This window comes from Nesoenas mayeri (assembly GCF_963082525.1).
Source record: "Nesoenas mayeri genome assembly, chromosome: 29".
Taxonomy (NCBI): Eukaryota; Metazoa; Chordata; class Aves; order Columbiformes; family Columbidae; genus Nesoenas; species Nesoenas mayeri.
In genome coordinates, this window is record NC_137561.1 from 1,770,261 (window position 1) to 1,841,049 (window position 70,789).

The window sequence follows — 70,789 nt, forward strand, 5'->3', positions numbered from 1 at the left end:
CCAACTCTTTCTAGTCTGTAAGTGTGAAGTCCCACAGGGCACCTCACCCACTGACTCCTCAGTCACCCGTGTTAGGAAGATGTTGTCAATGTGCTCCAAACCTCCTGGATGGCTGGTATCTTGCAGATATTGGGATATATCAGGACACGGCCCTGGAAACATGAGGCTTCTTTCATTTGTCTGAAGGAGGCCTCATCTCATTCCTCTTCCTAACCAGTGAGTCTGTAGCTGATCTCCAGTCACCACAACATTGCCCATGTTGTTCTGCCCTCTCATGCTGACTCCTCAACGTTCAGCTGACATTGTCTGTCCCCAGGCAAAGCTCCACACATTCCTGCTGCTCTCCCACATGAAGGGAAGCTATCCCTTTGACTCCAGACCTCTGACATTATGAGTATCAGACACCCAAGACCCCACTGTTTCCCCAGGAGATGATATTTATAGTGTCCTGTAACGCCTCATGCTCTTATGTTGGGAGAGACACCCTCATCAGGATAAGCCATCTGCATGCAAAATTTAATAGCTGAGCAAAAGAAACTTCAGTCCAGGGAGAGTCTAGACCTTGTGAATATCTGGTTTTCGCCCATCAGAAATGTCTGAATTGTGACAAGATGAAATGAGGAGTTTTCAGTGACCCTGAGGAGAAGGGCCTGGGCACTACAAGGTCCCCACAGCAGCCCGTGGTGCACGCTCACCATGAACAAGGCAGCTGCACACGGGGCTGCATGAGGAGGAGCGTGGGGACCCAGACACCTGCAGTTCTCATCCCATTCGGTTCAGCACTGGTGTGACCCACACACACGGGTGTGTGCCAGTGTGCGGCTTCCCAGTTTGGAGCAGCAGGGAGGAACTGGAGAGTGCAGGGCTGTGCCAAGGCAGGTTCAGCACCTTGTGCACATGGCGTGGGGTGCTGAGGGACCTGGGCAGCTTTGGCCCAGCAGCGCTGGGGAGGCTGCAGCAGTGCAGGAGTAGCCTGAGAGTGCTTGAAGGGCGGTTTCAGAGGTGGTGGAGGTTTCTGCATAGTGGGAAAGAGCTTGAGAAAGAAATAATGGCCCAAAGTGCAGCTGGGGAGGTCCGGGCTGGACATGAGCGGAAAGGAATGTGATGGAAGGGCAGTGCTGTGGTGGAGCAGGTCAGCAGAGGGAGTCTGCATCAGCCCAAGGCTTTGTGCTTCAAGGAGCAGCTGGGGAGGATGGGGAGATCTCAGCAAAGGAAGGAAGATGCTCAGACAAGAGCAAGGTGGGGCAGCAGGGGGGATGTCTGCAGCCTGCAGGGACAGAGGTGCAGGGGATGCCACAGCACAGGACAGGCTGTCGTGGAGATGATCACGGGATGGAAAGAGGCTGAAAGCCCCACCAGACATGAGCTCCTTCTCCCCTTGGCTGTGGCTGTTGTCTGCACCTCTGATGCCTGTAAGGAGACACCTTGTCCTTGCAGCACAGGGGCCTCACGGCCTCCTTGTCCCCAGCCAGGAACCTGGGAGGGCTGGGAACATAGTCCTGCCCTTGGCCTTGCACAGCCCCACATCACACTGTCCCAGGAAGGGCCCTGGGCAACGTGGGAGGGACAGGATCTGACTTCCCATGCTACGAGGTCAAGGCTTTGCTTCTGGTTAAAGAAACACATCCAGGTTTCCTCAGCATCAGAGACATCTTTACTTTGCTTTTCCTGACCTCCAGTTTTCTTCTCTAACCAAACCTGGATATTGTTTCTCAGTAGGTTCCCTCAGTGGGGCGCATTAACAGTACAAGAAACTTTGGAGTTTGAATCTAACTTTGACTTCTTGAGAAGTTTCTTCAGCTCCCCTCAGGGTCTGAGGTCCATGGACTCAGCACCAAACCCACCAGAGGGGTCATTAAAGCGCCCTGGGCTGCTCCTGTGCTGCTGAGCTGGGCTGGGCTCCTGGGACACAGGGAGCTCATGGCAGCGGCAGCACTGCAGAGAGACAGCTCTGCCCAGGAGCAGCTCCTCTGCACACGCAGCAGGGCTGAGGGCTCTGCCTGGGGATCTCAGCAGACGAGCAAGGCAGAGAGAGATTAAAGGTGGTCAGGACTGGAGGATGACTGAGAGCTCACTGGAGCAGAAATCTTTGCAGCCCTTGCCATGGTAAGTCTCTGGTGCAGGGCAGTGCAGCTGCAGCTCCTGGAGGCATCTCCTGAAACTGGCACAGGCACAGCTTGTGGGATCTGTAAGGACGGGGCTCTTGTCAGGCCATGTTGAACAGCTGTGAAGCCGGGGGAGCACGCAGGGGTGCCCAGGGCTGTCCTGCAGAGCAGGGTCCCTGCACCCCAGGGCTGTGCCGGGCAGGGACTCTGCCGCCTGCCAGGGTCAGCGCTCAGCCTGCCCGGGAGATCCCATGGCAGCAGCTGTGGGGGGAAGGAGCGACCCCCGGCAGGGCAGGCAGGGAGCTTGTGGGGTTGAAGGGGGCTGTGTGGGTCAGGGCTGCTCAGAGCTCCAGATCCCCCCACAGACATGGCACAGGGTCCTTCTGAACAACAGCATTGATACAGCAACAGCCACAAGGGAAGGAGTGTGTGCTTTCAGTTTTCCACTCTTGCTCGTCTGGGTGTGCAGTGGGAGATGGGGATTTATTTCTCTCTTTGGAGAAGACACTGAGATCCCAGTTCTCGTTAGGACGTGTCTGAGCTGCTCCTGAGCCCCTGCACACACAGAGCTGCCCCTGGGCAGTGCCAGGAGGTGTGAGCAGGACAGAGCTGAGCACACAGCGGGTGGGACGGGGTCTGTGACACTGACAGGGAGCAGACCCAGGGACAGACACACAGCTGCAGGCAGCACTGACATGGGCAGGGAGAGGGAGGTGGACCAGAAATGCTGGGGAGGGGATTCAGGACTCCCTTCCATCACCTGCAGTGCAGACACATTTCCCAGTGCAACCCCTGGTCTCCTCTCCTCCCCAGCAGACCCTCTGCCCCAAAGCCATGGGGTCCAGGTCACGAGTCTCCATCTCAGCAGCTGGACCTCCAGGTGAAGGGTTCCTGAAACAAGCTACACAAATAAGGTGCTAAAAGTACTTGCTCCACAATATCATTATGTGAGTGGCAGCAGCACAGTCAGGTCAGGAGAAGGTTCCACACCATGCCCGTCTGCCTTTCTGTACTTGGTTTATTTCTCAGGAACACTGCAGTGTTCTTTTCTGTTTCTCCACCTGTCCCTGGTGCTCTTGCCCTCTGGGTTTGGGGTGGTAGTCTGGGTCAGTTTTTGTTCTGACACCAATTTAGGGGGTTTTCACCCAGAGGTGTGTTCATAGAAATTAGATGCCCAAGCTGCATTTTAAAGTGTGATGACCTGTTTTTCTCACTTGATAGAAATAAAGAATGAGCTGAAACCTCCATCCATCGGTGAAGGGGTATTCCATGAGAAACAGCCTGTTTATTCTCCTCTAACTTGTCACTGTCCTTTCCTCCTTGCACAGGTCCTCATGCCCACAGGCAGCCAATGTCCAACAGCAGCTCCATCACCCAGTTCCTCCTCCTGCCATTCACAGACACACGGGAGCTGCAGCTCTTACACTTCTGGCTCTTCCTGGGCATTTACCTGGCTGCCCTCCTGGACAACGGCCTCATCATCACCACCATAGCCTGGGACCAGCACCTCCACACCCCCATGTACTTCTTCCTGCTCAACCTCGCCCTCCTTGACCTGGGCTCCATCTCAACCGCTGTCCCCAAATCCATGGCCAACTCCCTCTGGCAGACCAGGGCCATCTCCTCTGCAGGATGTGCTGCACAGCTCTTTCTCTTTGTCTTTTGCCTTTCAGCAGAGTTTTTTCTCCTCACAGTCATGTCTTACGACCGCTACGTTGCCATCTGCAAACCCCTGCACTATGGGACCCTCCTGGGCAGCAGAGCTTGTGTCCACATGGCAGCAGCTGCCTGGGCCACTGGGTTTCTCAATGCTCTGCTGCACACGGCCAATACATTTTCACTGCCACTCTGCCAAGGTAATACCGTTGAACAGTTCTTCTGTGAACTTCCCCAGATCCTTAAGCTCTCCTGCTCAGATGCCTATCTCAGGGAATTTAAACTTCTTGTTTTCAGTACTTTTGTCATTTTGGGATGTTTCATTTTCATTGTGGTGTCCTATGTGCAGATCTTTAGGGCTGTGCTGAGGATCCCCTCTGAGCAGGGACGGCACAAAGCCTTTTCCACCTGCCTCCCTCACCTGGCCGTGGTCTCCCTGTTTGTCAGCACTGGCATGTTTGCCTACCTGAAGCCCCCCTCCATCTCTTTGCCATCCCTGAATCTAGTGGTGTCTGTTCTGTACTCATTGGTGCCTCCAACATTGAACCCCCTCATCTACAGCATGAGAAACCAGGAGCTCCAGAATGCAGTGTGGAAACTGATGCCTCGATGACTTCCAGAACCTCTAGACTGTCCGTCTGTTTCAACATATGACTCATAATGTAACTCATTACAGGTCCATCCTTTCTCATTAGTTTGTTGCTGTTGTCGTCATTTTTATGTTTGTGTTGTCTTTTGTTCTGTCTTTTTTTTTTTTTTAACTTTAGTAATTTTATCTACAAAGGAATGTGGACAGCCCATTTCAACTTCATTATCTACTTTACTAGTGTGACCCTGTAACTATGTGAACATGGAGCTCTACTCTATTTTTAGTTAAAAAAAAAAAAATAAATGTACCTGCAATGACTTGTTTTTCTGACTGATACCCAAGTATCTACAAAAGAACCAAAACTCCTTCTTTGCAAGTTTCCTACCAAGTGCAAGGGGAAAAGAGGGACCTAAAACCTTCCATGGCAAAAATGCAATGGGGCAGTCGTGGAGGTGCCCTCCTACTAGGAATGGGGAATGTTCCCATCCCTTAGGAAATCCTTCTCTCCCTCATGACCTGCATGGTTTTTTCGTTTGGGAACACCCTCATTATTGTGCAGGTGATGGCAAAACAGCATTTTCACATCCCCATGGACTTCTTCTTGGGACATTTGTTCTCCCTGGAGACTTTCTGCATATCCACTCCCCTATCCCAGCTGATGGGCAGCGTTGTGGCTGGGGACAGCACCATCCCTGCTCATCACTGCGTTAGTGCTGTTTCCTGCACCTTGTCCTTGTACAGAGCGCTCACTACTGGTGACCACATCCTGTGATCAGTACTGGGCTGTGTGTCATCCCCTGCCCTGTACAAGACTCATGACCTGGGACGTCTGTCTCCCATGGGCAGACACACTAGGGGCTCCTCCGTCATCTACAGGAATCGTTTCAGTTGTGTCCTGGGTACAGTTCTGTGGTCCCAGCAGAGTTGACCACTTCTGTGATTTACCACATTGCTAGAGCTCTCACGCAGTGACACGGTGACACTCAGGCTCTCTCTTTTCCTGACCTGCTTTTTAGATCACGTTCTCCTCTTCCTGTTCACAAGGTTATACTCTGTGTGTATCAGATCTCCGTGGGTAGGCAGAAGACCTTTACCACCTGTTCCTCTCTCCTCACCAGGGCTGCTGTTTTCTACAACACCCTAATTCTTGTCTCTGTGATACCCACAACAGCCCTCTTTAATAGTTTAACAAACCCCATCCTCATGCTCCTTTTCAATCCCCCCATCTACAGCCTGAGGACCAGAAAGTTTGCAGAGAGGGAGACACTTAAAAAATGCTCAGGAAAGCTGTGAGTGGCACAGAGGCCCCATTGGAGTCATGGGCACAGAGGAAGAATTCACTTCTGATTCTCTTCCAAACAGCGCCTGATGGGCTAGACAGGTGTTCACTGTGCCCCTGCCACTCCCCTGGAACTGTGAGATATGGAGAAAGCTTTTGGTGTATGAAGGGCCAGAGAGGTGCCATTAGAGCTGGCTGCAGTCACTGTGAGATCTCTCTCAAACATCTTGGAAAATCCAGAGAGATCAGGGAGACTGCAAGATCCCCAGAAAAGGCAAATAACAAACCCAGCTTCCAGAAGGACAAGAAAGAAGACTGGGACTATTACCTGTAGATCAGCTTCACCTCAATCACTGGGGAGGTGATGAGGCAAATGCTCTTGCAACCATCTCCAGGCCATTGAAGGACAAGAAAGGAATGGCTGAAACTGCATGAGATGAGAAAGAAGGGTATGTTGTGTACCTGGACTTTTGCCAGTCCTTGAATGTGGTATCCCGAAGTCTTAGCAGGTTTCTGATGTCTGAATGGAAGATCTGGATGATGCGGTGGATGGGAAGTTGGCTGGCTGATCAGGAACAAATGCCATCAGCGGTACTGATGGAGCCAGATACTATCAGCATCCCTCAGTGACCACAACAATTTCGCAGAAATGGCTTAAGAGCCTAGCATTCTGGAAATTAAGACATTTTCAGCTATTACTTAGAGATGTTTGTTTGTTTGTTTGTTTGCTTGTTTCTTTGTTTCTTTGTTTGTTTCTTAGTTTGTTTCTTCTGCATAGGTTTGTATAAAATTTACATTTTAGGCTTGATTCGGTTGTCCTCACAGAGGTCTCCACTGCCTCCAAGATACTCTGGGGTAACTGAGGCACCCAGGAGGGAAAGATAAGCCAGGATCTCTTCTGGTTCATGCGCTGGTTTGCAGGCACAGTACCTCTGGGGTGGTGCGGGGCTTGACCTTCCTCCAGGGCTGCTGGGTGGGCTGTGAAGAGGCCTCTCCAGCACAGAACTACAACGAGTCCCTTTGGGTGCTGGCTGAGAGGTCACTTCTGACTGGTCAGCACAGGGGACAGCGACACTCTGAGGTCATGAAGGTCATCAGAAAGCTTCCTCCAACAAGATGACACATGTAGAGAGGTCAGGGGGAACCTGTGCAAGAGAGATGTGAGATGTGGGGGAAGGGAGAGAGACTTTGCCAAAAAAGATGAAAGGAAAGGTAAAATGGGTTTTGGTGATGTTCTTGTGAAAACATTTCTGTTTAGTCCCGTGTCGTGGTTTAGCCCGAGCTGGCAGTCACAACCACGATAGCTGCTCACTCACTCCCACCCCCCACCCCAAAATTGGGAGAGAGAATCGAAAGAGAAGGGAGAAACTCCTGGATTGAGATAAACACAGTTTAATAAAATAGCAAAATAATACTAATATACCACCATGGCTAATAACACATATAAAATGGAAAATGGAATATAAAATAAGATACTCAATGCAATTCCTCACCAAGCAGCCGGTCCAAGAAAGAGAGAGAGCAGCCTGGTTCTGAACACCTGATCCCCGGAGAAGAGGGAAAAGTGCAGAAAGGCCCAGAGGTCATTGCAAAATGGTAAAATGGCAAAAGGTCAAAGCAAAACAAACTCTCAAATGGAACTCCACCGAAACACAGTAGAACTGAAACAGGGCTCAATCTCTGCATCCAGAAAACCCTGCCCTCCTTCAGCATGAAGCCTGATGCTGATGTCATGGAATATTCTCATTGGTCAGTCTGGCTGTCAGTCAAGCTCTGTCCCATCCATGCCTTCCTTCCCAGCTGCTTCGCACCTGTGGGCACGGAGCTCAGAAAGACCTTGGCTCCCAGACAGCAACTAAGATAATAGGCTCTTGTATTCTCTTTGTTCCACTTAAAACCACTGGAAAGTTACTTGGAGAAAAACATTCTCTGTCCCGGAGTGTTATCTGATTTTTCCCAAACTAAATCCAAACAATGACCATGTAGCTGCAAAAAAGTTTCTAACTGCATGAAGAAAATTAATTCAGTTTCAGTCAAATCAACGCAATGAGATTTGAGCAAACTTTTCTAGAGGAAAATGTGGGTCGGGGGGCTGGAACTAGATGATCTTTAAGGTCTCTTCCAACTCAAACCATTCTGTGATTCTAAGGGAAGAGGGAGATGTGTTTCCTTATCCTCTCCACAAGATAGAATACCTACCCGAACACAGTAAAGACATCAATACCAGAGCAAAGACCGTAGACTTTGTTTGTATTAACATGTTCCCAAACTCAGCAAAATCAGGAGATAAGTGGCACAGACAGAAAACTCAGTGACCTGCGCAGACATTCTCCACCAAATAGCTACTATAACTGTAGCACCGTTAATACAAAACTGCCATGTCTCATGCCCCACGTTGGGCACAAAAAGGAACGTAGTGGGTTAACCTGGCTGCCACATTTTAGTTTCCACCAAACCACACAATCACTCCCCTACTCGAGAGGACACGGGGAAGAAAAACTCATGGTTTGAGATAAAGGCAGTTTAATAAAGAAAAGCACAGATTGCCTGTGGAAGCAAAAGGATTTATTCTCTTTGCCATCAGCAGGTGATGTCCAACCCTTTCCTGGGAAACTGGGCATCAGTTCATGTAGCAGTTACCCCTGCACACCTCAGCCCTTCTCATGGCTTTTATTGCTGAGCATCACAAGAGGACAAGCAAGCTCCAGCTGGTCTGACTGTACTGACTGACTTCCTTGGTCATGGGGAACCTGAGGACATTCCCTGCTGTCATCAGGGGAAGACTCAGAGGGGAAGACAACACAACACCATTCGGGTTTCCACTCTCCTGAATGGGAGTTCAGGAGGTCTCAGGTCTGACCTCCTCCTCACAGCACGTTCAGCTGTGGAGTGAGACCACGTTGCTCAAGGCTCCCATGTGGGAGCTGGAAAACATCCAAGGACAGAGACAGCACAACAAAGCTGGGGAAGCTGCTCCAATGCTTTGATGCCTTCACTGAGAAGGATATTTTCCTTATCTGCATCCTGAACCTTCCTCATTTCAACATCTGATTGTTGTCTGTTATCCTCCTGCCGAGCATGGCCATGACAAGACTGACTCCACCTTCTGGAAAAACCTCCCCGCACGGACAGAGAGGCTGTTACAAGGTGCCCAAAGCCTTCTCTTCTCCAGGCTGAACAAAGGCCCTTTGCCTCAGTTTCTCCTCCCAGCAAGTGTCCCAGTCCCTGAGCATCTTAGCAGCCCTCCACTGACCTCTCTCCCAGTTATCAACACCTTCAGGGGTTAGTCTATGCCAAGTGCAGGACCTGCCGTTTGCCCTTCCCTGTCGTGATGTTCCTGACAGGACAGCCCTCTTGCCTATGAGGTTTCCCAATTTAGCATCATCAACAAATGTGGTGAGAGTTGTCTCCTCAAGGTCACAGATTATCAAAGTATTAAACTGCCCAGGTCTCAGCAGAGTCCCCTGTGCTGCCCCACAAGCCCCCAGCAAGTCCCAGTGGTCTCGAGGTTGGGCATGAGACCCCTTCACCACTGCTCTGTCAGCCTCATATCCAATTGGTGTTCACCCATCTGTTTGTCAACCCATCCGACTGTAATGGCCTACCTCGGGTACAAGAACAGTGAGGGACAGCATGCCAAGAGCCTTGCTGAAGCTGAGGTGAATGACATCCACTGTTCTCCCCTCACACAGAAATGCAGTTACTTCATCATGAAGGCAATCAAGTTTGTGAGACATTAATTACCCTTGCTAAGTCCATGCTGATGGCTCTCGGACACATTTTTCTCTAGTAGGTGCCCAGAAATGTCACCCAAGAGGACTCATTGGACAGGTCACTCCTCACCAAAGTGTTCTTGTGCAGCTTGTGGTTCCCTGGCTGGCACTTTTGGCTGCAACATTGGGTTTTTCTCACTCACAAGAGACCTCTACCAATCCTGTGACCTTTCAAAAGGGATGTTCCAAAGATGTGTTGATCTCCTGCAACATCCTTGTCACTGTTCTGCCTGTTATATGGTGTATTTAATTTCTGTGATCTTTCACCTATTTTCACCTGTCCTGATATAATGACTGTTTCTAAAGTCCCATTTTCAGTTGCAGACTCTCTACACAAAGGCCCTTTTCATTATTCTCCAGTTTTCTTTTTCTCTTATTCTTTATTCGTTCAGATTGCTCTCAACTTGCCAGCTGCTGTTTTGAACTTCAGGTAGTTAAATGTTTGCCTGTTTTGCAGTAGTCTAATTGTCTTCTTAGTCAACTCTTTAATTATGTTTGTATCTTTATTCTTTTATCTGCTTACCTAAAACATTTCTCCTAAGATTATCCCTTGTTGAAAGACAACCTCATTAGAGGCAGCTTGTACTTAACTTATGGTGGAGGAGTGTGTTTTATTATTTTTGAAGCTTAATTGTGCTTCACTTTTCTTTGTTTGTAATTAGGAAAAATGATTTGGTGCCTCTGTGCAGCCAGCTTTCTAGGAAGAGCATTTGGGAGATGGTACAAAGGAGCTGTAACATCCAGCTGCAGAGAAATGTGGACAAATCTGATGTAATGAAAAGTGAGAACAAGTCCCAGGGGGCAATGAGAGAAAGGGTAAGGTTGGGCAGGTGAGGAGGAGCGTTGTCCATACCATGTTGGACCTCAGGGGACAGCTTTTCCTACCTGTCCAGACCTACTGAGGAGACATTCTGGATCATTATCAACCAGAGAATGCTACTATCACCTCTTCACTGAACTGAAAAGGAACATAATATGTCCTTCAAAATACAGAATAATTTCTGCTAGGTGCATTTTGAAATCTTCCTTCTTTGCTACATTATGAAACAGCTCAAATTAGTCTTGAAGACTTGAAGAAAATTGCAGGAAGGGAAACAGTTCATTAATACTTTCTGTATTTTAATGAGCCTCATGGTGTATTTGGCCCTTAGTCCATGAACTACAGAAACTGAGAGGAGACTGAACAAATTGCTCAGGAGGTGGAAGTCAGAAGCGCAACTGAAAGTACCTTGAAACACTGATTGACCCCACTGAGGGTCATTATTGACAAAGCCTCTCCATGGACTCGTTAGAGAAGATAATTGAAGGTTGTGATTGCAGGTAGGAAAAGGCACTGTACAGGTCGTTCTGCTATGGAGAAAATCCTTGGTTTGTTTTACCAGCCAAAGGCCAAACCCTGACCCCAGGCCCTGGGAAGGCAGATCCCTCATGCGTGTCTCAGGCTCTTCCTGGAGCAGTGGGGTGTGAGTTTGAGCAAGGCCAAGTGTAGGAAACTGTACAACCCCTCCCGGCTTCCCCAAAAAGGGGCAACGAGAATCAAAGTCCAGACAGAGTCTCAAAACAGAGTTTATCCTGGTAGGTGTCAGAGACAGATACAACTGCCATAGCCAGGGGGACACAGACCTTGGTCCTGTGTGGCCTTTCAGCCTCACCAGAGCCCTTGGCCATGTCTACTTCATGTTTGCTGATACTGTCCCCTTCAGGCACCTTTGTCCATTCAGGCAGTTGACATCCATCTTGCTTTCCTACCTCGCTCTCATCCCACCATTTCCTACTTTCACTGATGTCTCTCCACCCTCTCTGCTCTTTCCTTGTAGCACAAAGCCATGGGCTGATCCAGACTCCCTCTGCATGACCACTTGCACCACAGCACTGCCCTTGGATGGAGATGTCTTTTTCTGAACATCCAGCCTTCCAAGTTGCACTTTGTGGAGGTTTCCTTCTCTTCCTACTACCAAGCAAAGCTCCATTATCTCTGAAACCACCCTTCAAGCAGTTGCAGACTACTGCTACAGTGCCCTGAGCTTCCACTTCACCAGACTCAAGAAGCCCAGGTTTCTCAGCCTCTCTCAAAGGCCCCAAACCCTATCCTGGCAGATCTCTGGAGCTTCTCTGGTTCCTCTCCATTCCTCCAGAACAGGGAGTCCCACACCCAGACACAGTAGCCCAGATGTGGCCACCACAGCACTGATTCAAGGGGCTGAGGTATTGAGGGGTTGAGGAGGTCATCCTTCTTCTCTACTCAGCGCTGCTACAATTTGTCTCGCTCGCTTCCCTCAGGGTTTTCTATGCCCCACCACACCCACACTTCAGACACAGCTGTCCTCCACATCTTCCAGCAGTCCTGCTTTGTCTTCTTGAGAAAAAACATATCCAAGAGACCATTCCCACTATGTTGGATCAAGGAATACCTTCTACTTTCCCTTAAACCAAAGACTTCCAGGGGCTAAACTTGTGATGCTTTCTCCAGCTGTCTAAGGGACAACTCATCCTCTCCCTAACCTTCATCAGGAGGTTCAGTGATCTTGATGACCATTGTACATGGAGAGTTAGAGCTCCACATAACAGTAAACTAGAGTAGACCCAGGGCTGTGCCCATGTCCAGCTTGGTCTTCAGTCTGTATTGTGCTGAGCACACAGTTGCAGGATAGATTGGGTTGCAACAGAGAAGTCTGCAGGAAGCTCCCACCTGCTGCCAGTGATGAGGCCAACTGCATGTCCTTATCTTTATGTAAAACTGCAGCAACAAATTCACATGTGAGGAGCCTCTTTTAGGGCCAGTAGAAATTTTTCCTTGTAAGAAAACACTGAATATGATCAGTGGAGCGAAATGGGATAACCCTTCTAGAGATGAGTTCTGCAAGACGAGCTGCACCAGCTGTCCAGGCAAAAGTAACCTCACCAGGATCTTCCAAGCCACATGCCGTTCAACTCCAGAGGCAGAACTGACCTCACAGCCACCTTCACAGTCCCATGCTGCTGGAGTAGGAGTTTCTAAGGCACAGCTGAGCTCAGCACAGCATTCTCACCTGTCTCCTCCTTTTGGTTTACAAGCTGATCAGATACAGGTCACCCCACATTCCTTTTCCCACACCCTGAGACTGCTCTGGGACCTCATGTCCTGCCCCCAAGGTGCCAAGCAGCCTAAGTCCAGGTTAGGAAAGGGACTGAAGGTGAGGGATTGAGAGCATGGAAAGGAGGGCTTTGGGTGTTAGGCTTTCAGGTTAGGGATTAGAGCTCACCTTCCAGGGTTCAGGATTAGACAAAGGTTTGCAGGAGGGTTTGGAGCTCTGCTAAGAGCGTCCAGTTAGTGTTTAGGGTATAGGCAGGCTTTGAGTGTTAGGGTTTTGTCAGGGCTGGGGTCAGGGCTAGGCTGAAGGCCAGCGTTTTCATGTGAGGGGTAAGGAAGGACAAAGGTAGAGCAAGTGTGAGAGGTTAGGGGTTTGGGCTTTGGTTTAGAGGTAAGGTTTGAGGTTAAGGGTTAGAGTAGTGGATTCATTTCAAGGTGAGGGGGAGCATTTAGGGGTAGGAAAAAGCTGAAACCTTTGCAGAAAAGAACTCAAGGCAATCACTGAAAAAGTCTTCAGTTCCAGCATGCTTAGTTTTTATGAATTTTCAGATTTTTATTATTATTGTTTTTTATTAACAACACTAAGGCCATGTACTAGCAAGTTGATCACATTCTCTTGATTTATGTGAATAATTTTAGGCTTATGAAAACAAATTTTGTTCTGTATTTAGAGTGCAACATTCTCTCTATGTACTTCTGTTTCACTGGCTTTTCTCCATCCTCTCCCTATTCTGTCTTCAAAGAGCTCTCCAAGGGAAAGATTCCTTGCATCATAGAATAACTCAGATTGGAAGAGACCTGAATGTCATCTTGTCTGACTGTGCTGCTTGAGGCAGGGTGAATTTGATGGGGTAGCTCAAGGGCTCCCCGCAGTTTGCCTTTATCCACAAGGCACCATAAAGTGAGCTCTAACCCATCATAGATGGAGATAATGAAGATGTTCACAGGTGTTGTCTCAAGTGCTGGTCACTGAGGGATGCCAACAGTGACTGCCTTCCAGGAGGAGTCCATTCCACTGATGGCATCTGGGCCTGACCATCCAGCCAAACTCCCACACACATTCTCATCTTTATTTTCCATCCAGATATCACTAATATGCCTATGGTGGACCATGTCAAAGGCCTTGTTAAAGTCCAGGTACACAACATTCCCTACTTTCCCCTCCCATGCAGGTTCTGCACTCTTTTTTGTTTCCTTCAAGTGCCTGGAGATGTCTGGAAGAGCATTTGCCCCATCACTTGCCCAGCGACTGAGGTGAAGCTGCCCAGCCTGTAACTCTACCAATCATCTTCCTTTGTAACCTACTTGAAGACAATTTTGCTATTTTATTTCTCAAAGGACCATGGAAGCTCCCTGATAGCCACAACTTTTCTGGGGTGTTTGAGAGACAGAGACACCAGCCAGCTCCACCAGCAACTCTCTGCCCCTTCCCACACCAAAGGCTTTCTCTATATCCTGTCCTTCCAGGTGAGTTTCTGGGACACAGCAAATGCCGTTCAGGTCCTCTGGGCCTGTTCAGAACACAACAGCAGGTCAACAACTCTGATGGTCTCAGTGTGAACCTCAAAGCTTTCCTAACATTTTTTCTCAGTGCTCCACTTCTGCTCAGCCTTTCTGGTTCTTGGGCTGCAGGTTGAGCAGGGATGTGAGGATGGTGTAGGAAAAAGGCTTTGTCAAACTGTCTCAGGAGTGCTGTTCTGGAATCATGCAGTCAAGCATGAGGGTGCTGTAGAAAACAGTGGCACTGGTGAGGTGAGAGGGCCAGGTGGAGAAGGTCTTCTGCCTGTCTGCACTGGGGTGAAGAGCAGCAATGCATTCACAGGATGCCCATGTGAATGGGAAGAGAAAAACTGGCTCTGAAATGCTGATTATGAAAACATGAGTGCCACGGTATTACTGTAGATCTCCAGCATACATCAAGGATAGAGGGACTGATACAGGATTGATACATCAAGGACAGAGGGATAGCTTATGACAGACAAAACCTGTGTTTATGGCAGTAACTTTGGTGGGAACACAAAATATATCGTTTATGTCATGACTCACTTTGCAAATCAGCAAATGCTTGAGCAAGAATCATAGCAAGTATAAATGCAAGCCTGAGTTTGTAATAAATGTCTCTCATTGCACCTTCCTGAGTGTCCGTGCCTCATTCACTGCACCCTCACTGGCTGTTTGTTAAAACACAAAGCCATGGGCTGATCCCGACTCTGGGTGACCTCCTGCACCACAGCACTGCCCTTCCACTGATGTTTCTTCCTCCTGATATCCAGAATGCACCTCCCAAGTTGTCCTTTCCAGTTATTGTTTTTTTCCCCTCTCCGGCCTCTTCCCACAACCATGGAAAGCTCGACTATCTCAGAAACTGCTCTGCAGGCAGGGACCCCAACCCGTCAGACTTCTTGTGGTCTTTAGCCTGACCAGAGAGAAGTAGCCTCACCATGTTCTTCTAAATCCCATGACTTGCTGGCCTTTTAGCTCCTCTGACAGACACAACAATGTGCCTGATGCTGTCCCGTCATGTACTCAGGCAGAATGGACATGACAACTCGTCTCCAAACGCTCTTCCTGGGCAGGGCCTCTGGCGCACTCTGGCAGAGGTTCTTTCCCAGCCATGTTCCTGCTGCTGGCCTGTCACCTTCAGAGGCAGAACTGACCGTACAGTCCCCTTCGCAGCCACAGGCTTGTCACAGGGCAGTGATTTTGGGGGTTCTGCTTACGGCAGAACAATATTTATATTTCTTAAAGAGAAGTGCAACCTTAAAGAATTGGGCGATGGGTTTGCTCTATTATTTACTGCATGGGGGAGACACACCAAACCAAGTAACGCTTACCTTCTTTCCGGGTGCATGTATTTGTTCATGAAGCAAACCTTCAGGCGTCTTCTCTCCCTGAGGACTGTTCACTCCAGGGGCTGTGTTTGGAACCTCTGGAGGCAAACTCTCAGGCGACACGTATATCCATCAACATGCAAACGTTCAGGGTTCTTCTTCCCCTGATAACTGCTCGCTCCAGAGCCTGTACTTGGGGCTCTGAAGGCAAACTTCCAGGGGAGACCCGTAATAGCATGCAAAGTGGACTTTCAGGAAGCAAAATTTTCAGAAAAAAATATTTAAAGGAGTAAAATAACAAAAGGTCTGGTTCAAGTAGGGTACCTGCACAGAGGTCCAAACGAGCATAGAAAGCTACCAACTTTTATATCTTTACAGACCATCCAGACCAAGATTGATTCCAATGGCAAAATTTCACCACCAGGTCATGACCAGATAAAAGTACACTTGTTTTATCAAATTGATCAAATATATTTCCCACTAATGATCTGAGTGGAGAAACGTTCTTCACAGGAACTGCTTTACTTATGTTGACACCTCTTCTATGTCCTTCTCTGTCTTTTTTTCTTTTTCTCTTCCTCCATCTATTCTCTCTTCAAAAGCCTCTCCAAGGGAAAAACTCTTTGAATCACAGAGTAACTCAGGTTTGAAGAGAGCCCTGAACATCATCTTGTCTCACTCTCCTGCTCAAGGCAGAGTGAACCAGGTGAGGTTGTTCAAGGCCTTTGCCCAGCATCGTGTCATCCACAAAGGAGCTGAAAGTGCACTGCGTCACATCATACAGGGGGAGGATAAAGATGTTCAGCAGTGCTGGCCCAAGTGCTGGTCCCTGAGGGATGTCACTAGTAACTGGCTGCACCGAGGACACTGATGACACCTGAGCTTGATTGTTCAGTCAAATTCCCACCTAGCGTGCACTTCTTCAGCCCAGACAGTGCCAGTCTGGCTAGAAGGACACCAGAGGACATCATGTGTGAAGGACTTGCAAAATTCCATGTACATAACTTGCCTGACTTTCCCCTGCTCGCTCTGGTTCAGCAATCCCTTTCTTGTCTTTCAAGTGCCTGCACATGGTTGCAGGTGATCCAACCCCTTCCCAGGGATGGAAGTGGGCTGACCAGCCTTTATTTCTCCTAATTCTTCTTTCTGCCCTTCCAGAAGAGGGTTTTGTCATCTGCCTTCTCCAAATACCTAAGAATCTCTCTGATTGCTTTGGCACTGTTAGGATCACAATACAGAATCTTAGGCAAGGGTGATGTAGCAAATGGGGGCACTTGCAATGAACCTGTCCATGGGAGCTGAGACGAATCTCACTGGGCCAGTGGGGTTTATTCCTGGAGCCACACACAGAAATGTCAGCGTTCTGTCAGGCATCCACATATGAGCTGGCCTCATGGACTCCTTACACATCCATGGATGTTCAGATGCAGTCTTTCCCATTTGCACACAGGTGCAGGAGTCACTGTGTCTCTCTGACCTCCTGCTATGAGTCCGAGAGGCTGGGAGACACTTCAGCCCTGCCATTTGTCACCCTACTCTGCACTTACATGAGATACATGAAGAACGGACACGGGATCTTCTATTCCAAGCAGCACATCCCAGTGCTACATTCAGGTGGTTCCCCAAGGGATGTTACTCTCAACATGAAATCACATCAAGACACTGTCTGTCCCACTGACCTTCATAGAACCCCAAGGAAGAGCTGATGGTGTTTCTGCTCACTGGGGTTCATCACCTCAGAAGCACTTTGTGCGTTTGTTTACATCTTGTCTACACAATGCAAACATGGACATCTGACCTACTCATTAGTTGTGCTGCCAGGGAGGGACAAAGAACCTCTTCAAGCTGAATGAGAAGCCAGTGCTGGAAATGGTGGTTGTGAGAGGCTGGTCCATGATGACTGACCACCAGCAGGTTCTCTAGGGTGTACAGTGGACATGGGCACAACCACTCAGAGAGAAAATGATTTACATTACATATGCTATGCAGAAGATATGAGCAGGTTATTGCTTTGGAAAGCAGCCAGTCATCAGTTGCCACACTGAATCCTTGAGCTCCTTGTTCCTCATGCTGTAGATGAGGGGGTTCACTGCTGGAGCAACCACTGAGTACAGAACAGACACCACCAGATCCAGGGATGGGGAGGAGATGCAGGGGGGTTTCAGGTGGGAAAATATGATCGTGCTGACAAACAGGGAGACCACGGCCAGGTGAGGGAGGCAGGTGGAAAAGGCTTTGTGCCGACCCCGCTCAGAGGGGATCCTCAGCACAGCTCTGATGATCTGCACATAGGACACCACAATGAACACAAAACATGTGAAAATTAAACAGGCACTAAACACAAGAAGCCCAAGTTCCCTGAGGTAGGATTGTGAGCAGGAGAGCCTGAGGATCTGGGGGATTTCACAGAAGAACTGGCCCAGGGCATCGCCCTTGCACAGGGGCAGTGAAAATGTATTGGCCGTGTGCAGCAGAGCAGTGAGAAACCCAGTGGCCCAGGCAGCTGCTGCCATGTGGACACAAGCTCTGCTGCCCAGAAGGGTCCCGTAGTGCAGGGGTTTGCAGATGGCAATGTAGCGGTTGTACGACATGATGGTGAGGAGAGAATACTCTGCTATTATCAAGAATGCAAATGAAAAGAGCTGTGCAGCACATCCCCAAAAGGAGATGGCCCTGGTGTCCCAGAGGGAGTTGGCCATGGACTTGGGGACAGTGCTGGAGATGCAGCCCAGGTCGAGGAGGGCGAAGTTGAGCAGGAAGAAGTACATGGGGGTGTGGAGGTGCTGGTCCCAGGCTATGGTGGTGATGATGAGGCCGTTGCCCAGGAGGGCAGCCAGGTAGATGCCCAGGAAGAGCCAGAAGTGAAAGAGCTGCAGCTCCCGTGTGTCTATGAACGGCAGGAGGAGGAACTGGGTGATGGAGCTGCTGTTGGACATTGGCTGCTGTGGGCATGAGGACCTGTGCAAGGAGGAAAAGACAGTAACACATCAGAGGACACTTCTATGAAGAAAAGAAACATGCTGTTTCTCATGGAAAATCCCTACCTGATGGAGGGATGTTTCCACTCTTTCTGTTTCTACCAACTGAAGAAAACAGTTCATCACAGTTTAAAATGGAGGTTGGGCATCTAGATACCATGAACAAACCTCTGGGTCAAAACCCCCTGGGCTGGAGTCAGAACAAAAACTGACCGACACTTGCACCCCAACCCCAGAGAGCAAGAGAACCAGGGACAGGTGGAGAAACAGGGAAGGACACTGCAGTGCTACCAGAAAATAAAGCAAGGACAGAAAGGCAGACGGGCATGCTCTGGAACCTTCTCCTTACCTGTCTGTGCTGCTGCCACTCACATAATGACACTGGAGAGCAAGTTCTTTTAGCACCTTTTTTGTGTATCCCATTGCAGGAACCCTTCACTTGGAGGTCCAGCTGCTGAGGTGGAGACTCGTGACCTGGACCCCATGGCTTTGGGGCAGAGGGTCTACTGGAGAGGAGAGGAGACCAGGGGTTGCACTGGGAAATGTGTTTGCACTGAAAGGGATTACAGGGGGGTTCCTAAATCCCGTCCGTGGCATATCTGGTAGCAGTTAACTCTCCTTGCCCATGTAAGTGCTGCCTGCAGCTGTGTGTCTGTCCCTGGTCTGCTCCCTGTCAGTGTCACAGACCCCGTCCCACTCCCTGTGTGCTCAGGTCTGTCCTGCTCACACCTCCTGGCACTGCCCAGGGGCAGCTCTGTGTGTGCAGGGGCTCAGGAGCAGCTCAGACACGTCCTAACGAGAACTGGGGTCTTAGTGTCTTCTCCAAAGAGAGAAACAAATCCCCATCTCCCACTGCACACCCAGACAAGCAAGAGTGGAAAACTGAAAGCACAGATTCCTTCCCTGGCAGCTGTTCCTGTATTGATGTCCTTGTTCAGAAGGACCCTCTGCCATGTCTGTGGGGGGATTTGGAGCTCTGAGCAGCCCTGACCCACACAGCCCCCTTCAACCCCACAAGCTCCCTGCCTGCCCGGCCGGGGGTCGCTCCTTCCCCCCACAGCTGCTGCCATGGGATCTCCCGGGCAGGCTGAGCGCTGACCCTGGCAGGCGGCAGAGTCCCTGCCCGGCACAGCCCTGGGGTGCAGGGACCCTGCTCTGCAGGACAGCCCTGGGCACCCCTGGGTGCTCCCCCGGCTTCACAGCTGTTCAATATGGCCTGACAAGAGCCCCGTCCTTACAGATCTCACAAGCTGTGCCTGTGCCAGTTTCAGGAGATGCCTCCAGGAGCTGCAGCTGCACTGCCCTGCACCAGAGACTTACCATGGCAAGGGCTGCAAAGGTTTCTCCTCCAGTGAGCTCTCAGTCATCCTCCAGTCCTGACCTCCTTTAATCTCTCTCTGCCTTGCTCGTCTGCTGAGATGCCCAGGCAGAGCCCTCAGCCCTGCTGCGTGTGCAGAGGAGCTGCTCCTGGGCAGAGCTGTCTCTCTGCAGCGCTGCCGCTGCCATGAGCTCCCTGTGTCCCAGGAGCCCAGCCCAGCTCAGCAGCACAGGAGCAGCCCAGGGCGCTTTAATGACCCCTCTGGTGGGTTTGGTGCTGCGTCCATGGACCTCAGACCCGGGAGGAAGGTGATGAAACTTGTCAAGAAGTCAAAGTTAGATTCAAACTCCAAAGTTTCTTGTAGCGTTAATGGGCCCAACTGAGGGAACCTACTGAGAAACAATATCCAGGTTTTGTTAGAGAAGAAAACTGGAGGTCAGGAAAAGCAAAGTAAAGATATCTCTGATGCTGAGGAAACCTGGTTGTGTTTCTTTAACCAAAAGCCAAGCCCTGACCTTGTACCATGGGAAGTCAGATCCTGTCCTTCCCACGTTACCCAGGGCCCTTCCTGGGACAGTGTGATGTGGGGCTGTGCAAGGCCAAGGGCAGGACTATGGTCCCACACCTCCCAGGTTCCTGGCTGGGGACAAGGAGGCCATGAGGCCCCTGTGCTGCAAGGACAAGGTGTCTCCTCACAGGCATCAGAGGTGCAGACAACAGCCACAGCCAAGGGGAGAAGGAGCTCATGTCTGGTGGGGCCTTCAGCCTCTTTACATCCCGTGATCATCTCCACGACAGCCTGTCCTGTGCTGTGGCATCCCCTGCACCTCTGTCCCTGCAGGCTGCAGACATCCCCCCTGCTGCCCCACCTTGCTCTTGTCTGAGCATCTTCCTTCCTTTGCTGAGATCTCCCCATCCTCCCCAGCTGCTCCTTGAAGCACAAAGCCTTGGGCTGATGCAGACTCCCTCTGCTGACCTGCTCCACCACAGCACTGCCCTTCCATCACATTCCTTTCTGCTCATGGCCAGCCTGCACCTCCCCAGCTGCACTTTGGGCCATTATTTCTTTCTCATGCTCTTTCCCATTATCCAGAAACCTTCCACCACCTCTGAAACCGCCCTTCAAGCACTCTCAGGCTACTCCTGCACTGCTGCAGCCTCCCCAGCGCTGCTGGGCCAAAGCAGCCCAGGTCCCTCAGCACCCCACACCATGTGCACAAGGTGCTGAACCTGCCTTGGCACAGCCCTGCACTCTGCAGTTCCTCCCTGCTGCTCCAGACTGGGAAGCCGCACACTGGCACACACCCGTGTGTGTGGGTCACACCAGTGCTGAATCGAATGGGATGAGAACTGCAGGTGTCTGGGTCCCCACACTCCTCCTCATGCAGCCCCGTGTGCAGCTGCCTTGTTCATGGTGAGCGTGCACCACGGGCTGGTGTGGAGCCCATTGACAACATCTTCCTGACACGGGTGACTGAGGAGTCAGTGGGGTGAGGTGCCCTGTGGGACTTAACACTTACAAACCAGAAAGAGTTGGTCAGGATGGAACAGTCAGGGATGGGAAAGTGGAGCTGAGGCTCCTGGGGGATGATCACAAGGCCGAGAGCAGGATTTCAGGAGAGCAGGATTTGGCCTGCTGAGGGACTTGCTTGGGTCCTATGGGATATGACCTTGGTGTCTGCAGTGCTTTTCTCTCCCATCTCCTTCCTCCTCTCTCCCACCTGCTGTTGTGCAGCGTTTTTTACCCTTTCTCAAATACAATATCCCAGAGGTGCTGCCAGCATCACTGAGTGGCTCAGATTGGGCAAGATTGGGTCCATCTTGGATCAGCTGAAATCGGCTCTGACATTGGTCAAATTCCTGTTGTTTTCTCAGAGAGGTGACAACTGTAGCACACCCACACTCACTCTCAGTTCCAAGGCTTTGCCATGTAAACCCAGTACAGTGTAACAGTGTGTTGGCTGTTACAAACTACTTGATCATGGAGAAGAAATGGAAAAGATCTTCTGTCAGTAACCTGAGGAAGTCAACAGTCAATGAGCAGGTTCCTATGGGGAACTGTAATTGCCCTGACATTCACTGGCCAGGCAAAGCTGCAGCTGCCAACAGTGCAAAGGATCTTGGGCCAGCTGCTTAACATGTCTGCCTGGTGGGCCAACAAGGGTGATTCTCACCTGGAACTGGAACTGGCAAACAAGGAAACCCTGATGAGGGATATGAACATCAGTGTCCACCTTGGCTGTTGTGACCAGGACACAGAGGAGTCCCAGGCACCAGAGGGGAGGGAGGAAGGCCAGCAGCAGAGCACAGGCTGATGGAATCCAGAGGAGAAGACTTTGACATACTGGGGGACGGTGGGCAAAGTGGAGACATGGAAGTAGATCTGAAGGATGAAGGAGCTCAGGAAATCTGATAATCCTTACAGGACAGGCTGCTCCAAGCACAAGAATGATCTCTCCAAGTACCCATGAACAGAAGCATTTATATCGTGAGGCTGCTCATCTGCACTGATGGAGCTGCAGGGCACAAAGGCAGCACAGAGGAGGTGGGAGCAGGGGAAGCTGCAAAGGAGGAATTTAGAAACCTTGTCCATGGATGTGGGGATGATGACAAAGCTGCTCTGGACTTGATACCTGCATGGGAAGGGCAGCAAGATGAGCTGACAGTGCTTCACTTGCAGTAAGAGAATAGACAGGGTGAACGTGGGCCTGCTGCTCAACTTCTTAAGAGTAGTATCAGACGGGACTGAGGTTGTTCATGGCTTCTTTGCCTCCATCTTCACCAGCAAGGTCTCCTGGGACTTTGTTCCTGAAGGCAGGAGTCTGGAGAACACCCAGCAGTGGATGGGGCTCAAGTCAGGGGTGACCTGAGCAAACTCAGACACCGTTACAGAACAGGAGATGGGTCACTTGACCAGCTCCCTGAACACAAGTATCGCTGTGCTGTGGCACCTGAGATTGCCAGGAACACCCACTTCTTGGTCCAGAGGAGTGTGACTCCTCTTCAGGTGTCCTGGACTATCTCCTCATGCACATGGTGATTTAGGCACCCACTTTTCTGACATATTCAGTCTTTATCAGGAGACGCTCCATATCGATATGAACTGAAGGCTGCTGATGCCACCTGTTCTGGAAAGGGAGGGAAAGGCGAGCAGGGGAGGGACTAGAAGAAATTTGGCTTTATTGCTATTTATATGCAAATGTTCTCTGTTTGGTTATTCCTGAAATCCCCCTGATCATCCACACCAGACTTGAGGCCTTTAGGAAAATAATGCACAGAGCCTTGGCTTGTAAGAGCATTTTCGATGTTAGTGAGCCCTCTGCTGCCATGAACCTGAACTGCAGATACTGAAAGAATGAACAAACCTCTAATGTAGTGAAAGGCAGAAGCAAACCCCAAGTTTCTGCGGGTGTTTGGACCCCATGAAGGGCCATCACTGACACAGCTGTGAAGGAAACAACCAGTGCCGGTCCCTGTCCCTGGGGGCTGGTGAAGGCAAGACTTGGAGACACTGGTTCCAGGTGGTGAGGGCCATGTGGAGGTGGCTCTGATGCCATGTCAGCCCTTGATACTTGTTCATCACCAGAATGGCTGAGCCCTGACCCCTGGGACCTGGTAGATTTTTCTGAACTGATTTTCAAGGCTTTTCCTGAGGTCAGTGTGAGTGTTTTCTGCTTTGGTGGTGAGTTTGATGCGAACTGATCTTGCTTTCATGTAAGGCTCTGGTTTTCTGCAGAGCTGGAAATGTCTGTGAGTTCCTCACAACTCATCCAGCTTCTTTCACACACCTAGTAATGGTCACCAATTGCCTCAATGTCCCACTCCAAAACTTGCTTGAATCCTCTGTTTGGATCCACACCCCATCATTCCAGGAGGTTCATGCATTTACCAGGTTCATTGATGATTTCATGTGGACAGCTTAAGAGAGATGCAGATCAAGGTCAGTTCATTGGTCATGACTGAGTACAGCCACCCCAGCAGCAGCCGTTCCCCATCTCCCAGGCACAGCCATGCCCACAGCATGCAAATGGCACTGCCATACATGATTAGCCCAAGAGAGGCCTTTCTTCCTTCCATATTCCCAGCAAAATCTTCCTCCTGTTCCTCCCCCACCAGCAGACATCAACTGCTTTCCATTTCTGGGCTCAGACATGGCTGGAAGGGTTCACTGAAGCCATCAGCCATCTCATTGCTTCTCCCTGACAGGCCCTGACCCTCTCCCACACCTACAATGGCCAATCACGGCTGCTCAGGCCTCCCGCTCTTCAGAAGAGGCCTCGAGCTTCTTGGTTCTTCCTGGTGCTTATTATGAACTTCCTCGCTCTCTCCAGAGTTCATGGTGAGCTTTCTTGTCCATAACATCCCTTTATGACCATGTCTCACTAAATGGTTGTGTTTGTCTGATCATTTGTGCAGAAAGGGCAGTCACAGGACAGCACCCAATATGTCAAAACTGATGCCCAGTGAAATGCCGTAAAGCCCCGATGAGTTCCCCCTGTGTCTGTGTCTCTCCTGGAAGGAGTCTGTCCCGAGAAGGGGATCCAGCTCCTGCCACTCTCTGCAGAGGCACATGAGCAGTGTCCATCACCTGGGGACACAAAGGGTGACGTTTGCCAGACCACCCGTCATCTGAACCACTTAGATGTGTGCTTGTGGATGGGGTATGGAGCCTTATAGTGCAAATACCTATTTAATTGTCATTGCCAGAGGGGCTACCACTGATGCAGAGTACTCTTTTACAGATATTTATATGTAAGCATGTTAAACTTTTATTTTTCTTTAAAAACTGACTTTCCTAGACAAATTACACAACCACTTGAAGGACTTTTCGCGCCTTTTAACATGATTATCCACAGAAGGCCACCAGCTTTGCATCTCAGGAAATGGGATCCAGAGTCCAAGGGCAGGATGGTTTGGACTCTGTGCTGGGATCTGGAAACTGAAACGTGCTCCCATCTACCAGCCCCCTGCCCTCCTCAGTGAGGGTGTGAGACATTCTGCCAGCCAGGGCTGAACTCACAGCCATGACCAGTATCTTATGTCCAACTGCAGCCAATGGTGTCCTGCCAGCTCAGGATTGGAGCTTCCATTGCTGGAGGTGTTTTAAAGACATGGAGATGTGGCACTTTGGGACATGGTTTGGTGGTGGACCTGGCAGTGTTTGATTTATGGTAGGATGCTGTGTTATTAAGGGTCTTTTCCAGCCTAAATGATTCTATGATTCTATGATTTGGGTTGAAACCATTTCAATTCCTTCACCTCCGGGTTCCCTCAGAGGCGGCTGTTGTGTGGCACAACTGTCCTGGCTCTCCAGGCAGGTTGGGCACTGGGTTGGTGTCTGCATTGGCAGTTTTCCCCTTCCTGGGGTAAAAGGCTGTTGGGCAGAGACAGTTGTAGAGATTTGGGTCACAGGGGTTTGCAGCAATCCTGTCAAACTCTGAGCAGGATGAGCTTTGGAGCCCAGGAAAAATGGAGATGCTCTGAAGGATGTTTGTGAACAGTGGTGCTGTCACTATTAACAGTAACAGGGAACTCCTCATTCTCACTGATGGTCATGATGATTTAAATCTCTTTAATTTCAGTCCTAACAGTCATTCTTGCTTTTCCAAGCATCTACTACATCTCAGCAGTTTGATCTTGAAATAATTTCTTAGAACAATGCTTTTTCTCTCGCTTCTTTTTTTGTTTTAATCATTTAAAGAGTACACCTCTTGGACAGAATTACCCTAAAATTGTGCTTCTTTCGTTATTGTTCTACCTTTTAATTATTTCTTATGTGGTGTGAGGTGTTGTTGGCATAGGAGAACAGTTTCTTTTTGAGACAATGGTGGCCAAGGAACAGATCCCAGGTCAGTGCAAAGGCCCAAAGGAAGCCAGAATCTTTATGTGTGTGCACTGACACACACTGTCACCTGCATTTCCAGTCTCTGCAGTCCCAACAGTGCAGCAGAGTCTGGAGTTCTGAGCTCCCTCATCTGCCCTGTGTGACACGTGTAAAATGGAACTACCCCAGTCCAATGGCTGGTTTTGATTCTCTTCACAGCCTGAAGCACCACATGGGTCAGGAGACAAGCCAGGATACCCAACCAGGACTCACATGCTCTGCTCTTACAGTTCAGGTGTTCCTGGGAATCTCTGCAGACATGCCACACTGATATCTGGGTGAAAGGAGCTGGTCAAGTGCCACGTCTCCATTTCTATAATGATGAGTTTGTGTCTGGCTGCCCACGCTGCCCACAGCCGCGAGGTGGGGGTTTTGCTCTGTAGATCAAGTGGGCTGTGGTGACTCTGTGGGGCCCTACTTGTCAGGCTGGGAGGCAGCCCCAGCTGATGGTGGTCACTGCCACTGACCACTCCCACACAAGCTCTTGGGTGGCCATGGAGAGTGCTCAGAGGGACCCTGCCTTATTCACTTTGTGCGTGGGTGCTGGCCACCAACAAGCAACACCTGAGCAAACAGCCTGAAGTCTCTCGAAAGCCACACTGGGACCATGATCTCCTCACACTGAGCCCACAGAGAAACAAGCAGAGCAACGAGCCTCTTGAGAGTCTGTTACTAAGGAATGTTCTTCAAGGAACTTTGGAAGAAGACCTAACCCTTCAGGCACTGTGCTAAGGAGATGCCCTTGCTGATGGAGATGCTGTTCTGAGCCCAGCTCTGTCACAGCAGTGCCCACCGCCTGTCCTGGTCACAGGACTGACACACAGCAGGACGGCGACCAAGCCTTGGGAGCGCTCAGGCCTTGCAGCAACACAAGGGCTTAGAAGGAGAGTGTGGGAGTGGAAAGAGAAGGACTCTGGGAGGAACAAGGCTGGTGCTGCCTGGCAGAGCTGCTCTGCTGGGACTGTTTCCTCCATCTTCGCACACAGACACCTTGTGCTGAGCTTCACAAAGGTTGCAGAGGAAGGATCTGAGACAAACAATTCACTGCAGGGTCATTTATTTTCTTCAAATACACAGAAAGCACGACTTCTCATTTACAAGATCTTTGACTTGATCTATAAAGGTGGACAAAGATGTGGGATGAATAATAACATTTCTTTGAGTGAAATATTATCAGAGTTAAAAAGGCAAAACCAAAAAAGTCTTCCCCCAACTCCAAAAACTCATCTAAAACTACAAAATATAAAAAAGATAGGTTGGACCTGTCATGAGTCATGTCATGAGTGATATAGAGAAGATGGGAAGTTTAATGCCTTTGAAAAGAATCCAGCCATTAGTTGCTTCAAGGCATCCTTGATCTCCTGGTTCCTCATGCTGTAGATGAGGGGGTTCACTGCTGGAGGCATCACCGAGTACAGAACTGACACAACCAGGTCCAGGAATGAGGAGGAGATGGAGGGGGGCTTCAGGTAGGCAAACATGACAGTGGTGACTAACAGAGAGACCACGGCCAGGTGAGGGAGGCAGGTGGAAAAGGCTTTGTGTCGTTCCTGCTCAGAGGGGATCCTCAGCACGGCCAAGTTCCCTGAGGTAGGAGTGTGAGCAGGAGAGCTTGAGAATCTGGGGGATTTCACAGAAGAACTGGCCCAGGGCATTGCCCTTGCACAGGGGCAGTGAAAATGTATTGGCCGTGAGCAGCAGAGCACTGAGAAACCCAGTGGCCCAGGCAGCTGCTGCCATGTGGACACAAGCTCTGCTGCCCAGGAGGGTCCCGTAGTGCAGGGGTTTGCAGATGGCAACGTAGCGGTCGTACGACATGATGGTGAGGAGACAACACTCTGCTGTGATCAAGAAGGAAAATGAAAAGGTCTGTGCAGCACATCCTGAGTATGAGATGACCCTGTTGTCCCAGAGGGAATTGGTCATGGATTTGGGGACAATGGTGGAGATGGAGCCCATGTCAAGGAGGGCGAGGTTGAGCAGGAAGAAGTACATGGGGGTGTGCAGGTGCTGGTCCCAGGCTATGGTGGTGATGATGAGGCCGTTGCCCAGGAGGGCAGCCAGGTAGATGCCCAGGAAGAGCCAGAAGTGCAAGAGCTGCAGCTCCCGTGTGTCTGTGAAGGGCAGGAGGAGGAACTGGGTGATGGAGCTGCTGTTGGACATTGGCTGCCTGTGGGTATGAGAACCTGTGTAAGGAGGAAAAGTCAGTGAGAAGTTAGAGGTGTATAAACAGGCTGTTTCTCATGGAATACCACTTCACCGATGGAGGGATGTTTCAGCTCGGTCTTTATTTCTATCAAGTGAGGAAAAGAGTTCATCACAGTTTAAAATGCAGCTTGGTCATCTAATTTCTATGAACACACCTCTGGGTCAAGACCCCCTGTGTTGATGTCAGAACAAAAACTGACCCACAATTTCAGCCCAACCCCAGAGAGCAAGAGCAGCAGGGACAGGTGGAGAAACAGGGAAGGACACTGCAGTGCTACCAGAAAATAAAGCAAGGACAGAAAGGCAGACGGGCATGCTGTGGAACCTTCTCCTGACCCGGCTGTGCTGCTGCCACTCACATAATGACACTGGAGAGCAAGTACTTTTAGCACCTTATTTGAGTACCTCGTTGCAGGAACCCTTCACCTGGAGGTCCAGCTGCTGAGGTGGAGACTCGTGACCTGGACTCCATGGCTTTGGGGCAGAGGGTCTGCTGAGGAGGAGAGGAGACCAGGGGTTGCACTGGGAAATGTGTCTGAACTGCAGGGGATGGCAGGGGGTTCCCAAATCCAGTCCCTGGCATATCTGGTAGGAGCTCTTCTCCCTGCCCATGTCTGTGCTGCCTGCAGCTGTGTGTCTGTCCCTGGTCTGCTCCCTGTCAGTGTCACAGACCCCGTCCCACCCGCTGTGTGCTCAGCTCTGTCCTGCTCACACTTTCTGGCACTGCCCAGGGGCAGCTCCGTGTGTGCAGGGGCTCAGGAGCAGCTCAGACACGTCTGGAGCTCTGAGCAGCCCTGACCCACACAGCCCCCTTCAACCCCACAAGCTCCCTGCCTGCCCTGCCGGGGGTCGCTCCTTCCCCCCACAGCTGCTGCCATGGGATCTCCCGGGCAGGCTGAGCGCTGACCCTGGCAGGCGGCAGAGTCCCTGCCCGGCACAGCCCTGGGGTGCAGGGACCCTGCTCTGCAGGACAGCCCTGGGCACCCCTGGGTGCTCACCCGGCTTCACAGCTGTTCAACATGGCCTGACAAGAGCCCCGTCCTTACAGATCCCACAAGCTGTGCCTGTGCCAGTTTCAGGAGATGCCTCCAGGAGCTACAGCTGCACTGCCCTGCACCAGAGACTTACCATGGCAAGGGCTGCAAAGGTTCCTCCTCCAGTGAGCTCTCAGTCATCCTCCAGTCCTGAGCACCTTTAATCTCTCTCTGCCTTGCTCGTCTGCTGAGATCCCCAGGCAGAGCCCTCAGCCCTGCTGCGTGTGCAGAGGAGCTGCTCCTGGGCAGAGCTGTCTCTCTGCAGCGCTGCCGCTGCCATGAGCTCCCTGTGTCCCAGGAGCCCAGCCCAGCTCAGCACCACAGGAGCAGCCCAAGGCACTTTAATGACCCCTCTGGTGAGTTTTGTGCTGACTCCATGAACCTCAGGCTCTGAGGGGAAGCTGAAGAATCTTCTCAAGAAGTCAAAGTCAGATGCAAACTCCAAAGTTTCTTGTACTATTAATGGGTCCCACTGAGGGATCCTACTGAGAAAGAACATCCAAGTTTGTTAGAGAAAAAAACTGGAGGCAGAGATGAAAGGTCAGGAAAAGCGAAGAAAAGGTGGCTGTGACGCAGAATAAACCTGGTTGTGTTTCATTAACCAAAGGGTCAAGCCCAGAACCCACTTTGGAATTCAGATCCTGTCCCTCCCACGTTGCCCAGGGCCCTTCCTGGGACAGTGTGATGTGGGGCTGTGCAAGGCCAAGGGCAGGACTATGGTCCCACACCTCCCAGGTTCCTGGCTGGGGACAAGGAGGCCATGAGGCCCCTGTGCTGCAAGGACAAGGTGTCTCCTCACAGCCATCAGAGGTGCAGACAACAGCCACAGCCAAGGGGAGAAGGAGCTCATGTCTGGTGGGGCTTTCAGCCTCTTTCCATCCCGTGATCATCTCCACGACAGCCTGTCCTGTGCTGTGGCATCCCCTGCACCTCTGTCCCTGCAGGCTGCAGACATCCCCCCTGCTGCCCCACCTTGCTCCTGTCTGAGCATCTTCCTTCCTTTGCTGAGATCTCTCCATCCTCCCCAGCTGCTCCTTGAAGCACAAAGCCTTGGGCTGATGCAGACTCCCTCTGCTGAGCTGCTCCACCACAGCACTGCCCTTCCATAACATTCCTTTCTGATCACGTCCAGCCTGGACCTCCCTAGCTGCACTTTGGGCCATTGTTTCTTGCTCAAGCTCTTTCCCACTATGCAGAAACCTCCACCACCTCTGAAACCGCCCTTCAAGCACTCTCAGGCTACTCCTGCACTGCTGCAGCCTCCCCAGCGCTGCTGGGCCAAAGCAGCCCAGGTCCCTCAGCACCCCACACCATGTGCACAAGGTGCTGAACCTTCCCTGGCACAGCCCTGCACTCTGCAGTTCCTCCCTGCTGCTCCAGACTGGGAAGCCGCACACTGGCACACACCCGTGTGTGTGGGTCACACCAGTGCTGAACCGAATGGGATGAGAACTGCAGGTGTCTGGGTCCCCACGCTCCTCCTCATGCAGACCCATGTGCAGCTGCCTTGTTCATGGTGAGCGTGCACCACGGGCTGGTGTGAGCCCATTGACAACATCTTCCTGACACAGGTGACTGAGGAGTCAGTGGGGTGAGGTGCCCTGTGGGACTTCACACTTACAAACTAGAAAGAGTTGGTCAGGATGGAACAGTCAGGGATGGGCAAGTGGAGCTGAGGCTCCTGGGAGATGAGAACAAGACCAAGAGCAGGATTTCAGGAGAGCAGGATTTGGCCTGCTGAGGGACCTGCTTGGGTCCTATGGGATATGACCTTGGTGTCTGCAGAGCTTTTCTCTCCCATCTCCTCCCTCCTCTCTCCCACCTGCTGTTGTGCAGCGTTTTTTACCCTTTCTCAAATACAATATCCCAGAGGTGCTGCCAGCATCACTGAGTGGCTCAGATTTGGCAAGGAGTGGGTCCATCTTGGAGCAGCTGAAATCGGCTCTGTCTGACGTTGGTCAAACTCCTGTTGTCTTCTCAGAGAGGTGACAACTGTAGCACACGCACACTCACCCACAGTTCCAAGTCTTTACCATGTAAGCCCAGTACAGGGCGACAACATGTCATGTGCTACAAATTACTTGGTCATGGAGAAGAAATAGATCTTCTGTCAGCAACTCAAGTAACGCACCAGTGAATGAGCAGCTTCCTATGGGGAACTGTAATTGCCCTGACATTCACTGGCCAGGCAAAGCTGCAGCTGCCAACAGTCTAAAGGATCTTGGGCCAACTGCTTAACATGTCTGTCTGATGGACCAACAAGGGTGATGTTCACCTGGATGTGGAACTGGGAAACAAGGAAACAGGGATGTGAGGGATGTGAACATCAGTGTCCACCTTGGCTGTTGTGACCAGGACACAGAGGGGTCCCAGGCACCAGAGGGAGGGAGGAAGGCCAGCAGCAGAGCACAGGCTGGTGGAATCCAGAGGATAAGACTTGGACATACTGGGGGATGATGGTCAATGTGGAGACATGGAAGTAGATCTGAAGGGTGCAGGAGCTCAGGAAATCTGATAATCCTTACAGGACAGGCTGCTCCAAGCACAAGAATGATCTCTCCAAGTACCCATGAACAGAAGCATTTATCTCATGAGGCTGCTCCTCTGAACTGATGGAGCTGCAGGGCAAAAGGCAGCACACAGGAGGTGGGAGCAGGGGAAGCTGCAAAGGAGGAATTGAGAACCCTTGTCCATAGATGTGGGGATGATGACAAAGCTGCCCTGGACTTGATACCTGCACGGGAAGGGCAGCAAGATGAGCTGACAGAGCTTCACTTGCAGTAAGAGAATAGACAGTGTGAACGTGGGCCTGCTGCTGAACTTTGTAAGAGCAGAAACAGTCAGGACTGAGGTTGTTCAAGGCTTCTTGTCCTCCATCTTCACCAGCAAGGTCTCCTGGGACTTGGTTCCTGAAGGCAGGTGTCTGGAGAACACCCAGCAGTGGATGGGGCTCAAGTCAGGGGTGACCTGAGCAAACTCAGACACCATTACAGAACAGGAGATGGGTCACTTGACCAGCTCCTGAACACAAGTATCACTGTGCTGTGGCACCTGAGATTGCCAGGGACACCCACCTCTTGGTCCAGAGGAGTGTGACTCCTCTTGAGGTGTCCTGACCTGTCTCCTCACTCCCATGGTGATTTAGGTACCCACTTTTCGGACATATTCAGTTTTTATCAGGAGGTGCAACACATCAATATGGACTGGAGGCTGCTGATGCCACGTGTTCTGGAAAGGGAGGGAAGGGTGAGCAAGGAAGGAAATAGAAGAAATTTGACTTTATTACTATTTGTTATGAAAATGTTCTCTGTTTGGCTATTCCTGAAATCTCCCTAATCATTCACACTAGACTTGAAGCCTTTAGGAAAATGATGCACAGAGCCTTGGCTTGTAAGAGCATTTTAGATGTCAATGAGCCCTCTGGTGCCATGATCCTGAACTGCAGCTGCTGAAAGAATGAACAAACCTCTAATGACGTGAAAAGCAAAAGCAAACCCCAAGTTTCTGCGGGTGTTTGGACCCCATGAAGGGCCATCGCTGACACAGCTGTGAAGGAAACAACCAGTGCAGGTCCCTGTCCCTGGAGGCTGCTGAAGGAAAGACTTGGAGACACTGGTTCCAGGTGGTGAGGGCCTTGTGGAGGTGGCTCTGATGCCATGTAAGTCCTTGATGCTTGTTAATCACCAGAATGGCTGAGCCCTGACCCCTGGGACCCGGTAGATTATTCTCCAATGTTTTTCAAGGCTTTTTCTGTGGTCGGTGTGAGCTTTAGGGCATGGTTTAGTGGTGGACTTGTCAGTGTTTTCTTTAAGGTTGGACTCTGCGTTCTCTTTTCCACCCTAAATGATTCTATGATTCTATGATTCTATGATTCTATGATCTGCAATTCCATCCCCTCCAGCTTCCCTCAGAGGCGGCTGTTGTGTGGCACAACTGTCCATAGGAGAATAGTTTCTTTTTGAGACAAAGGTGGCCAAGGAACAGATCCCAGGTCAGTGCAAAGGCCCAAAGGAAGCCAGAATCTGTATGTGTGTGCACTGACACACACTGTCACCTGCATTTCCAGTCTCCGCAGCCCCAACAGTGCAGCAGAGTCTGGAGTTCTGAGCTCCCTCATCTGCCCTGTGTGACACGTGTAAAATGGAACTACCCCAGTCCAATGGCTGGTTTTGATTCTCTTCACAGCCTGAAGCACCACATGGGTCAGGAGACAAGCCAGGATACCCAACCAGGACTCACATACCCTTCACGTAGATTTTAGGTGTTCCCTGGCATCTCAGCAGACATGTCACACTGATATCTGGGTGCAAGGAGCTGGTCAAGTGCCTCGTTTTCATTTCTATAATGATGGATTTGTGTCTGGATGATGTGCAGACTCTGTGCATGGATGCTGATACCTCTTGGACAACCTGCTCTGAAAGGGTTAACAACATGGGCTGTTCTTTCTGGAGAGGCATTAGGACAGCAAAAAATAAGATCTTGGCTCAGGGTAAAAGAACAAGAATGGAAAAGATGTGGTCAGGACTGTTTGGGGGCACTTGTAAAGCAGCCCTGAACCTCATGTTAATTACTTCTTTATTCTGGGATAACCTGAGAGTTCTCCCTAACTTGAAAACATGAAGAGGAAGGAAGGACAGCATCATTCAGGCTCAAAGGGACCTCAGGAGGTGTCTTGACCAACCTCCTGCTCACAGTAGTGTCAGACCAGATTGCTCAGGGCTTTATCCAAACACATCTTGGTCACTTTCTGGGACAGAGTGAGTGCGCACTCCTGGGAAACAGCTTCCAGTGCTGGACTGTCCTCAGGACCTGAAAGTTTCTCCCTTTCTACAGCACCTTTCCAAGCCCAACCATCCAGGTGGTTTTTTACCCATCTACTTGCACACTAACACAGACCATAATATCCTACCTTGGGCACAAGAATATTTTGGGGGATGATACCAAATGCCTTGCTGACCTCCAGGTAACAGACCATCAATGTTGTCCCCACTTCCACAATCCTGTCCTTTCCTCACAGAAAGCAAAGAGGATGGACAGGCACAACCTGCCCTGGACAAACCCTGTCACCTTCTCTTCCTGACACCCAGAAATGGGGTCTCAGTGGCCATGCTCTGGGGCACAGCCCTTAGTTCCCCTGCTCACCCATGGGCCATTTTGAAAAGTGCACACACTGTGTGAGAGCTGCCAGTGCTCAGGGAGTCCCCCCAGTCTCCATGAGCTTTCACAGATGCTGGAGAGTGGCCTCACTGTGACATGGTCCTGCTGTCCCAGCTCCTGGGATGCTGCCCCTGCTGTCCCATAGACTGGAGAGGATTGTGTTAGTTCCAGTGAGCCCTGACTTGATCCCCATCCACTGCTGCTTGTTCTGCAGATTCCTGTCTCAAGTCACAGAGGCCTGGGACACATGGCTGGTGAAGATGGAGGACAAGAGGACACAGGGATTCTCACCTCTTTCTCTTATTAAATTCATCAGTAGCTACAAAGTGTCTTTGTTTGTCTTTTAACTGTTCCTGCAGTAGTAACAACTCATTCTGGGCCCTTGAATTGCCTCCCAGGTCTAGAATGAGGTCTGATCTGGACTGTTGCTGTTCCTGGAGGCTGCTGTCCTTGCAGACGAGATGAACTCACTCCTGCTACCCTGCCTGGCAGTTCATTCCATCCGTGTCACAGCTCTGTCTGCAGCACTGACAGCTCCAGCTCCCCAGTCAGGTCCCTGGCTGAGGACATGGCCTCACATCTGGGCTGAGCCACCCCAGCTGTGGCACCAGCCCAGCTCTGACCTGCACAAGAAACCTGGTACCAAGTGTCCAAGAGCCCATGTGTGCAAAGGCTTCAATTCAGAGCACAGACATGGCATGACCAAAGATTGATGAATGTCTCTCTAGATCTAGGAGTGTAAAACCAGGACAGAATGCCTAAAGTCATTCAACTGAAGATATTCCTCCCCTAGCCTGCAGAAATTAGATGCTTTGCTGTAACATTCCTGGTGTCCTCTCTAATGATAGGACAAGAAAGATGATTGTTATACTAATTTATTTTTTTAAATGAAAAAATACAATGCTGTAAAGAAGTGTCTCTGAAGAGGAGAGAGAATCAACATCACTGATTACTTCAACTTCAAAGTTGTGCTGCTGGAGCCCCAGGGACACCTGGAGGAGCCCAGAGGGGACAGAGCAAGGGACATCATGGGCTGCTCCTGTGCTGCTGAGCTGGGCTGGGCTCCTGGGACACAGGGAGCTCATGGCAGCGGCAGCGCTGCAGAGAGACAGCTCTGCCCAGGAGCAGCTCCTCTGCACACGCAGCAGGGCTGAGGGCTCTGCCTGCAGCACCGAGGGCACAGGAGCCAGGCAAAGAGAGATTAAAGGCAATGTGGGGTGGTTGTTTGCTGAGGATTCAATGAGACAAATCACAGTTCTAACACGATAAGTCTCTGGCTGTAGGACAATGCAGCTGCATTTCCTGGAGGGAGACCCTAAGCTGGTACATCTCACGATTTATAGGATCTGTCAGATCTCTCTCACAGTATCTCTGTTGCAGAGGAGAAGAACACACTCCAGAGCAGGGCTTCCCTGCTGCACTGTCAGAGGAACAGGGAATGACGACAACTTCTGCTGAGGGTGACTGCAGGGGGAGCACCCAGGGGTGCCCAGGGCTGTCCTGCAGAGCAGGGTCCCTGCACCCCAGAAGATGTGGCGGAAGGAGCAAACCCTATTGGGCAGGAAAAGTGCTTCTTCTGTTGAGGGGGTGCAGTGCAGGTCAGGGCTGCTCACAGCTCCTGATCACCTCCGCAATATTTACAAGAGGTTTCAAGGAGAAAATCAAGAGAAGGAGTATTTTAAAGTTAAGGATCTTCCCTGAGACTTTGTTTTCAGTTTCTTACTCTTGGGAATGGGTGGGGATAAATGCAAAAGGAGTTATTATTTTGAAACAAATATTTGAGAACTGCAACTGTGTGATCAGTAGGTCTGCAAGAGAATCCCGTCATGCCTTCAGCCACTCCTCTGCTTATACAGAACCAGCATCACCTTTGCTGGACACCTTACACTTAATCTGTAATCTGTTTTCCAGCCTGCAGACAGGAAGATGCCCCCAGGCAGTGCCTGTGAACAGGCAGGATCTGTAGGGCCAGGGGGAGGGCACAGAGGGTGGGATGGTCTGTGAGCACTGACAGGGAACAGACATGGACAGGGAAACACCTCCCAGGGGAGAATCTCCAGGCAGCAGGGAAATGATCAGAAATGAGAGGAAACCAAACCCGGAATTATTATGGGAGGGAGAAGAGAGAAAATTCCCTGTGACCCCCTGCAGGTCAGATCCCTCCTGTGAGCAGCCCCCTGGCCTCCTGTCCCACCCAGCAAAGCCTCTGCCCTCAGGGCCGGGGGCTCCAAGGCATGAAGCAGCTCCTGTGCAGCCAGAGCTGCAGTTCCTCTGCAGAGCACAGGGGCTGAGAGCAGCTGCCCAGCACTGTTGGTGTCTGGGAGGTGGCTGCACAGCTGGGGAAGGGGGACGCTGTCTGAGTGCCCGGCTGCCTCTGCCCTGGCCTCTCTCACCCCCACCCTCACCGCATTTTCCTTCTTGCTCCCCTGCTCTGGGTCACTGCTGTTGGGATCTTGTTCTTGCTGTCAGGCTCTCTGGGGATGGCAGTTTCAGGTGCAGAGTCACAGCCTGATCTTGTGGATCCTTTCCTGCAGGTGTGTCCATGGGCACAGGTGTCCCAGCTTTGCTCTGACCTGTGGGCTGTGGGCAACGCAGTCTGTGGGGCTGGGGAATGAGCTGTGTGTGTCCTGGGCTAAACGTGCGGTGCTGAGACCTTAGGAAAGGGTGAGACCTGTCATGGTCTGAGGTGGGTCCCTCTGCTCTCAGCAGTGCCTGGTGGCTTTTCAGGGTAACATGGGAGTGTGATCAGCCCCCATCTCAGAAAGGTGCCAGCCCAGGGCAGCTGGAGCAGGACAGAGGGACAGAGCAGCTGCCATCACTCTGCACTGACCCACAGGAACCCTCTAGTCTCGCAGGACTCGCTCTGTTCTCCCTGAGTGCAGAAGAAATGCTGAGGGTTTCTGACACCCAACAACACTCTGCAGTGAATATGGGGGTTATGTAAAAAGCCTGGAACTCCTAAACTGCCTTCACCATCTCTGTTCCCTATCACTGGGAAAGCAAGTGCTGACAGCCCTTCTGTGTTAGCAGAACCAGGACAGTCCCCACCGTTCCCTGGCCCCACTTCTGCAGAGCTGGGCTGACTTATCGACGGCCCATGGACAGAGCCCTGCACTTGGTTGCACATTTTCCAGCCCCAAGCAGGGCTGCAGCCACAGTGCTGAAAAAGGTACTCCTAGAAAAACACAAGAGTGTCTGTGTGTGACAGGCGAAGGTCTAAGGGAGTTGGTTTGATTTTTGTCAGAGAACTCTGCCCTGGATTCTCACTGTCTTTTTTTTTTTTCTCATGACAGCGCCCCGTGCTCAGGAAAAGCAAATGTCCAACAGCAGCTCCATCACCCAGTTCTTCCTGTTGCCGTTCGCAGACACACGAGAGCTGCAGCTCTTGCACTTCTGGCTCTTCCTGGGCATCTACCTGGCTGCCCTCCTGGGCAACGGCCTCATCATCACCACCATAGCCTGGGACCAGCACCTCCACACCTCCATGTACTTCTTCCTGCTCAACCTCGCCCTCCTCGACCTGGGCTCCATCTCCGTCATTGTCCCCAAATGCATGGCCAACTCTCTGTGGGGCACCAGGGCCATTTCCTATGCAGGGTGTGCTACGCAACTCTTTCTGTTTGCCTTTTTAGTTTCAGCAGAGCTTTATCTTCTCACCATCATGTCGTACGACCGCTACGTTGCCATCTGCAAACCCCTGCACTACGGGACCCTCCTGGGCAGCAGAGCTTGTGTCCACATGGCAGCAGCTGCCTGGGCCACTGGGTTTCTCACTGCTCTGCTGCACACGGCCAATACATTTTCACTGCCCCTGTGCAAGGGCAATGCCCTGGGCCAGTTCTTCTGTGAAATCCCCCACATCCTCAAGCTCTCCTGCTCACACTCCTACCTCAGGGAACTTGGGGTTATCATGTTTAGCGCTTCTTTTTTTGAGGGATGTTTTGTGTTCATTGTGGTGTCCTATGTGCAGATTTTGAGGGCCGTGCTGAGGATCCCCTCTGAGCAGGGACGGCACAAAGCCTTTTCCACCTGCCTCCCTCACCTGGCCGTGATCTCCCTGTTCATCAGCACTGTCATATTTGCCCATCTGAAACCCCCTTCCAACTCCTCCCCATCCCTGGACCTGGTGGTGTCTGTTCTGTACTCGGTGGTGCCTCCAGCAGTGAACCCCCTCATCTACAGCATGAGGAACCAGGAGCTGAAAGTGGCACTGAAGAAGCTGGTTCAGTCATTTTTCTTTCAGCAGCAATGAGTTACTCATGTCTCTTCAGAAGTGATTTCCAGTTCATCTCAGGAACCTCCTGTGCATTGAGCGTTTCATCTGTGATAACCATGTTTGTCAAGGAATTTCTTCTCCCACGACACTTCTCCAGAGCAGTGACTCAGAGGCCTGTCTACCTGTTTCTGGGGCCCTGGTACAGCTGGTGTCCTGTGTCACATCTCTGTAATACAGGTGTGGACCCATTTTGAAATCACTGTATTTCTGAAATTGGGGCCATCTTTTTGAAACACCCCACAAAAGGGGATTTCCTCAGTCTCAGTATTTGGAGCTTGGGCTCTTCTTCCAAAGCTGTGGTCAGCCTGAATAAATTTCCCCCACAAGGCCATGCTGCTGTGCTTGTGTTTTTCATGGCTCAGGGGAGGACATGGGGCACCATGTTACGTCATGGTGCTGGTCTGAGTGTCCATCTGTGGCTGCCCAGTGTTCCTGGAGATGGTGAAGGACCTTCCGTGATCTGTCTTGGACTGTCTCGCTGTGGTTTCCAGGCACCACAGCCTGCTCCCTGTGCTCTGTGCTTCAACAGGGGAATGAATGACCCACAGAACCCTGTTTCTGCATTCCCCAGCTCAGGGCAGGCTGCTCTGTCACTGCGGTAGCAGGAGCAGCATGAAGAGCTCCTGGCCAGGAGTCGTGTGCTGATGAGAGGGGCTGGCACAGGAGGAAACCAGAGCAGAGGACAAAGTGAGGCTGGCCTTGCTTCCATCATGTAATGGCTGGCCCCAGCACTTAGGCTGATAGGCTGATCCCCCTCTCTGTCCCACTCCATCTATCTATCCACCCATCTGTCCATCCATCCATCCCAGTACTCCATCTGAGAGAGCTGCCCCCTGCCCCATCACGTTTCTCATCCCAAAGAGATCATATAATAATTTAAGTTGGGAGAGACTCTCAAGATCATTGAGTCCAATTATTAACCTAACTCTGGCACTAAACCATGTCCCTAAGAACCTCATCTATATGTCTTTTAAACACCTCCAGGGATGGTCACTCAACCACTCCTTGGGCAGCCTGTTCCAATGCGTGACAAACTCTTCCATGAAGAAACTTTTCCTAATATATGAACTGAATATTCCCAGGTGCAACTTGAGGCCTTTTCCTCTCCTTTTATCACTTGCTACATTGGAGAACAGACCAACACCCTCCATGTTCCAACCTCCTTTCAGGTAGCTGTAGACAGCAATAAGGTCTCCCCTCAGCCTTCTTCTCTCCAGGCTAAATAGCCCCACTTACCTCCACTACTCCCCGTCTGACTTGTTCTCCAGACCCCTCACCAGCTTAGTTGCCCTTCTCTGAACTCACTCCAGCACCCCAAGGTCTTTCTTGTAGTGAGGAGCCCAAAACTGAACACAGGATTTGAGGTGCATCCTCACCAGTGCCAAGAACAGAGGGATGATCACTTGCCTGGTCCTGCTGGCCACACTGTTCCTGATGCATGCTGGGATGCTGGTGGCCTTCTTGGCCACCCGGGCACACGCTGGCTCATGTTCAGTCACTGTCCATCAACACCCCCAGGGCCTTTTCCATTGGGCAGATTTCCAGCCGCTCTTCCCTGAGCCCGTAGTGCTGCCTGGGGTTGTTGTTACCCAAGTGCAGGACCCAGCACTGGGCATGAAATTGAACAAGTCCAAGAGTTGGATTGTTCACCTGGGATAGAGTAACACTGAGTGCAAGTGTAGATAGGGAGAGAGCGGCTGGAGAGCAGCCCTGCAGAAAGGGATCTGGCGTGATGGTTGGCCACAGGGTCAACAGGAGGCAACACTGTCCCCCAGCAGTCAAGACAGTAACCCCCATCCTGGGGTGCATCAAACACAGCATGGCCATGTGGTCAAAAGAGGTGACTATGCAGCTGTATTCAGCATTAGTGCGGCCTCATCTTGAGAGCTGTGTGCAGTTCTGGGCCCTACATGTTTTTACAACAAGGACGTAAAGGTCCTTGAATGCATCTAGACAATCCCCAAGCCCATTGGAGGCCCTTAGGAAGAGTTCCTCTCTCCAAATATCCAGCCCAGCTTGTTGCTGCATGAACAACCAGGAGAAACTGCCCCTGGACCCTCATTCCAGACTCCATCTCCTCCACCCCACACAGGCCATGCTCTCCCCCTTGGCACTGAGGTGGTTCCAGGGACCCAAGAGACACCTGTAGGAGGAGATGTTGGGTGGGGATATGGTGTCCTTCAGTGCTCCTCATGGTACCTCCTGCTGGGCTTTGTGCCACTGGTCACAACCCTCTGAGCCTGGATGTTCAGCCAGTTCTCAGTGGTGCTGAGCAGGAACATGCCCACGAGCACATTGGGCTGCACTGGGAGGAGCGTGGCCACCCAGACAAGGGCAGTTATTGCCCATCGTGACTCAGCACTGGTGTGGTCACATCTGGAGCCGTGTGTCCCAGTGTGAGGTTCCCCATTCTGGAGGAACAGGAGGAGCTGTCGTGTGGCCAGAGAAAGTCTGGGTCATGTGTGGAGTAGTAGTAGTAGTGTGTACTACTGGTGTACTACACCCAGTGTGTAGCCTGGTTAAGTGGAGCGTGAGGAAACGTGCTGTTTCTACAGAAATTGAGTTGATTTTCTTCATGGATTTTGAACCACTGTCCTTCACAGCCAGTACAGTCTTTTGTTTAGATTTACTATGAGAATAATGAGGTTACGCTGTTTCTTCCCTGGGATAGAGTTCATTTTGTCTTTTAGCAGCTTTACAGTGTTTGCCATTTGCTATGAAAGGAATGTCAGAACTCACTGGTATCTCGGCTGTTGTCAGGAAAACCAAGGACTTCTTTGGCCATCCAGCTGTGGATGCAGATTGGCGGGAGGGGACACAGACAGGACAGCACCTGGATTGACATGCAGGTCAATCAAGGAGCTATTCTCTACCATTAGCGTCATGCTCGGTATAAAGCTGGAGATGCCGTTTCCAGCCCATTAGTTTTGGTTTTCTCTCTGCTTTGCTTAGCTGTGTTCGGAAGTTCCATTCTATTGGGAGTTCAGTGTTAGTTCAGTTTTACGATGTTTTCCAGTTTTTCAGTTGGCCCTTGGGCCTCTCTGCTTTTTGCACTTGTACTTTCTCTTGCTGGGATCAGCTGTTCAGGACCAGGGTGCTCTCTTCTTTTGGGCTGCCTGTTCAGCACAACTGGAGTTCTATGGGGGATTGCACTGAGTGTCATATACTTAACTTTGTGTATTTTAGTATAAGTATAATATTACTAGTAGCGTATTATTTTCATTGTCTTATTATTTTTTTTTTCTAAATCCACAAGTTTCTCCCTTCCTATTCAGTTGTCTCCCTTATCCCACTTGGGGACTGGGAGCAGGATGTGAGCAGCTCTCATGGTCTTGGTTGGTGGGTGTGGTAAAACCATGACAAGAAAGGGCAGTAGTAGCTTCAGAAATCTTGAAAATCACTTTCCAAGATGATGGGAGCAGAGAAACAGCATGAGGAAGGAAACCATCAGAAACTGCAGCTCTGGAGGTCCAGAGTGGAGCTCAGGATCAAGAAATGTCATTCTGAGCGCAGTGCTGTGTTCATTCAGAGGGACTCTGGATCAGTCATGATACTATGTTTCCAGGAACAGCTGGTGAAGATGGAGAGACAGCAGCACAGGTGGGGACACACTGGGCTGAGAACAAGGTGGGGAAGCACATGGGGTGTCTGCAGCCTGTGGGGAAACAGCCACAGGCCTGGGACAGTGCAGGATGGACCGTGGTGGACATGGCCAAGGGCGCTGGCAAGGCTGGATGTCCCTGAAAGAGCCAAGGTCTTTGTCCCCTTGGCTATGGCTGATGTCCCTGCCAGCGAGGCCTAAGAGGAGACACATGGTTGTCATGGCCATGGCACCCCATTGCCTCCTTGCACCCCCAGGGAGTGTCACACCATTGTCCTGCACTGGGCATCGCACTCCCTACAGCCCCAGGAAGAGCCCTGAGCCACACGTGAGGGACAGGATCTCCCTTCCAGGGGCAGGGGCTCAAGGCTTGGCCATTGTCCTTCATCAGACAAACCAAGGGCTTTCTCAGCATCAGAGCTGCTGCACTTTGCCTGTGCCTGATGCAATCACTGCCTCCAATTATCTGCTCTAACGAGTCCCTGGGAGGCTTTGTCAGTAACAGCCCTCAGTGGGGCCCATTAAAGCTTCAAGGCACTTTGGAGTTTGTTCTGGCTTGGACTTCTTGAGCAGATTCTTCAGTCTGTGCTTGGTATTTGACGTTCATGGACTCAGCACCAAATACACCATGGGGCTCATTAAAACACAGAAAGCCCTAATGAGCGATGTTTATTTCCCTAATTTTCTTCACATCTTCCAGACTTGTAGAACTAACTGTAGAGGTTTCAATGGGACACTTGCTGATGAAGGTTTCAAAGAAGATTTCATGAAGGAGGGTTTTTTCTTTCATGGGTATTTTCTGTCATGTTTTAAGTGTATAGAAGAAGTGACAGCAGCATTCTACACTGGACATTGATCCCGAGGTTCTCCTGGAGACATCTGGACAGGCAGGAGAACAGTCCCTGAGGCTGGACACTGTATGGACAACCTGGCTCCTCACCCCCACCCCCAGGCTGCCGGGTCCCTCATTGGCCACCAGAGATTGCATCACTTTTCCTCCATCAGACTTCTCCACTGAGCTCTGCAGGAGATGCTGCAGCTCCTGTGCACCAGCTCCACCTGCTCTCCTGTGCAAACACTGCACAGTTCAATCAACAGCAAAACACTTTCCTCAGCTGTGTGTGTAAGTGGATCTGGTGAGGTCCAGCATCCACAAGGGACACCCACACAAGAACTGTTTTAGACAGAGAGAGAGGAGAGGATAGAAATAAACACAATGAACGTGTTGACTGCCATGTCAATTAGAGCTCTGAAGAACGGGGCAAGTTTGTAACTCCCTGAAGCTCAAAGCAGAAACCAGACAGTTGAGAGGCCACTGAATGACCAAAGAGCAAGTGGAGGAGAAACCTGAGAGCACTGGGAAGGGCAAACATCCAGACAGGGCTGGAAAGTTGTCCTTGGACAGGGACATTGAATCAGGAGAGGTGGGAACTCCTGAATGACGAGGGAGATGAAATTATAGAGTGTTGGTAATAGAAGTACAGGGGAAGATCAATATTTCTTCTCCTACCCTTAATACATCTTTCATCAGCTGTCTCACCATAAACAGCCAGGGCCATTTTAGGGCCCCAGTGTACCTGAGGTGCTGGCCTGGGATTGACATCTGTCACACAGGACCTGGGGAGACCAGAGCACCTTGCAGTGCAGGTGGAGCCTGGGCAGGGGTTCCCGGGGCATCTACACTGGCACCAGGTGTTTGTGTCCATGGAGCTGAAGACATTTGTGTCCTAAATCCGTGCCCAGTTCTGGAGAACTCTTTCCTTTCCAAAGAAAAGTAACTCCCTGATAAAGACGTTAAAATTAATTAATTAATTAATTAAAAATATGTTGACACCTTCCTTTGCTTTGGATCTTTGACTTCAGTTCTTCTTATTTCAATTGTCATTGACATCAACTGACATCTGATGGGCCTGCAGGCATGAAGCCAAGATCACGTTGTGTCTTGCACAGCGCCCCATGCTCTCTGAACCTGCCCTGCCCAGGACTCCTCACACGTTGCCCAGAGCGAGTCACACTGAGGTGTTGGCTGGTTCCCTGGCTGGGATGTTGGTTTAGATGGTCACCTACAGCACAGGTGGGTCCTGCCCCATCATCGCCTGCTCTGCTCCGGTCTGAAACAGAGCCCAACATCACAATGGGATCATGAGAGAACTGAGGCTGAAGGGACCTCAGGAGTCTGCAGTCCAACCCGTCACCAACTGGGTCACACCAAGGTGTTCAAGCCTTGATTCAATCAGAGCTTTAGCAGGACTAGAGAAGTGATCATCCCTTTGTACTGGGCACTGGTGAGGCTGCACCTTGAATCCTGGTGTCAGTTTGAGGCCCCTCATGGCAAGGAAGACATTGAGGTGCTGGAGAGAGTTCAGAGGAGGTGACAAGGCTGGTGAAGGGTCTGGAGCAACAGTCTGACGAGGAGCGGTTGAGGGAGCTGGGGCTGTTCAGCCTTGAGAACAGGAGGCTGAGTAGAGACCTTATTACTCTCTACAGCTGCCTGTAAGGAGGTTTTATCATGGAGGGCGTTGGTCTCTTCTCCCAAGTAGCAAGTGATAGGACAAGAGGAAATGGCCTCAAGTTGCACACGGAGAGGTTTAGATTGGATATGAGGAAGAAATTCTTCAGGGAAAGGGTTTTGAAGCAATGGAGCAGACTGCCCAGTGAGGTTGTGGAGTCCCAATCACTGAAGGTGTTTAAAACACAGATAGATGGGGCTCTTAGGGACATGGTTTAGTGCCAGATTTAGGTTATGGTTGGACTCAATGATCTTAAGGGTCTCTTCCAAGCACAATTATTCTATGATTCTGTGATAAGTCATTTTTGCTATTTTCTTTCTCAGAGGACCATGCAGCTTCCCTGAGAGCCAGGACTTTTCTGAGGTGTTGGAGAGAGGTCTCACAGTCACACCAGCCAGTTCCACCAGCCCCTGTCTGTCCCTTCCCAGACCAAACCTTTTCTCCATATCTCGACCTTCCAGGCGAGTTTCTGGGACACAGCAAATGCTGTCCAGGTCCTCTGGGCCTGTTCAGAGAGAGCAGCTTGACAACATGGTGATGGGCTCTCTGTGCACCTCAAAGCTTTCCTGACCATTTTTCTCAATGTCCCACTTTTACCCAACCATTCTGGTCTTTGAGCTGTACATGAGGGGATTGAGCAGGGATTTGGGGAAGGTGTAGAAAAAAGACTTTGTCAAACTGTCTTGCAAGGGCTGTTCTGGGCATCCCACAGTCCAGGATGAGGGTGCTGTAGAAACCAGTGGCATTGATAAGAGGTCCAGGTGGAGAAGGCCTTGTGCCTATCTACACTGGGGTAGAGCAGTGATGCATTGATGGGATGCCCATGTGAACAGGAAGGGGACAAATGGCTCTAAAATGCCTTCCAGCCAGTTCTTTACCCATCGCACATACACCATCCAGGCCACGAGCTGCCGCTTCTCCAGGAGATGCTGTGGGACACGGTGTCAAAGGCTTCACTGCAGTCTAAGGACACAACACCCACAGCCCGTGTGGCGGATTCACTGCCCACGACAGACTTTCCCTCATCTGCTCAGCGGTCACCTTGTCACAGAAGGAGATCAGGCTGGTCAAGCAGGACCTGCCTTTCATCAAGCCATGCTGATTGGGCCCCATTGCTCGTCTGTGTGTGTGACCTCACAGTCCTTTCCAGCCATGTTCCTGCTGTTGGCCAATCCCTTGTAGAGGCAGAAGTGACCTCACAGTGCCCTCCACACTCATTGGTTCCTACTGGACAATGAGTTCCTGAGACACAGTGACCACACGGCATCGTACCCACCATCACCCTCCTTGTGGTCCAGTGTGTGAGCAGATCAAACTGAGCTGCTTTCATCCAATGTATCTGATAGATTTCCTATCAAGGGTTTGAGTGGAGAAACGTTCCTCAGAGGAGCTGCTGTATTTACTCTGGGGCATTTTAGATCTCCAAGGAAAAGATTCATGGAATCCTACAATAACAGAGGTTGGAAGAGACCCCTGAACACCATCTCTGTCCCACTGACCTTTATGGCACCCCAAGAAACAGCTGATGGCATTTGTGCTCCCTTGGGTTCATCTCACCACACGCACACACTGGACATGCACATGATGTGTGTGTTTACATCTCATCTGCACAATGAAAACATGGATTTTTGACCTAGTGTTTCATAGAATCATAGAATGTCCTGAGTTGGAAGGACCGACAAGGATCATGGAGTCCAAGTCCTGTCCCTGCACAGGACACCCCACAGGTCACCCCGTGTGTCTGAGGACGTTGTCCAGTCTCTTCTTGAACACTGTCAGGTTGGGGCTGTGACACCTCCCTGGGGAGCCTGTTCAGTGTCCAGCACCTCTGGGGGAAGAACCTTTTCCTCATGTTCAACCTGACCCTCCCTGGCACATCTTCCTGACATTCCCTTGGGTATTGTCTTTGGTCACCACAGAGAACAGGTCAGTGCCTTCCATTCCTTCTCCCCTTGTGAGGAAGCTGTAGCCACCATGAGGTCTCCTTTGAGTCTTTTCTTCAGCTCTGATGCTCAGAAACCCCTTGGTTTGCTTTCTGAAGCAGAAAGGAGGAGCCATGAGCTCCAGGCAATGGGAAGGGGGATCCTGTCCCTCACACACGGCTCAGGGCTCTTCCTGGGACCGTGGGATGTGGGTGTGCAAGGCCCAGGGAAGGACAACACTGGGACAACAACTTCCAGCTTCCCCATGAGGCTGCAAGGAGGCAGCGAGGCCCCAGTGCCATGAGGACAACATGTCTGCTCCTGGGGTCAGTGGCAGAGACAACTGCCCTGGCCAAGGGGACACAGACCTGGGTTCTGTGGGTCCCTTCCAGCCTTACAGCGCCCTTTGCCATCTCCACTACAGGCTGTTCTACACGGTGCTGCCCCTGCCCCTCTTTCCCTGCAGGCTGCAGACACCCATCTCGCTTCCCACCTGCTCTCACCCAGCATTTCTGCACCTTCACTGTTGTGTCTGCACCCTCACCGGCTGCTCTTTGGAACACAAACCATGGGCTGATCCAGCTCCCTCTGGGTCACCTCTTGCCCCACAGCACTGCCCTTCCAGTGACAATTCTTACTCCTGAAATCCAGTCCTCACCTTCCAAACTGTACTTTCTGATATTTTTTTCTTTCTGTTTCCTTCTTATTCCCACTACCAAGGGAAGCTCAGCCACCTCAGAAACTGCCCTTCATGCAGGGAACCCAACCCATTAGGCTTCTTATGGTCTTTTACCTGACCAGAGAGAAGTCACCTCGCCATGACCTTCTAAATCCCATGAGTGCTGCTGTTCTTTCAGCTTCTCTGACAGACACGACCATGTCCCTGCTGCTGTCCCGTCATGTTCTCAGGTGGAATGAACATGACACCTCCAGACGCAGAACTGACCTCACTGTCCCCTTCACAGCCACATGAATCTGCCTGGATTATGAGTGTCTGAGACACAACTGACCTCATAATACCACACCCATCCATCCCCCTATTCAGCACCCAGGACCTCACCAGATTGAAGCATGTTCTATACATTCCTACCCCTGCCCCTCTTTCCCACAGGCTGTAGACACCCATCTCGCTTCCTCACCTTGTTCAAAGTTGTCAAATATATTTTCTACTAATACTGTCAGTGAAAAGCACTCCTCACTGGAACTGCTGTACTTCTGTTAACACCTTCCATATCTCTTCTGCCTTACTTTTTTTTTTCCCATTCTTCCACCTCTTCTCTCTCCAGAAACCTGTCCAAGGGAAAAATTCTGTCAAATCACAGAATAACTCAGGTTTGCAGAGAGCCCTTGTCTCACTCATCCTGTCTCACTCTCCTGCTCAGGGTGAACCAGGTGAGGCTGCTCAAGGCCTCCACCCAGGTTTGTATCATCCTCAAGGCACTTAAAGTGCTGTCTCTTATATCTTGGAAAGGGACAATAAAGACATTCAACAGTGTTGTCCAAGTGCTGGTTACTGAGGGATGACACCAGTAACTGGCTACATGGAGGACTTTGTACCACTGATGACATTTGTGCTGGATGGTTCAGCCAACTTCCCACCCAGCACCTGCTTTTTGAGCCTCATCAGCACCACTCTGGCCAGAAGGAGACCATGGCTGAGCCTTGCAAACACCCTGTACACAACATGCCTTTCTTTCCCCTGTCCATTTGGGTTCAGCAATCCCTTCCTTGTCCTCACATTCCTGGAAATGTTTGCAGGAGGACGTGTCCCATCCCCTTCCCAGGGAGGGAGGTAGGGTGGCCAGCCTGTAGTTATCCCAGTTCCTATTCCTGCTCTTCCTGAAGATGGGTTTGAGGTCTGCGTTTCCTTAGGACGCCAGAGCCATTCTGGTTTCCTTGACACTTATGAGAGCACAATCTGGAATCACAAGAAAGGGTGACAGAGCAGACTGGAGCACTTGCAATGATCGTTTTCAAGGCAGCTGAGACGAATCTCACTGATCCAGTGGGGTTTGTTCCTGGAGTCACACACAGAAATGTCAGATTCTGTCAGGCATCCATATCTGAGTTGGTCTCAGGACTCCTTGTGCACCCAGGGATGCTCAGAGACAGAGTCTGTCCCTGTTACACACAGAGGCAGGAGTCACAGTGTCCCTCTGGCCTCCTGTTGCCACTCCAAAGGACGGAAGACACCTCAGCCCTGGGGTGTGTCACCTGCTCTGCACTCATCTGAGATGTCCCACGTCATGAGGAATGGACATGGGGACCTCAGTTCAAGACAGCACATCCCAGTGCTGCATTCAGATGATTTCCCATGGGCTATTTCTCCCAAAAGAAGGGGATCCAGCTCCTGCCACTCTCTGCAGAGGCACATGAGCAGTGTCCATCACCTGGGGGACACAAAGGGTGACGTTTGCCAGACCACCCGTCATCTGAAACACTTAGATGCGATTGTGAATGAGGTATGGAGCCTTATAGTGCAAATATCTATTTAACTGTCATTGACAGAGGGGCAACCACAGATGCAGAGTACTATTTTGCAGATATGTAAATATAAGCATATAGGACTGACATTCCTAGACAAATTACACAAACACTTGAAGGACTTGTCATACTTTTTAACATGATTATCCACAAAAGTCCCACCAGCTGTACATCTCAGGAAATGGGATCCAGAGTCCAAGGGCAGGATGGTTTGGGCTCTGTGCTGGGATCTGGAAACTGAAACGTGCTGCCATCTCCGAGACCCCTGCCCTCCTCAGTGAGGGTGTGAGACATTCTGCCAGCCAGGGCTGAACTCACAGCCATGACCAGTATCTTATGTCCAACTGCAGCCAATGGTGTCCTGCCAGCTCAGGATTGGAGCTTCCATTGCTGGAGGTGTTTAAAAGATGTGGCAGGTGTGGCACTTTGGGATATGGTTTGGTGGAGTACTTGGGAGTGTTAGATTTACGGTTTCACTCCATGTTCTTTAGGGTCTTTTACAGCCTAAATGATTCTATGATGCTATGATTCTCTGATTTGGGTTGAAACGATTTCAGTTCCATCACCTCCAGGTTCCCTCAGAGGTGGCTGTCCTGTGGCACAACTGTCCTGGCTCTCCAGGCAGGTTGGGCACTGGGTTGGTGTCTGCATTGGCAGTTTTCCCCTTCCTGGGGTAAAAGGCTGTTGAGCAGAGACAGTTGCAGAGATTTGGGTCACAGGGGTTTGCAGCAATCCTGTCAAACTCTGAGCAGGATGAGCTTTGGAGCCCAGGAAAAATTGAGATGCTCTGAAGGATGTTTGTGAACAGTGGTGCTGTCACTAGTAACAGTAACAGGGAACTCCTCATTCTCACTGATGATGATGATGATTTAAATCTCTTTAATTTCAGCCCTAACAGTCATTCTTGCTTTTCCACGCATCTACTACACCTCAGCAGTTGTTTCTTGAAAGAATTTCTTAGAACAATGCTTTTTCTCTCACTTCTTTTTCGTTTTAATCATTTAAAGAGTAAAGCTCTTGGACAGAATTACTCCCAAATTGTGCTTCTTTCATTATTTTTCTACCTTTTAATTATCTGTTATGTGGTGTGATGTGGAGGTTGCATAGGAGAATAGTTTCTTTTTGAGACAATGTTGGCCAAGGAACAGATCCCAGGTCGGTGCAAAGGCCCAAAGGAAGCCAGAATCTGTATGTGTGTGCACTGACACACACTGTCACCTGCATTTCCAGTCTCTGCAGTCCCAACAGTGCAGCAGAGTCTGGAGTTCTGAGCTCCCTCATCTGCCCTGTGTGACACGTGTAAAATGGAACTACCCCAGTCCAATGGCTGGTTTTGATTCTCTTCACAGCCTGAACCACCACATGGGTCAGGAGACAAGCCAGGATACCCAACCAGGACTCACATACCCTTCACGTAGATTTTAGGTGTTCCCTGGCATCTCAGCAGACATGTCACGCTGATATCTGGGTGCAAGGAGCTGGTCAAGTGCCTCGTTTTCATTTCTATAATGATGGATTTGTGTCTGGCTGATGTGCAGACTCTGTGCATGGATGCTGATACCTCTTGGACAACCTGCTCTGAAAGGGTTAACAACACAGGCTGTTCTTTCTAGAGAGGCATTAGGACAGCAAAAAATAAGATCTTGGCTCAGGGTAAAAGAACAAGGGTGGAAAAGATGTGGTCAGGACTGTTTGGGGGCACTTGTAAAGCAGCCCTGAACCTCATGTTAATTACTTCTTTATTCTGGGATAACCTGAGAGTTCTCCCTAACTTGAAAACATGAAGGGGAAGGAAGGACAGCATCGTTCAGCTCAAAGGGACCTCAGGAGGTGTCTTGACCAACCTCCTGCTCACAGTAGTGTCAGACCAGATTGGTCAGGGCTTTATCCAAACACATCTTGGTCACTTTCTGGGACAGAGTGAGTGCGCACTCCTGGGAAACAGCTTCCAGTGCTGGACTGTCCTCAGGACCTGAAAGTTTCTCCCTTTCTACAGCACCTTTCCAAGCACAACCATCCAGGTGGTTTTTTACCCATCTACTTGCACACTAACACAGACCATAATATCCTACCTTGGGCACAAGAATATTTTGGGGGATGATGCCAAATGCCTTGCTGACCTCCAGGTAACAGACCATCAATGTTGTCCCCACTTCCACAACCCTGTCTTTTCCTCAAAGAAAGCAAAGAGGATGGACAGGCACAACCTGCCCTGGGCAAACCCCGTCACCTTCTCTTCCAGACACCCAGAAATGGGGTCCCAGTGGCCATGCTCTGGGGCACAGCCCTTAGTTCCCCTGCTCACCCATGGGCCATTTTGAAAAGTGCACACACTGTGTGAGAGCTGCCAGTGCTCAGGGAGTCCCCCCAGTCCCCATGAGCTTTTCAAGATGGTGGAGAGTGGCCTCACTGTGACATGGTCCTGCTGTCCTAGCTCCTGGGATGCTGCCCCTGCTGTCCCATAGACTGGAGAGGATTGTGTTAGTTCCAGTGACCCTGACTTGATCCCCATCCACTGCTGTATGTTCTGCCTCCAGTCACAGAGGCCTGGGAGAACTTGCTGGTGAAGATGGAGGACAAGAGACACAGAGATTATCAGTTGTTTCACATATTGAATTCATCAGTGGCCACACAGTGTTTCTGTTTCTCCTTTAACTGTTCCAGCAGTAGTAACAGCTCATTATGGGCCCTTGAATTGCCTTACAGATCTGGACTGAGTTCTTATCTGGACTGTTGCTGTGCTTGGAGGCTGCTGTCCTTGAGACCAGATGAACTCACTCCTGCCACCCTGCCTGGCAGTTCATTCCATCCGTGTCACAGCTCTGTCTGCAGCACTGACAGCTCCAGCTCCCCAGTCAGGTCCCTGGCTGAGGACATGGCCTCACATCTGGGCTGAACCACCCTAGCTGTGGCACCAGCCCAGCTCTGACCTGCACAAGAAACCTGGTACCAAGTGTCCAAGACCCCATGTGTGCAAAGGCTTTGAATCAGAGCACAGACATGACATGGCCAAAAATTGATGAATGTCTCTCTAGACCTAGGAGTGTAAAACCAGAGCAAAATGCCTAAATACCTTTAACTGAAAATATTCCTTCCCCAGTTTTCAGAAATTAGATACTTTTCTGTAATATTCCTGGTGTCCTGTCTAATGGAAGAAAAATAAAAGATTATTTTCATACCAATTCATTTTTTAATATGAAAAATACAATGCTGGAAAGAAATGTCTCTTCAGAGGAGAGAGAATCAACATCACTGATTACTTCAACTTCAAAGTTGTGCCACTGGGGCCCCAGGAACACCTGGAGGAGCCCAGAGGGGACAGAGCAAGGGACATCATGGGCTGCTCCTGTGCTGCTGAGCTGGGCTGGGCTCCTGGGACACAGGGAGCTCATGGCAGCGGCAGCGCTGCAGAGAGACAGCTCTGCCCAGGAGCAGCTCCTCTGCACACGCAGCAGGGCTGAGGGCTCTGCCTGCAGCACCGAGGGCACAGGAGCCAGGCACAGAGAGGGGAAAGGCAATGTAGGGGGTTGGTTGCTGAGGGCTCATTGAGAGACAAATCTTCACAGTTCTAACACGGTAAGTATCTGGCTGTAGGACAATGCAGCTGCATTTCCTGGAGGGATCTCCTGAAGATGATACATCCCACAATTTACAGGAGCTGTCAGGTCTCTCTCAAAGTATTTCTCATGTAAAGGACAAGAACTTGGTCCAGACCAGCGCTTCCCTGCTGCACTGTCAGAGGGACAGGGCATGATGGCAGCTTCTGCTGAGGGTGATTGCAGGGTGAGCACCCAGGGGTGCCCAGGGCTGTCCTGCAGAGCAGGGTCCCTGCACCCCAGGGCTGTGCCGGGCAGGGACTCTGCCGCCTGCCAGGGTCAGCTCTCAGCCTGCCTGGGAGATCCCAACAACAAGGAGGGGAGAAACTGTGGGGACGGAGTGACCCCCAGCAGGGAAGGGTCCTTCTGCTGCTTCTGTACAGGCATTACTTTAAAGATAAGAACGTTACCTGAGACTGTCCCTTCAGTTTCCTATTCCAAGACTGGAGTTTTTGGTGGGGAGAGGGGCATGTGTGAAAGGATAAATGCAAAATGAGCTCTCATGCTTTAACAAGTCACTGACACTGCTGAACTGTAACTGTGAGTGATCAGTACATCTGCCAGAAGGTTCATGACATCCCTTCCCCACCCCTCTGCCTGTGCACAGCACCTGCATCACCTTGGCTGGATCTGTCAGCCTTAGTCTCGCCTGTCCTGTTTTCCAGCCTGCAAACAGGAAGATGCCCCCAGGCAGTGCCTGTGAACAGGCAGGATCTGTAGGGCCAGGGGGAGGGCACAGAGGGTGGGATGGTCTGTGAGCACTGACAGGGAACAGACATGGACAGGGAAACACCTCCCAGGGGAGAATCTCCAGGCAGCAGGGAAATGATCAGAAATGAGAAGAAACTGAACCCGGAATTGTTATGGGAGGGAGAAGAGAGAAAATTCCCTGTGACCCCCTGCAGTGCAGACAACAAGACAGCAACAGCTGCCAGGGAAGGAGTCTGTGCTTTCAGTTTCCCACTCTTGCTCGTCAGGGTGTGCAGTGGGAAATGGGGATTTATTTGTCTCTTTGGACAAGACACTGAGACCTCAGTTCTCGTTAGGACTTGTGTGAGCTGCTCCTGAGCCCCTGCACACACAGAGCTGCCCCTGGGCAGTGCCAGGAGGTGTGAGCAGGACAGAGCTGAGCACACAGCGGGTGGGACGGGGTCTGTGACACTGACAGGGAGCAGACCAGGGACAGACACACAGCTGCAGGCAGCACAGACATGGGCAGGGAGAGGGAGCTCCTACCAGATATGCCAGGGATGGGATTTAGGACCCCCCTGCAATCCCCTGCAGTGCAGACACATTTCCCAGTGCAACCCCTGGTCTCCTCTCCTCCCCAGCAGACCCTCTGCCCCAAAGCCATGGGGTCCAGGTCACGAGTCTCCACCTCAGCAGCTGGACCTCCAGGTGAAGGGTTCCTGCATCGTGGTACACAAATAATGTTTTAAAAGTACTTGCTCTACAGTGTCATTATATGAGTGGCAGCCGCACAGCCGGGTCAGGAGAAGGTTCCAGAGCATACCCGTCTGCCTTTCTGTCCTTGCTTTATTTTCTGGTAGCACTACAGTGTCTTTCCCTGTTTCTTCACCTGTCCCTGGTACTCTTGCTCTCTGGGGCTGGGGTGCGAGTGTCAGTCACTTCTTGTTCTGACATCAACTCAAGGAGTCTTGCCCCGAAGATGTGTTCATGGAAACCAGATGCCCAAGCTGTCTTTTAAGCTGTGATGAACAGATTTTTCTCACTTGGTAGAAAGAGAGAATGAGTTGAAACATCCCTCCATCAGGGAGGGGGGTTTCCATGAGAAACAACATGGTATTTTCCCCTAATTTGTCACTGCCTTTTCCTCCTTGCACAGATCCTCATGCCCACATTCAGCAAATGTCCAACATCAGCTCCATCACCCGTTTCCTCCTCCTGCCGTTCACAGACACTCGGGAGCTGCAGCTCTTGCACTTCTGGCTCTTCCTGGGCATCTACCTGGCTGCTCTCCTGGGCAACGGCCTCATTATCACCACCATAGCCTGGGACCAGCAACTGCACACCCCCATGTACTTCTTACTGCTCAACCTCGCCCTCTTCGACATGGGCTTCATCTCCACAACGGTTCCCAAGTCCATGGCCAACTCCCTCTGCAACACCAGGGCCATATCATACTTGGGTTGTACTGCACAGCACTTTTCATTTGCATTCTTGATAGAAGCAGAGTATTCTATGCTCACAGTCATGTCGTACGACTGCTACGTTGCCATCTGCAAACCCCTGCACTACGGGACCCTCCTGGGCAGCAGAGCTTGTGTCCACATGGCAGCAGCTGCCTGGGCCGCTGGGTTTCTCACTGCTCTGCTGCTCACGGCCAATACATTTTCACTGCCCCTGTGCAAGGGCAATGCCCTGGGCCAGTTCTTCTGTGAAATCCCCCAGGTCCTCAAGCTCTCCTGCTCACACTCCTACCTCAGGGAACTTGGACTTCTCATGTTTAGTGCTTTTTTTTTTGAGGGACGTTTTGTGTTCATCGTGGTATCCTATTTGGAGATCTTGAGGGCCGTGCTGAGGATTCCCTCTGAGCAGGGACGGCACAAAGCCTTTTCCACCTGCCTCCCTCACCTGGCCGTGGTCTCCCTGTTTGTCAGGACTACCATGTTTGCCAATCTGAAGCCCCCGTCCATTTCCTCCCCATGGCTGGATATGTTGGTGTCTGTTCTGTACTCAGTGGTGCCTCCAGCAGTGAACCCCCTCATCTACAGCATGAGGAACAGGGAACTCATGGAGTCCATAAGGAAAGTGATGATTGTTCTCTTTTCAAAAGCTGTCATGAAGTGACCTCCTGCTTCTGCATGTCACTCATAATGTAATGCATTACTAGTTCAACCTGAGTTCTGTAGCTTTTGTGGTGTTTATTTTTTGTTTGTTTGTTTGTTTGTGGTGGTTTTTTTTGTTGTTGTTGATTTATTTTTTCTGTTCGGTGTTTGCTTTTCTTGGTTATATTAATCGACAAGCAAAATTATTTGTCTTCTTATGGCTGTGTCCATATCTCCCTGTCTGGTGTGTCCCATAGTCTTTGTGTAAATAAGGAGCTGTACTCTCTGTGTGTATTAATGAAATAAAGGGCCCTTCACTGACTTGTTTGCCCAGAATCCTCTCTCTGGGATCTCTGGGACTGCTGGAGCCATGTCTGTGTGCTGAGGGGGAGTGAGCAGGAGCCACCCTGAGCTGGGTCTTCCTCCCACCCTGACCAGCATGAGCCTGCGGACTCACCCCATGGCCCTGGGCACCACAGCCCACTTGCTCTGCAGAGCAGCACCGCCACGTCGGAGCTGTATGGAGCGTGGGAAGGGAGGCAGGAACAGCTGGCCAGGTCAGCATAGCTCAGCTCTCTTGGGAAAGGGCTCTATGGGGAGACGGGATGTTCCAGGAGAAGAGTGGGGCACTGTATGTGTGCAGGAAAGACATGGAAAGAGAAACCCTTTGCTGCAGGTGGCAGCTTGGGGCAGGTGGCCCTGGCACTGTGGCCACAGGACCTTCCTGAGGATCCCCTAGGGCAAATCCTCATGCTGTCCTGGGCAGCCAGTCTGAACCTGGGTCTGCAAGCTGCCTGTGCTGGAGACCCACTCAGCTTGCCGGCTGGATGGACATTCTCACTGTCCTTCATTCTCACTGGTCCCCACTGCTGTGGGACCAGTTCCAGTCCCAGTGTGGCTGCTCTGCGGGCTCGGCTGGGGAGAGGGCAGGGGGTGGCACAATTCAGGAGGGAGTGGGAGGGCTGAACTGACAAATGCCCCAGAGAAGAAAATACCCGTGAAGGGCTGAAGTGTGTGAGTGTGCAGGGCTGGCACACAGCAGGGTCCTCTCCCAGCCAGGCCTCCTGGGAGAGCCCTGAAGCACCAGCAGAGCAGGGGCTGCTGTGTGCCCATGTTCATGGGACAATCTGGGGAAACTGGCCCAGCACAGTCACCACAGACCAGCCCCTCAAAACCACCATTTCCAGCACTGGCCCTTCACCCCAGCTGAGAGAGGTTGTTCATCCCTCAACACAAGCACACTGAATGAGTAAGTCAGAAGCCAACGTTTCCACTGTATGGATGAGATATGAGCATGCATATCATGGACATAAGATGAACCCGACTCAGTACAAACACCATCAGCTGTTCCTGCAGGTTCCATGAAGGCCTGAATGCAGCCCTAGGATGTGCTGCCTTGAACTGAGGTCCCCTGTCCATTCCTCATGACGTGGGACATGAGGATGGCCATGCCTAAGGATCTGGACATGCTGGACCATGGGGCTGAGGCCTATTGTCTGAGGCTTAACAAAGCCAAGTGCTGGGTCCTACACTTGGGTCACAACAACCCCAGGCAGCGCTAGAGGCTCAGGGAGGAGTGGCTGTAAAGCTGCCTGGAGGAAAGGGATGTGCGGGTGTTCATCGATAGCTGGCTGAATATGAGCCAGAATGTTTCCAGGTGGCCAAAAAGGCCACCAGCATCCTGGCTTGTATCAGGAATGGTGTGGCCAGCAGGACTAGAGGAGCGATTGTGCCACTGTGCTCGGCACTGGTGAGGCCGCACCTTGAATCCTGTGTTCAGTTTTGGGCCCCTCATCTCAAGAAGGACATTGAGGTACCAGTAAGAGTGCAGAGGAGGCGACAAAGCTGCTGAGTGTCCGGAGCACAAGTGTGATGAGGAGCGGTTGAGGGAGCTGGGGCTGTTTAGCCTGGAGAACAGGAGATTGAGGGGAGACCTTCTCACTGTCCACAACTGCCTGACAGGAGGTTGCAATACGGCGAGTCTTGGTCTCTTCTCACACGTAGCAAGTGATAGGACTGGAGGAAATGGCCCTAATTTGCACCAGGGGAGGTTTAGATTGGATATTAGGCAAAAAGTATTTCCTGGAAAGGGTTGTCAGGCATTGGAACAGGCTGCCCAGGGCAGTGGGGGAGTAACCATTCCTGGAGGGGTTTAAAGGTGTTTAGACGAGGTTCTCAGGGACATGGTTTAGTGAGAGAGCTGGGCTGTGGTTGGACTCAATGATCCCAAGACTCTCTTCCAATAAGAGGATTCTATGATTCTATGATTCTGCCTCAGATGAGAGTCCACAGAGCCAACTCATTTATGGACACCTGGCACAACCCTGACATTTGTGTGCGTGACTCTGGGAACAAACCCCACTGACCCAGTGAGATTCACCTCAGTTGCCCTGTGATTCTGGATTGTGTTTTCAAAATGACAGTGCAATCGAGGAGGTCCTGGCATCCGTCAAACCCATCTTCAAGAAAGGCAGGAAGGAGAATGGGGAGAATCACAGGCTGCTCAGCGTGTCTCTGTCCCTGGGAAGGTGATGGGACAAGTCCTCCTGCAGCCATCTGCAGGCACTTGGAGGACAAGAAAGAGACTTGTTAACCAAAATGGGCAGGGGAAAGACAGGAACGTTGTGTGTATGAAATTGTGCCAGACCTTGGACATGGTCTCTTGTGGTGTCCATATACGGATTGGTGCTGTGTGGGCTGAAGAAGTGGATGCTTGGTGGGAAGTTCGCTGAAACATCAAGCCCAAATATCATCTGCGATGCAGTGTCCTCTGTGCAGTTAGTGTGTCATCCCCCAGTGACCAGCACTTGGGCCAAAAGTGATGAAGGTCTTTATTCTCCCTTCTGTGCTGTGATGGAGATGATGCAAAGCTCAGCGAAGACCTTGAAGAACCTCAGCTGGTCACCTGCTTTGGGATGGAGATTTAAGCAAGAAGATGTTCAGGGCTCTCTTCAAACGTGACTGACTCTATGATTCAATGAATCTTTCCCCTGGACATGTTTTTGAATATAGAATATCTGCAGAAAAGAAAAAAAAAAAAAAAAAAAGAGGCAGAAGAGGAGATAGAAATGATGTCAACATAAAAACAACAGTTGCTGCAAAGAAAGTTTTTGCACTCAAACATTTAGAGGGAAATACATTTATTTAATTTGATACAACAAGCATAATAATATCTGGTCAGGCCCTGGGCTATGGGGAGGTGAATGGATGGGTTCGGTATTATGAGGCCAGCTGAGTCTCAGACACTCATAATCCAGGCGAAATCATGTGGCTGTGAAGGGGACAGTGGGGTCAGTTCTGTGTCTGGAGGTGACAGCCCAGCAGCAGGGACATGGCTGGGAAAGAACCTCTGCCCAAGGGCCCACAGGTCTTGCCCAGGAAGAGAGACGGGTTGTCATGTCCATCCCACCTGAGAACATGACGGGACATGGGCAGGGACATGGTCGTGTCTGTCAGAGAAGCTGAAAGGCCAGCAGCACTCATGGGATTTAGGAAACCATGGCGAGGTGACTTCTCTCTGTTCAGTTAAAAGACCACAAGAAGCCTAACGGGTTGGGTTCCCTGCATGAAGGGCAGTTTATGAGATGGTCGAGCTTTTCTTGATAGTGGGAAGAAGCAGGAAAGAGAAAAAAGAAGTCTACTTGGTAGGTGAGGAATGGATATGAGGAGTAAGAAATGTCACTGGAAGGGCAGTGCTGTGGGGCAAGAGGTGACCCAGAGGGAGCTGGATCAGCCCATGGTTTGTGTTCCAAAGAGCAGCCGGTGAGGGTGCAGACACAGCAGTGAAGGTGCAGAGATGCTGGGTGAGAGCAGGTGGGAAGCGAGATGGGTGTCTGCAGCCTGCAGGGAAAGAGGGGCAGGGGCAGCACCGTGTGGAACAGCCTGTGGTGGAGATGGCAAAGGGCGCTGTAAGGCTGGAAGGGACCCACAGAACCCAGGTCTGTGTCCCCTTGGCCAGGGCAGTTGTCTCTGCCACTGACCCCAGGAGCAGACATGTTGTCCTCATGGCACTGGGGCCTCCCTGCCTCCTTGCAGCCCCATGGGGAAGCTGGAAGTTGTTGTCCCAGTGTTGTCCTTCCCTGGGCCTTGCACACCCACATCCCACGGTCCCAGGAAGAGCCCTGAGCCGTGTGTGAGGGACAGGATCCCCCTTCCCATTGCCTGGAGCTCATGGCTCCTCCTTTCTGCTTCAGGAAGCAAACCAAGGGGTTTCTGAGCATCAGAGCTGAAGAAAAGACTCAAAGGAGACCTCATGGTGGCTACAGCTTCCTCACAAGGGGAGAGCGAGGGGAAGGTACTGATCTCTTCTCTGTCGTCACCAATGACAGAACCCAAGGGAATGGAAGAAGGGTGTGCAAGGGGAGGTTCAGGTTGGACATGAGGAAAAGGTTCTTCCCCCAGAGGTGCTGGACACTGAACAGGCTCCCCAGGGAGGTGTCACAGCCCCAACCTGACAGTGTTCAAGAAGAGACTGGACAACGTCCTAAGACACACGGGGTGACCTGTGGGGTGTCCTGTGCAGGGACAGGACTTGGACTCCATGATCCTTGTGGGTTCTTCCAACTCAGGACATTCTATGATTCTATGAAACACTCGATCAAAAGTCCATGTTTTCATTGTGCAGATGAGATGTAAACACACACATCATGTGTATGTCCAGTGTGTACATGTGGTGAGATGAACCCAAGGGAGCACAAATGCCATCAGCTGTTCTTTGGGGTGCCATAAAGGTCAGTGGGACACAGATGGTGTTCAGGCGGCTGTTCCAACCTGTGTTATTGTAGGATTCCATGGATCTTTTCCTTGGAGATCTAAAATGCCCCAGAGTAAATACAGCAGCTCCTCTGAGGAACGTTTCTCCACTCAAACCCTTGATAGGAAATCTATCAGATACATTTGATGAAAGCAGCTCAGTTTGATCTGCTCACACACTGGACCACAAGGAGGGTGATGGTGGGTACGATTCCATGTGGTCACTTGTGTCTCAGGAACTCATTGTCCAGTAGGAACCAATGGGTGTGGAGGGCACTGTGAGGTCACTTCTGCCTCTGCAGAGGATTGGCCAACAGCAGGAATATGGCTGGCAAAGGACTGTGAGGTCACACACACAGACGAGCAATGGGGCCCCATCAGCATGGCTTGATGAAAGGCAGGTCCTCCTTGACCAGCCTGATCTCCTTCTGTGACAAGGTGACCGCTGAGCAGATGAGGGAAAGTCTGTCGTGGGCAGTGAATGCGCCACACGGGCTGTGGGTGTTGTGTCCTTAGACTGCAGTGAAGCCTTTGACACCGTGTCCCACAGCATCTCCTGGAGAAGCTGCAGCTCATGGCCTGGATGGTGTATGTGCGATGGGTAAAGAACTGGCTGGAAGGCATTTTAGAGCCATTTGTCCCCTTCCTGTTCACATGGGCGTCCCATGAATGCATCACTGCTCTGCCCCAGTGTAGACAGGCACAAGGTCTTCTCCTCCTGGACCTCTCACCAATGCCACTGTTTTCTCCAGCACCCTCATCCTGGACTGTGGGATGCCCAGAACAGCCCCCCAAGACAGTGTGTCAAAGCCTTTTTTCTACACCATCCCCACATCCCTTCTCAATCCCCTCATGTACAAGTCCTTCTCATGTCCCCTGAAGGACCAGAAAGGTTGGGTACAAGTAGGGTATTGAGAAAAATGGTCAGGAAAGCTTTGAGGTGCACAGAGAGCCCATCACCATGTTGTCAAGCTGCTCTCTCTGAACAGGCCCAGAGGACCTGGACAGCATTTGCTGTGTCCCAGAAACTCGCCTGGAAGGTTGGGATATGGAGAAAAGGTTTGGTCTGGGAAGGGACAGAAAGGGGCTGGTGGAACTGGCTGGTGTGACCGTGAGACGTCTCTCCAACACCTCAGAAAAGTCCTGGCTCTCAGGGAGGCTGCATGGTCCTCTGAGAAAGAAAATAGCAAAAATGACTTATCATGGAATCCTAGAATAATTGTGGTTGGAAGAGACCCTTAAGATCATCGAGTCCAACCATAAACTAAATCTGGCACTAAACCGTGTCCCTAAGAGCCCCATCTATCTGTGTTTTAAACACCTTCAGTGATGGGGACTCCACAACCTCACTGGGCAGTCTGCTCCATTGCTTCAAAACCCTTTCCCCTGAATTTATTCCTCCTATCCAATCTAAACCTTCTTGTGTACAATTTGAGGCCATTTCCTCTTGTCCTATCACTTGCTACTTGGGAGAAGAGACCAACACCCTCCATGATAAAACCTCCTTTCAGTTAGTTGTAGAGAGTAATAAGGTCTCTCCTTAGCTTCCTGTTCTCAAGGCTGAACAGCCCCAGCTCCCTCAACCGCTCCTCATGAGACTGGTGCTCCAGACCCTTCACCAGCCTTGTCACCCTCCTCTGAACTCTCTCCAGCACCTCAATGTCTTCCTTGCCATGAGGGGCCTCAAACTGACCCCAGGATTCAAGGTGCAGCCTCACCAGTGCCCAGTACAAAGGGGTGATCACTTCTCTAGTCCTGCTAAAGCTCTGATTGAATCAAGGCTTGAACACCTTGGTGTGACCCAGTTGGTGACAGGTTGGACTGCAGACTCCTGAGGTCCCTTCAGCCTCAGTTCTCTCCTGATCCCATTGTGATGTTGGGCTCTGTTTCAGACTGGAGCAGAGCAGGCGATGATGGGGCAGGACCCACCTGTGCTGTAGGTGACCATCTAAACCAACATCTCAGCCAGGGAACCAGCCAACACCTCAGTGTGACTCGCTCTGGGCAACGTGTGAGGAGTCCTGGGCAGGGCAGGTTCAGAGGGCATGGGGCGCTGTGCAAGACACAACATGATCTTGGCTTCATGCCTGCAGGCCCATCAGATGTCAGTTAATGTCAATGACAATTAAAATAAGAGGAATTGAAGACAAAGATCCAAAGCAGAGGCAGGTGTCAACATACTTTTTTTTTGTTTCTTTGGTGTGGTGTCTTTTCTTTGAAAAGGAAAGAGTTTTCCAGAGCTGGGCATGGATTCAGGACACAAATGTCTTCAGCTCCAGGGACACAAACACCTGGTGCCAGTGTAGATGCCCCAGGAACCCCTGCCCAGGCTCCACCTGCACTGCACGGTGCTCTGGTCTCCCCCGGTCCTGTGTGACAGATGCCAATCCCAGGCCAGCACCTCAGGTACACTAGGGCCCTAAAATGGCCCTGGCTGTTTATGGTGAGACAAGTGATGAAAGATGTCCTAAGGGTAGGAGAAGAAATATTGGTCTTCCCCTGTACTTCTATTACCAACATTCTATGATTTTATCTCCCTCGTCATTCAGGAGTTCCCACCTCTCCTGATTAAATGTCCCTGTCCAAGGACAACTTTCCAGCCCTGTCTGGACGTTTGCCCTTCCCAGTGCTCTCAGGTTTCTCCTCCACTTGCTCTTTGGTCATTCAGTGGCCTCTCAACTCTCTGGTTTCTGCTTTGAGCTTCAGGGAGTTACAAACTTGCCCCGTTCTTCAGAGCTCTAATTGACATGGCAGTCAACACGTTCATTGTGTTTATTTCTATCCTCTCCTGTCTCTCTGTCTAAAGCAGTTCTTGTGTGGGTGTCCCTTGTGGATGCTGGACCTCACCAGATCCACTTACACACACAGCTGAGGAAAGTGTTTTGCTGTTGATTGAACTGTGCAGTGTTTGCACAGGAGAGCAGGTGGAGCTGGTGCACAGGAGCTGCAGCATCTCCTGCAGAGCTCAGTGGAGAAGTCTGATGGAGGAAAAGTGATGCAATCTCTGGTGGCCAATGAGGGACCCGGCAGACTAGGGGTGGGGGTGAGGAGCCAGGTTGTCCATACAGTGTCCAGCCTCAAGGACTGTTCTCCTGCCTGTCCAGATGTCTTCAGGAGACCCTCTGGATCAGTGTCCATTGTAGAGTGCTGCTGTCACTTCTTCTATACACTGGAAAGTGATTAAAAATACCCTTGAAAGAACAAGCCCTCCTTTATGAAATCTTCTTTGAAATCTTCATCACTAAGTGTCCCATTGGAACCTCTACAGTTAGTTCTGCAAGTCTTGAAGATTTGAAGGAAATTACAGAAAGAAACACCACTCGTTAGGGCTTTCAGTGTTTTAATGAGCCCCACGGTGTATTTGGTGCTGAGTCCAAGAAACTCAGATACCAAGCACAGACTGAAGAATCTGCTCAAGAAGTCCAAGCCAGAAGCAAACTCCAAAGTACCTTGAAGCATTAATGGGCCCCACTGAGGGCTGTTACTGACAAAGCCTCCCAGGGACTCGTTAGAGCAGATAATTGGAGGTAGTGATTGCATCAGGCAAAGGCAAAGTGCAGCAGCTCTGATGCTGAGAAAGCCCTTGGTTTGTCTGATGAAGGACAATGGCCAAGCCTTGAGCCCCTGCCCCTGGAAGGGAGATCCTGTCCCTCACGTGTGGCTCAGGGCTCTTCCTGGGGCTGTAGGGAGTGCGATGCCCAGTGCAGGACAATGGTGTGACACTCCCTGGGGGTGCAAGGAGGCAATGGGGTGCCATGGCCATGACAACCATGTGTCTCCTCTTAGGCCTCGCTGGCAGGGACATCAGCCATAGCCAAGGGGACAAAGACCGTGGCTCTTGCAGGGACATCCAGCCTTCCCAGCACCCTTGACCATGTCCACCAAGGTCCATCCTGCACTGTCCCAGGCCTGTGGCTGTTTCCCCACAGGCTGCAGACACCCCATGCGCTTGCCCACCTTGTTCTCAGCCCAGTGTGTCCCCACCTGTGCTGCTGTCTCTCCATCCTCACCAGCTGTTCCTGGAAACACAGAGTCATGACTGATCCAGAGTCCTGAATGAACACAGCACTGTGCTCAGAATGACATTTCTTTATCCTGAGCTCCACTCTGGACCTCCAGAGCTGCAGTTTCTGATGATTTTCCTTTCTCTTGCTGTTCCCTCTACCCAAAATAGTAAAATAAAATAAAATAAAAGGCGTCATCTTGGAAAGCTATTTTCAAGTTTTCTGAAACTACTACTGCCCTTTCTTGTGATGGTTTTACCACAGCCACAAACCAAGACCATGAGAGCTGCTCACATCCTGCTCCCAGTCCCCAGGTGGGATAAGGGAGAGAACTGAATGGGAAGGGAGAAACTTGTGAGTTTAGACAAAAAATTAATAAGACAATAAAAATAATACACTACCACTAATAATATACGACGATATACATAATGTAAAATATATGACACAGTGCAATCCCCCACATAATTCCCATTGTGCTGAACAGGCAGCCCAAAAGAAGAGAGAACCCTGGTCCTGAACAGCTGATCCCAGCAAGAGAAAGTACAAGTGCAAAAGGCAGAGAGGCCCAACGGCCAACTGAAAAACAGCAAAACATCGTAAAACTGAACTACAAGTGAACTCCCAATAGAATGGAACTTCTGAACAGCAAAAGCAGCCGGAAAACCAAAACTAAGGGGCTGGAAAAAGCACCTCCAATTTTATACTGAACATGACGCTAATGGCAGAGAATAGCTCGTTGATTGACCTGGATGACAATCAAGGTGCTGTCCTGTCTGTGCCCCCTCCTAAAAATTTGCACCTGCAGCTGCACTCCAGAGAAGTCCTTGGTTTCACTGACAATAGTCAAGGTAAATTAAATAGAAATAGATAAATTAAATTAAGAAAATATGCTCAGTGCTATTCTCTGTGTAACTCCAGCCACACGGAGCAGCCAGTCCTGCAGAAGAGAGCACCTTGGTCCTGAACAGCCCATCCCAGCCAGAGAGAGCAAAAGGGCAACAGGCAGAAAGGTCCAAAGGCCAACGGCAAAATGGCAGAACGGCAAAAAGCCGAACTGACATCGAACTCCTGACAGGATGAAACTTCTGAATGGAACTCACCAAACCAGCTGCAAAACCCAAAGTAACGGATTTAACAAGCCCAAAAGCCGGCTCCAGCTTTAGACTGAGCATGACACTAATAATAGGGAATATGTCATTGATCAGCCTGCATGTCAATCCAGGTGCTGTCCTGTCTGTGTCCCCTCCTGCCAATCTGCATCCACAGCTGGATGGCCAAAGAAGTCCTTGGTTTCCCTGACAACCACCAAGATACCAGTGAGTTCTGACATTCCTTTCATAGCAAATGGCAAACACTGTAAAGCTGCTAAAAGACAAAATGAACTCTACCCCAGGGAAGAAACAGCATTATCTCATTATTCTCATAGTAAATGTAAGCAAAAGACTGTACTGGCTGTGAAGGAGAGAGGTTCAAAATGCATGAGGAAAATTAACTCAATTTCAGTAAAACCAGCACGTTTCCTCAGCCTCCCCTTCACCAGACTAAAGAAGTTTGGGTCTTTCAACATCTCCACACGTGACCCAGACTTTCTCTGGCCACACGACAGCTCCTCCCGTTCCTCCAGAATGGGGAACCTCACACTGGGACACTCTGCTCCAGATGTGACCACACCAGTGCTGAGTCATGATGGACAATAACTGCCCTTGTCTGGGTGGCCACGCTCCTCCCAGTGCAGCCCAATGTGCTCGTGGGCATGTTCCTGCTCAGCACCACTGAGAACTGGCTGAACATCCAGGCTCAGAGGGTTGTGACCAGTGGCACAAAGCCCAGCAGGAGGCACCATGAGGAGCACTGAAGGACACCATATCCCCACCCAACATCTCCTCCTACAGGTGTCTCTTGGGTCCCTGGAACCACCTCAGTGCCAAGGGGGAGGGCACTGCTTGTATAGGTGGAAGAGATGGGGTTTGAAATGAGGGTCAAAGGGCAGTTTCTCCTGGTTGTTCATGCAGTAACAAGCTTGGCTGGGGCGGGGGGGGATGGTCTCCAGTTTCCTGCACACTGCCTTTTCTGGTACAGATATCAGAGGCTGCCAGCCCTTTAGAGGACCCAGGAGAGGCCTTGTCCTTCTTCTGGTCACAACTGGACCCCAGTTCTCCAGCTTGGCCCCAGCTCAGGAGCCTTGTCTAGGGGTGAATTTTGGGGTAAGGTTGACAAGAGGGGTGATGGCAAGTGGGGAACACCAGTTCTTCTCCAGCTGCTTCCCAGGCCTGGTGAAGCACCAGGACAGTAAGGACTTCTGGCCCTGCACCCTTAACTCTGGGTATTATCTTGGGGCAGCTGAACACCAGTATTTTTCTCTCCAGGGCAATTTACAGCCCAGGTCAGCTCCTGTCTGATCTCCCCCATCCCTCCTCTGATCTGCTCTGGTGCTCCTGGCCCCATCCTGTGCTCCCCACAGGGCCCCAACCTGGCACTGATGCTCTGCAGAGCAGGTTGGCTGCAGGACCATGGGTGACTGCACACCCTCTCAGGGAGGGACACAGATGCAACTGCATGGGCTGCACTGTCACTGAGTTCTTTCCTGGGGGTCTAAAGCTCTGGAATGAGTCCAGAGCATTTCTTGGGACTCAGTGGGTTTTCCATTCATTTCGGTTCAGCAATCCCTTCCTTGTCCTTCAGGTTCCCGGAAACTGGTGTAGGAAGACGCTGCCTATCCCCTTCTCAAGGACAGAGGTAGGCTGACCAGCCCTGAATTCTTCAAATCCTCCTTCAGGTCCTTCTTGAAGATGGGCTTGACATCTTCCTTCCCCAAGGACCTCAGAACTTCTCTGATTCTGTGGTCACTCTTGAAAGCACAATCCAGAATCACAGGCAAGGTTGGTGTAGCAGACAGGAGCACTTGCAATGAGCCGTCCCAGCAGCTGAGATGAATCTCACTGGGCCACTGGGGTTGTTCCTGGAGTCACACACAGAAATGCCAGGGTTCCATCAGAGCTGGCCTCGTGGACCTCTTATGCACCCAGGGATGTTCAGAGACAGAGTCTGTACCTTTTACTCACAGAGAAGAGTATCATTGTACCTCTGGCCTCCTGTTGCTACCCCAAAGGGATGGGAGGCACCTCAGCCCCACATCATGAGGAATGGACACGGGGACCTCAGTTCAAGGAAGAAAATCCCAGTGGGTGGTTTCTCATGGGCTGTTACTCCCAATGTGAAGTGACCTCGAGACACTATCTGTCCCGTAGGCCTTCATGGAAGTCCCAGGAGTAGCTGATGGTGTTTCTGGTCACTCAGGTTCATGCCATCTCAAACACATGATGTGCATGCTTGCGTCTCATATGTACAATGCAAACATGGACTGCTGACCTGCTCATTCAGTGTCGCTACATGGAGGGAAGAACAGCGTCTGTGGGTGAGAGGCCAGTGCTGGAAATGGTGGTTGTGAGGGGCCAGTCCATGGTGACTGACCTGGGGCTCCTTCCACGGGGTGTCCAGTGCACAGAAGCACAACCCAGGCCCTGCTCTGCTGGTCCTGCAGGTCTCTGGCAGGAGCCTGGCTGTGAGAGGACACTGCTGTGTGCCAGCCCTGCACACACACACTCTGTTCAGCTGCACGCTGATGTTTCATCTGTGGCCACTTCTGTAGGAATATGCTTGAGAGAAACTTTGCAAGAAGATATAAACCATTGTGCACTGCCCAAAGAAGATCACTTTTCCTTGTGCAAGTACTGTTACTGAGGCCAGCTCTGTCACAGCAGTGCCCATTGCCTGTCCCTGCCTGCGCCCATAGCACTGACACACAGCAGGACGGTGACCAAGCTGCCAGAGCACTCAGGCCTTGCACCAATACCAGGGATGAGAAGGAGAGTGTGGAGTGGAACCAGAACAGCTCTGGAAGAACAAGCGCTGCTGCTCCCTGGCAGGGCTGACATGCCAGAGCTGTTTTCCCCTCCACCAACGCACAGGAACTGTCCCTGCAGCTCCAAAAAGCCCTTGCAGGAAGGATATAGTGAAAAACAAGTCACTAAAGAGCCTTTTATTCTTTTTAGAGACAAGGAGAGCACTGCTGCTCATTTAAGTAGCCAACAGTTAGAAAAGAAAAGCCAGCATTGAATTAGAAAGAGGTTGACAACATTATCACAATAAGAAAACAACCAACAACACCAGAAAATCCAGCTGACAGGCTGGGCTTGTAATTAGGTACATTAAAACACCTGTATAGAAGAAGATGGCCAGTTTATTGCTTCAGAAACAAGAGGGATATGAGTTTGCACAGGGCATTCTTGAGCTCCTGGTTCCTCATGCTGTAGATGAGGGGGTTCACTGCTGGAGGAACCACCGAGTACAGAACAGACAGCACCAGGTCCAGGGATGGGGAGGAAATGGAGGGGGGCTTCAGGTGGGCAAACAAGCCTGTGCTGACAAACAGGGAGACCACGGCCAGGTGAGGGAGGCAGGTGGAAAAGGCTTTGTGCCGTCCCTGCTCAGAGGGGATCCTCAGCACGGCCCTCAAGATCTGCACATACGACACCACAATGAAAATGAAACATCCCAAAAAGACAAAAGTACTGAAAACAAGAAGTTTAAATTCCCTGAGATAGGCATCTAAGCAGGAGAGCTTGAGGATCTTGGAAACTTCACAGAAAAACTGTTCAACAATATTACCTTGGCAGAGTGGCAGTGAAAATGTATTGGCCGTGTGCAGCAGAGCATTGAGAAACCCAGCGGCCCAGGCAGCTGCTGCCATGTGGACACAAGCTCTGCTGTCCAGGAGGGTCCCGTAGTGCAGGGGTTTGCAGATGGCAACGTAGCGGTCGTATGACATGACGGTGAGAAGAAAAAACTCTGCTGAAAGGCAAAAGACAAAGAGAAAGAGTTGTGCAGCACATCCTGCATAGGAGATGGCCCTGGTCTGACAGAGGGAGTTGGCCATGGACTTCGGGACAGTGGTAGAGATGGAGCCCAGGTCGAGGAGGGCGAGGTTGAGCAGGAAGAAGTACATGGGGGTGTGTAGGTGCTGGTCCCAGGCTATGGTGGTGATGATGAGGCCGTTGCCCAGGAGGGCAGCCAGGTAGATGCCCAGGAAGAGCCAGAAGTGCAAGAGCTGCAGCTCCCGAGTGTCTGTGAACGGCAGGAGGAGGAACTGGGTGATGGAGCTGCTGTTGGACATTTGCTTTTCCTGAGCACGGGGCGCTGTCATGAGAAAAAGAAAAAAAAAAAAAAGACAGTGAGAATCCAGCGCAGAGTTCTCTGACAAAAATCAAACCAAGTCCCATAGACCCTCCCCTGTCACACAGACACTCTTGTGTTTTTCTAGGAGTACCTTTTTCAGCACTGTGGCTGCAGCCCTGCTTGGGGCTGGAAAATGTGCAACCAAGAGCAGGGCCTCTGCCCATGGGCCATTGATAAGTCAGCCCAGCTCTGCAGAAGTGGGGCCAGGGAACGGTGGGGACTGTCCTGGTTCTGCTAACACAGAAAGGCTGTCAGCACTTGCTTTCCCAGTGATAGGGAACAGAGATGGTGAAGGCAGTTTAGGAGTTCCAGGTTTTTTTACCTATCCCCCCATATTCCCTGCAGAGTGTTGTTGGGTGTCAGAAACCCTCAGGTCCACAGACTACACTACCCACAGCCTACAGGTCAGAGCAAAGCTGGGACACGTGCGCCCATGGACACACCTGCAGGAAAGGACCCACAAGATCAGGCTGTGACTCTGCACCTGAAACTGCCATCCCCAGAGAGCCTGACAGCAAGAACAAGATCCCAAGAGCAGTGACCCAGAGCAGGGGAGCAAGAAGGAAAATGCGCTGAGGGTGGGGGTGAGAGAGGCCAGGGCAGAGGCAGCCGGGCACTCAGACAGCGTCCCCCTTCCCCAGCTGTGCAGCCACCTCCCAGACACCAACAGTGCCGGGCAGCTGCTCTCAGCCCCTGTGCTCTGCAGAGGAACTGCAGCTCTGGCTGCACAGGAGCTGCTTCATGCCTTGGAGCCCCCGGCCCTGAGGGCAGAGGCTTTGCTGGGTGGGACAGGAGGCCAGGGGGCTGCTCACAGGAGGGATCTGACCTGCAGGGGGTCACAGGGACTTTTCTCTCTTCTCCCTCCCATAACAATTCCGGGTTTGGTTTCCTCTCATTTCTGATCATTTCCCTGCTGCCTGGAGATTCTCCCCTGGGAGGTGTTTCCCTGTCCATGTCTGTTCCCTGTCACTGCTCACAGACAATCCCAACCTCTGTGCCCTCCCCTGGCCCTACAGATCCTGCCTGTTCACAGGCACTGCCTGGGGGCATCTTCCTGTTTGCAGACTGGAAAACAGGACAGGTCAGATTAAGTGTAAGGTGTCCAGCAAAGGTGATGCTGGTTCTGCATAGGCAGAGGAGTGGCTGAAGGCATGCCAGGATTCTCTTGCAGACCTACTGATCACACAGTTGCAGTTCTCAAATATTTGTTTTAAAATAACAACTCCTTTTGCATTTATCCCCACCCATTCCCAAGAGTAGGAAACTGAAAACAAAGTCTCAGGGAATATCCTTAACTTTAAAATACTCCTTCTCTTGATTTTCTCCTTGAAACCTCTTGTAAATATTGCAGGGGTGATCAGGAGCTATGAGCAGCCCTGACCTGCACTGCACCCCCTCAACAGCAGAAGCACCTTTCCTGCCCAATAGGGTTTGCTCCTTCCGCCACATCTTCTGGGGTGCAGGGACCCTGCTCTGCAGGACAGCCCTGGGCACCCCTGGGTGCTCCCCCTGCAATCACCCTCAGCAGAAGTTGTCGTCATTCCCTGTTCCTGTGATAGTGCAGCAGGGAAGCCCTGCTCTGGAGTGTGTTCTTCTCCTCTGCAACAGAGATACTGTGAGAGAGATCTGACAGATCCTATAAATCATGGAATGTACCAGCTTAAGTTCTCCCTCCAGGAAATGCAGCTGCATTGTCTTACATGCAGAGACTTACCCTGTTAGAACTGTGATTTGTCTC

The 70,789-nt window shown here is 51.0% G+C and overlaps 4 protein-coding genes across 4 annotated transcripts; 2 read left to right on the plus strand and 2 right to left on the minus strand.

Moving 5' to 3' along the window:
* Positions 1-3,456: 3,456 nt before the first annotated feature.
* On the plus strand, positions 3,457-4,843 carry LOC308050583 (olfactory receptor 14J1-like; the record flags this gene model as incomplete). Its single annotated transcript, XM_080360746.1, has 1 exon — positions 3,457-4,843. One exon carries the CDS (start codon positions 3,457-3,459, stop codon positions 4,372-4,374), a length of 918 nt encoding a protein of 305 aa, XP_080216872.1. The 3' UTR covers positions 4,375-4,843.
* Positions 4,844-17,306: 12,463 nt separating this feature from the next.
* LOC308050627 (olfactory receptor 14A16-like) lies at positions 17,307-18,239 on the minus strand (the record flags this gene model as incomplete). Its single annotated transcript, XM_080360785.1, has 1 exon — positions 17,307-18,239. One exon carries the CDS (start codon positions 18,237-18,239, stop codon positions 17,307-17,309), a length of 933 nt encoding a protein of 310 aa, XP_080216911.1.
* Positions 18,240-37,198: 18,959 nt separating this feature from the next.
* LOC308050628 (olfactory receptor 14J1-like) lies at positions 37,199-38,134 on the plus strand (the record flags this gene model as incomplete). Its single annotated transcript, XM_080360786.1, has 1 exon — positions 37,199-38,134. The coding sequence occupies one exon, from the start codon at positions 37,199-37,201 to the stop codon at positions 38,132-38,134; it is 936 nt and encodes a 311-aa protein (XP_080216912.1).
* Positions 38,135-68,056: 29,922 nt separating this feature from the next.
* On the minus strand, positions 68,057-69,230 carry LOC308050725 (olfactory receptor 14A16-like; the record flags this gene model as incomplete). Its single annotated transcript, XM_080360868.1, has 1 exon — positions 68,057-69,230. The coding sequence occupies exon 1, from the start codon at positions 69,017-69,019 to the stop codon at positions 68,057-68,059; it is 963 nt and encodes a 320-aa protein (XP_080216994.1). The 5' UTR covers positions 69,020-69,230.
* Positions 69,231-70,789: the final 1,559 nt, after the last annotated feature.